Below are 72,089 nucleotides of genomic sequence, written 5' to 3'. Positions count from 1 at the left end.
AATTTCCCAGTCAAATGAGTGGAATATTGAGAAAGTTGTCTTTGAGAAATATTTGAACCCTAACCCTAACTAGCAAAACCCGAAGCTAGGGTTAGGGTTTTATTCCCATACAATGTAGACAGTTTTTGATGGTATGGCTGTGTTTTAGGGTTGAAAGGATAATTAGGAATCTAGTTCTTTCAATGTTTTCTAAACATTTTTTTCTGACCCATATGGCTGTATACATTACAGTGCTTTGCTCCAAAAAGGAATGGTGTCTGAATTGCCCGACAAGCAACAGTTCGAAAGAACCTGATTTAACTTTCAAACTCTTGCCATGGGCTTGAAAATCAAAGGCATATTAACAAATAAAGCCAAAATGTATTACATGTTTCAGACATTTAGGCCACTTAAGCCTAAACGTACATTCATTCAGCACTCCGTTTTACAAAAAATGTCCAATGAAAGAATACCTTTGAAAAATGAATTTGACCATTCCTGACACACTCTTTTGGTTTTGGCAGTGTTGTATTGTCTTTTCAGACTAATATTTTGATTCAGACATGCAAATTTCCCAGTCAAATGAGTGGAATATTGAGAAAGTTGTCTTTGAGAAATATTTGAACCCTAACCCTAACTAGCAAAACCCGAAGCTAGGGTTAGGGTTTTATTCCCATACAATGTAGACAGTTTTTGATGGTATGGCTGTTTTAGGGTTGAAAGGATACTTAGGAATCTAGTTCTTTCAATGTTTTCTAAACATTTTTTTCTGACCCATATGGCTGTATACAGTGCTTTTCTCCAAAAAGGAATGGTGTCTGAATTGCCCAAAAAGCAACAGTTCGAAAGAACCTGATTTAACTTTCAAACTCTTGCCATGGGCTTGAAAATCAAAGGCATATTAACAAATAAAGCCAAAATGTATTACATGTTTCAGACATTTAGGCCACTTAAGCCTAAACGTGCATTCATTCAGCAGTCCGTTTTACACAAAATGTCCAATGAAAGAATACTTTTGAAAAATGAATTTGACCATTCCTGACACACTCTTTCGGTTTTGGCAGCGTTGTATTGTCTTTTCAGACTAATATTTTGATTCAGACATGTGAATTTCCCAGTCAAATGAGTGGAATACTGAGAAAGTTGTCTTTGAGAAATATTTGAACCCTAACCCTAACTAGCAAAACCCGAAGCTAGGGTTAGGGTTTTATTCCCATACAATGTAGACAGTTTTTGATGGTATGGCTGTGTTTTAGGGTTGAAAGGATACTTAGGAATCTAGTTCTTTCAATGTTTTCTAAACATTTTTTTCTGACCCATATGGCTGTATACAGTGCTTTGCTCCAAAAAGGAATGGTGTCTGAATTGCCCAAAAAGCAACAGTTCGAAAGAACCTGATTTAACTTTCAAACTCTTGCCATGGGCTTGAAAATCAAAGGCATATTAACAAATAAAACCAAAATGTATTACATGTTTCAGACATTTGGCCACTTAAGCCTAAATGTGCATTCATTCAGCAGTCCGTTTTACACAAAATGTCCAATGAAAGAATACTTTTGAAAAATGAATTTGACCATTCCTGACACACTCTTTCGGTTTTGGCAGCGTTGTATTGTCTTTTCAGACTAATATTTTGATTCAGACATGTGAATTTCCCAGTCAAATGAGTGGAATATTGAGAAAGTTGTCTTTGAGAAATATTTGAACCCTAACCCTAACTAGCAAAACCCGAAGCTAGGGTTAGGGTTTTATTCCCATACAATGTAGACAGTTTTTGATGGTATGGCTGTGTTTTAGGGTTGAAAGGATACTTAGGAATCTAGTTCTTTCAATGTTTTCTAAACATTTTTTTCTGACCCATATGGCTGTATACATTACAGTGCTTTGCTCCAAAAAGGAATGGTGTCTGAATTGCCCGACAAGCAACAGTTCGAAAGAACCTGATTTAACTTTCAAACTCTTGCCATGGGCTTGAGAATCAAAGGCATATTAACAAATAAAGCCAAAATGTATTACATGTTTCAGACATTTAGGCCACTTAAGCCTAAACGTACATTCATTCAGCACTCCGTTTTACACAAAATGTCCAATGAAAGAATACTTTTGAAAAATGAATTTGACCATTCCTGACACACTCTTTCGGTTTTGGCAGTGTTGTATTGTCTTTTCAGACTAATATTTTGATTCAGACATGCAAATTTCCCAGTCAAATGAGTGGAATATTGAGAAAGTTGTCTTTGAGAAATAATTGAACCCTAACCCTAACTAGCAAAACCCGAAGCTAGGGTTAGGGTTTTATTCCCATACAATGTAGACAGTTTTTGATGGTATGGCTGTGTTTTAGGGTTGAAAGGATACTTAGGAATCTAGTTCTTTCAATGTTTTCTAAACATTTTTTTCTGACCCATATGGCTGTATACAGTGCTTTGCTCCAAAAAGGAATGGTGTCTGAATTGCCCGACAAGCAACAGTTCGAAAGAACCTGATTTCACTTTCAAACTCTTGCCATGGGCTTGAAAATCAAAGGCATATTAACAAATAAAACCAAAATGTATTACATGTTTCAGACATTTAGGCCACTTAAGCCTAAACGTGCATTCATTCAGCAGTCCGTTTTACACAAAATGTCCAATGAAAGAATACTTTTGAAAAATTAATTTGACCATTAATGACACACTCTTTCGGTTTTGGCAGCGTTGTATTGTCTTTTCAGACTAATATTTTGATTCAGACATGTGAATTTCCCAGTCAAATGAGTGGAATATTGAGAAAGTTGTCTTTGAGAAATATTTGAACCCTAACCCTAACTAGCAAAACCCGAAGCTAGGGTTAGGGTTTTATTCCCATACAATGTAGACAGTTTTTGATGTTATGGCTGTGTTTTAGGGTTGAAAGGATACTTAGGAATGTAGTTCTTTCAATGTTTTCTAAACATTTTTTTCTGACCCATATGGCTGTATACAGTGCTTTGCTCCAAAAAGGAATGGTGTCTGAATTGCCTGACAAGCAACAGTTCGAAAGAACCTGATTTAACTTTCAAACTCTTGCCATGGGCTTGAAAATCAAAGGCATATTAACAAATAAAACCAAAATGTATTACATGTTTCAGACATTCAGGCCACTTAAGCCTAAACGTACATTCATTCAGCACTCCGTTTTACACAAAATGTCCAATGAAAGAATAGTTTTGAAAAATTAATTTGACCATTCCTGACACACTCTTTCGGTTTTGGCAGTGTTGTATTGTCTTTTCAGACTAATATTTTGATTCAGACATGCAAATTTCCCAGTCAAATGAGTGGAATATTGAGAAAGTTGTCTTTGAGAAATATTTGAACCCTAACCCTAATTAGCAAAACCCGAAGCTAGGGTTAGGGTTTTATTCCCATACAGTGTAGACAGTTTTTGATGGTATGGCTGTGTTTTAGGGTTGAAAGGATACTTAGGAATCTAGTTCTTTCAATGTTTTCTAAACATTTTTTTCTGACCCATATGGCTGTATACATTACAGTGCTTTGCTCCAAAAAGGAATGGTGTCTGAATTGCCCGACAAGCAACAGTTCGAAAGAACCTGATTTAACTTTCAAACTCTTGCCATGGGCTTGAAAATCAAAGGCATATTAACAAATAAAGCCAAAATGTATTACATGTATTAGACATTTAGGCCACTTAAGCCTAAACGTACATTCATTCAGCACTCCGTTTTACAAAAAATGTCCAATGAAAGAATACCGTTGAAAAATTAATTTGACCATTCCTGACACACTCTTTTGGTTTTGGCAGTGTTGTATTGTCTTTTCAGACTTATATTTTGATTCAGACATGTGAATTTCCCAGTCAAATGAGTGGAATATTGAGAAAGTTGTCTTTGAGAAATATGTGAACCCTAACCCTAACTAGCAAAACCCGAAGTTAGGGTTAGGGTTTTATTCCCATACAATGTAGACAGTTTTTGATGGTATGGCTGTGTTTTAGGGTTGAAGGGATACTTAGGAATGTAGTTCTTTCAATGTTTTCTAAACATTTTTTTCTGACCCATATGGCTGTATACAGTGCTTTGCTCCAAAAAGGAATGGTGTCTGAATTGCCCGACAAGCAACAGTTCGAAAGAACCTGATTTAACTTTCAAACTCTTGCCATGGGCTTGAAAATCAAAGGCATATTAACAAATAAAGCCAAAATGTATTACATGTTTCAGACATTTAGGCCACTAAAGCCTAAACGTACATTCATTCAGCACTCCGTTTTACAAAAAATGTCCAATGAAAGAATACTTTTGAAAAATTAATTTGACCATTCCTGACACACTCTTTTGGTTTTGGCAGTGTTGTATTGTCTTTTCAGACTAATATTTTGATTCAGACATGCAAATTTCCCAGTCAAATGAGTGGAATATTCAGAAAGTTGTCTTTGAGAAATATTTGAACCCTAACCCTAACTAGCAAAACCCGAAGCTAGGGTTAGGGTTTTATTCCCATACAGTGTAGACAGTTTTTGATGGTATGGCTGTGTTTTAGGGTTGAAAGGATACTTACGAATCTAGTTCTTTCAATGTTTTCTAAACATTTTTTTCTGACCCATATGGCTGTATACATTACAGTGCTTTGCTCCAAAAAGGAATGGTGTCTGAATTGCCCGACAAGCAACAGTTCGAAAGAACCTGATTTAACTTTCAAACTCTTGCCATGGGCTTGAAAATCAAAGGCATATTAACAAATAAAGCCAAAATGTATTACATGTTTCAGACATTTAGGCCACTTAAGCCTAAACGTACATTCATTCAGCACTCCGTTTTACAAAAAATGTCCAATGAAAGAATACCGTTGAAAAATGAATTTGACCATTCCTGACACACTCTTTTGGTTTTGGCAGTGTTGTATTGTCTTTTCAGACTAATATTTTGATTCAGACATGCAAATTTCCCAGTCAAATGAGTGGAATATTGAGAAAGTTGTCTTTGAGAAATATTTGAACCCTAACCCTAACTAGCAAAACCCGAAGCTAGGGTTAGGGTTTTATTCCCATACAATGTAGACAGTTTTTGATGGTATGGCTGTGTTTTAGGTTTGAAAGGATACTTAGGAATCTAGTTCTTTAAATGTTTTCTAAACATTTTTTTCTGACCCATATGGCTGTATACAGTGCTTTGCTCCAAAAAGGAATGGTGTCTGAATTGCCCGACAAGCAACAGTTCGAAAGAACCTGATATAACTTTCAAACTCTTGCCATGGGCTTGAAAATCAAAGGCATATTAACAAATAAAACCAAAATGTATTACATGTTTCAGACATTTAGGCCACTTAAGCCTAAACGTGCATTCATTCAGCAGTCCGTTTTACACAAAATGTCCAATGAAAGAATACTTTTGAAAAATGAATTTGACCATTCCTGACATACTCTTTCGGTTTTGGCAGCGTTGTATTGTCTTTTCAGACTAATATTTTGATTCAGACATGTGAATTTCTCAGTCAAATGAGTGGAATATTGAGAAAGTTGTCTTTGAGAAATATTTGAACCCTAACCCTAACTAGCAAAACCCGAAGCTAGGGTTAGGGTTTTATTCCCATACAATGTAGACAGTTTTTGATGGTATGGCTGTGTTTTAGGGTTGAAAGGATACTTAGGAATCTAGTTCTTTCAATGTTTTCTAAACATTTTTTTCTGACCCATATGGCTGTATACAGTGCTTTGCTCCAAAAAGGAATGGTGTCTGAATTGCCCGACAAGCAACAGTTCGAAAGAACCTGATTTAACTTTCAAACTCTTGCCATGGGCTTGAAAATCAAAGGCATATTAACAAATAAAACCAAAATGTATTACATGTTTCAGACATTTAGGCCACTTAAGCCTAAACGTGCATTCATTCAGCAGTCCGTTTTACACAAAATGTCCAATGAAAGAATACTTTTGAAAAATTAATTTGACCATTAATGACACACTCTTTCGGTTTTGGCAGCGTTGTATTTTCTTTTCAGACTAATATTTTGATTCAGACATGTGAATTTCCCAGTCAAATGAGTGGAATATTGAGAAAGTAGTCTTTGAGAAATATTTGAACCCTAACCCTAACTAGCAAAACCCGAAGCTAGGGTTAGGGTTTTATTCCCATACAATGTAGACAGTTTTTGATGTTATGGCTGTGTTTTAGGGTTGAAAGGATACTTAGGAATCTAGTTCTTTCAATGTTTTCTAAACATTTTTTTCTGACCCATATGGCTGTATACAGTGCTTTGCTCCAAAAAGGAATGGTGTCTGAATTGCCCGACAAGCAACAGTTCGAAAGAACCTGATTTAACTTTCAAACTCTTGCCATGGGCTTGAAAATCAAAGGCATATTAACAAATAAAGCCAAAATGTATTACATGTTTCAGACATTTAGGCCACTTAAGCCTAAACGTACATTCATTCAGCACTCCGTTTTACAGAAAATGTCCAATGAAAGAATACTTTTGAAAAATTAATTTGACCATTCCTGACACACTCTTTCGGTTTTGGCAGTGTTGTATTGTCTTTTCAGACTAATATTTTGATTCAGACATGCAAATTTCCCAGTCAAATGAGTGGAATATTCAGAAAGTTGTCTTTGAGAAATATTTGAACCCTAACCCTAACTAGCAAAACCCGAAGCTAGGGTTAGGGTTTTATTCCCATACAGTGTAGACAGTTTTTGATGGTATGGCTGTGTTTTAGGGTTGAAAGGATACTTACGAATCTAGTTCTTTCAATGTTTTCTAAACATTTTTTTCTGACCCATATGGCTGTATACATTACAGTGCTTTGCTCCAAAAAGGAATGGTGTCTGAATTGCCCGACAAGCAACAGTTCGAAAGAACCTGATTTAACTTTCAAACTCTTGCCATGGGCTTGAAAATCAAAGGCATATTAACAAATAAAACCAAAATGTATTACATGTTTCAGACATTTAGGCCACTTAAGCCTAAACGTGCATTCATTCAGCAGTCCGTTTTACACAAAATGTCCAATGAAAGAATACTTTTGAAAAATGAATTTGACCATTCCTGACATACTCTTTCGGTTTTGGCAGCGTTGTATTGTCTTTTCAGACTAATATTTTGATTCAGACATGTGAATTTCTCAGTCAAATGAGTGGAATATTGAGAAAGTTGTCTTTGAGAAATATTTGAACCCTAACCCTAACTAGCAAAACCCGAAGCTAGGGTTAGGGTTTTATTCCCATACAATGTAGACAGTTTTTGATGGTATGGCTGTGTTTTAGGGTTGAAAGGATACTTAGGAATCTAGTTCTTTCAATGTTTTCTAAACATTTTTTTCTGACCCATATGGCTGTATACAGTGCTTTGCTCCAAAAAGGAATGGTGTCTGAATTGCCCGACAAGCAACAGTTCGAAAGAACCTGATTTAACTTTCAAACTCTTGCCATGGGCTTGAAAATCAAAGGCATATTAACAAATAAAACCAAAATGTATTACATGTTTCAGACATTTAGGCCACTTAAGCCTAAACGTGCATTCATTCAGCAGTCCGTTTTACACAATGTCCAATGAAAGAATACTTTTGAAAAATTAATTTGACCATTAATGACACACTCTTTCGGTTTTGGCAGCGTTGTATTTTCTTTTCAGACTAATATTTTGATTCAGACATGTGAATTTCCCAGTCAAATGAGTGGAATATTGAGAAAGTAGTCTTTGAGAAATATTTGAACCCTAACCCTAACTAGCAAAACCCGAAGCTAGGGTTAGGGTTTTATTCCCATACAATGTAGACAGTTTTTGATGTTATGGCTGTGTTTTAGGGTTGAAAGGATACTTAGGAATCTAGTTCTTTCAATGTTTTCTAAACATTTTTTTCTGACCCATATGGCTGTATACAGTGCTTTGCTCCAAAAAGGAATGGTGTCTGAATTGCCCGACAAGCAACAGTTCGAAAGAACCTGATTTAACTTTCAAACTCTTGCCATGGGCTTGAAAATCAAAGGCATATTAACAAATAAAGCCAAAATGTATTACATGTTTCAGACATTTAGGCCACTTAAGCCTAAACGTACATTCATTCAGCACTCCGTTTTACAAAAAATGTCCAATGAAAGAATACTTTTGAAAAATTAATTTGACCATTCCTGACACACTCTTTCGGTTTTGGCAGTGTTGTATTGTCTTTTCAGACTAATATTTTGATTCAGACATGCAAATTTCCCAGTCAAATGAGTGGAATATTCAGAAAGTTGTCTTTGAGAAATATTTGAACCCTAACCCTAACTAGCAAAACCCGAAGCTAGGGTTAGGGTTTTATTCCCATACAGTGTAGACAGTTTTTGATGGTATGGCTGTGTTTTAGGGTTGAAAGGATACTTACGAATCTAGTTCTTTCAATGTTTTCTAAACATTTTTTTCTGACCCATATGGCTGTATACATTACAGTGCTTTGCTCCAAAAAGGAATGGTGTCTGAATTGCCCGACAAGCAACAGTTCGAAAGAACCTGATTTAACTTTCAAACTCTTGCCATGGGCTTGAAAATCAAAGGCATATTAACAAATAAAGCCAAAATGTATTACATGTTTCAGACATTTAGGCCACTTAAGCCTAAACGTACAATCATTCAGCACTCCGTTTTACAAAAAATGTCCAATGAAAGAATACCGTTGAAAAATTAATTTGACCATTCCTGACACACTCTTTTGGTTTTGGCAGTGTTGTATTGTCTTTTCAGACTTATATTTTGATTCAGACATGCAAATTTCCCAGTCAAATGAGTGGAATATTGAGAAAGTTGTCTTTGAGAAATATGTGAACCCTAACCCTAACTAGCAAAACCCCAAGTTAGGGTTAGGGTTTTATTCCCATACAATGTAGACAGTTTTTGATGGTATGGCTGTGTTTTAGGGTTGAAGGGATACTTAGGAATGTAGTTCTTTCAATGTTTTCTAAACATTTTTTTCTGACCCATATGGCTGTATACAGTGCTTTGCTCCAAAAAGGAATGGTGTCTGAATTGCCCGACAAGCAACAGTTCGAAAGAACCTGATTTAACTTTCAAACTCTTGCCATGGGCTTGAAAATCAAAGGCATATTAACAAATAAAACCAAAATGTATTACATGTTTCAGACATTTAGGCCACTTAAGCCTAAACGTACATTGATTCAGCACTCCATTTTACACAAAATGTCCAATGAAAGAATACTTTTGAAAAATTAATTTGACCATTCCTGACACACTCTTTCGGTTTTGGCAGCGTTGTATTGTCTTTTCAGACTAATATTTTGATTCAGACATGTGAATTTCCCAGTCAAATGAGTGGAATATTGAGAAAGTTGTCTTTGAGAAATATTTGAACCCTAACCCTAACTAGCAAAACCCGAAGCTAGGGTTAGGGTTTTATTCCCATACGATGTAGACAGTTTTTGATGGTATGGCTGTGTTTTAGGGTTGAAAGGATACTTAGGAATCTAGTTCTTTCAATGTTTTCTAAACATTTTTTTCTGACCCATATGGCTGTATACATTACAGTGCTTTGCTCCAAAAAGGAATGGTGTCTGAATTGCCCGACAAGCAACAGTTCGAAAGAACCTGATTTAACTTTCAAACTCTTGCCATGGGCTTGAAAATCAAAGGCATATTAACAAATAAAGCCAAAATGTATTACATGTTTCAGACATTTAGGCCACTAAAGCCTAAACGTACATTCATTCAGCACTCCGTTTTACAAAAAATGTCCAATGAAAGAATACTTTTGAAAAATGAATTTGACCATTCCTGACACACTCTTTTGGTTTTGGCAGTGTTGTATTGTCTTTTCAGACTAATATTTTGATTCAGACATGCAAATTTCCCAGTCAAATGAGTGGAATATTGAGAAAGTTGTCTTTGAGAAATATTTGAACCCTAACCCTAACTAGCAAAACCCGAAGCTAGGGTTAGGGTTTTATTCCCATACGATGTAGACAGTTTTTGATGGTATGGCTGTGTTTTAGGGTTGAAAGGATACTTAGGAATCTAGTTCTTTCAATGTTTTCTAAACATTTTTTTCTGACCCATATGGCTGTATACAGTGCTTTGCTCCAAAAAGGAATGGTGTTTGAATTGCCCGACAAGCAACAGTTCGAAAGAACCTGATTTAACTTTCAAACTCTTGCCATGGGCTTGAAAATCAAAGGCATATTAACAAATAAAGCCAAAATGTATTACATGTTTCAGACATTTAGGCCACTTAAGCCTAAACGTACATTCATTCAGCACTCCGTTTTACAAAAAATGTCCAATGAAAGAATACTTTTGAAAAATGAATTTGACCATTCCTGACACACACTTTTGGTTTTGGCAGTGTTGTATTGTCTTTTCAGACTAATATTTTGATTCAGACATGCAAATTTCCCAGTCAAATGAGTGGAATATTGAGAAAGTTGTCTTTGAGAAATATTTGAAACCTAACCCTAACTAGCAAAACCCGAAGCTAGGGTTAGGGTTTTATTCCCATACAATGTAGACAGTTTTTGATGGTATGGCTGTGTTTTAGGGTTGAAAGGATACTTAGGAATCTAGTTCTTTAAATGTTTTCTAAACATTTTTTTCTGATCCATATGGCTGTATACAGTGCTTTGCTCCAAAAAGGAATGGTGTCTGAATTGCCCGACAAGCAACAGTTCGAAAGAACCTGATTTAACTTACAAACTCTTGCCATGGGCTTGAAAATCAAAGGCATATTAAGAAATAAAACCAAAATGTATTACATGTTTCAGACATTTAGGCCACTTAAGCCTAAACGTGCATTCATTCAGCAGTCCGTTTTACACAAAATGTCCAATGAAAGAATACCTTTGAAAAATTAATTTGACCATTCCTGACACACTCTTTCGGTTTTGGCAGTGTTGTATTGTCTTTTCAGACTAATATTTTGATTCAGACATGCAAATTTCCCAGTCAAATGAGTGGAATATTCAGAAAGTTGTCTTTGAGAAATATTTGAACCCTAACCCTAACTAGCAAAACCCGAAGCTAGGGTTAGGGTTTTATATTTCCATACAGTGTAGACAGTTTTTGATGGTATGGCTGTGTTTTAGGGTTGAAAGGATACTTAGGAATCTAGTTCTTTCAATGTTTTCTAAACATTTTTTTCTGACCCATATGGCTGTATACAGTGCTTTGCTCCAAAAAGGAATGGTGTCTGAATTGCCCGACAAGCAACAGTTCGAAAGAACCTGATTTAACTTTCAAACTCTTGCCATGGGCTTGAAAATCAAAGGCATATTAACAAATAAAGCCAAAATGTATTACATGTTTCAGACATTTAGGCCACTTAAGCCTAAACATACATTCATTCAGCAGTCCGTTTTACAAAAAATGTCCAATGAAAGAATACTTTTGAAAAATGAATTTGACCATTCCTGACACACTCTTTCGGTTTTGACAGTGTTGTATTGTCTTTTCAGACTAATATTTTGATTCAGACATGCAAATTTCCCAGTCAAATGAGTGGAATATTGAGAAAGTTGTCTTTGAGAAATATTTGAACCCTAACCCTAACTAGCAAAACCCGAAGCTAGGGTTAGGGTTTTATTCCCATACAATGTAGACAGTTTTTGATGGTATGGCTGTGTTTTAGGGTTGAAAGGATAATTAGGAATCTAGTTCTTTCAATGTTTTCTAAACATTTTTTTCTGACCCATATGGCTGTATACATTACAGTGCTTTGCTCCAAAAAGGAATGGTGTCTGAATTGCCCGACAAGCAACAGTTCGAAAGAACCTGATTTAACTTTCAAACTCTTGCCATGGGCTTGAAAATCAAAGGCATATTAACAAATAAAACCAAAATGTATTACATGTTTCAGACATTTAGGCCACTTAAGCCTAAACGTACATTCATTCAGCACTCCGTTTTACACAAAATGTCCAATGAAAGAATACTTTTGAAAAATTAATTTGACCATTCCTGACACACTCTTTCAGTTTTGGCAGCGTTGTATTGTCTTTTCAGACTAATATTTTGATTCAGACATGTGAATTTCCCAGTCAAATGAGTGGAATATTGAGAAAGTTGTCTTTGAGAAATATTTGAACCCTAACCCTAACTAGCAAAACCCGAAGCTAGGGTTAGGGTTTTATTCCCATACAATGTAGACAGTTTTTGATGGTATGGCTGTGTTTTAGGGTTGAAAGGATACTTAGGAATCTAGTTCTTTCAATGTTTTCTAAACATTTTTTTCTGACCCATATGGCTGTATACATTACAGTGCTTTGCTCCAAAAAGGAATGGTGTCTGAATTGCCCGACAAGCAACAGTTCGAAAGAACCTGATTTAACTTTCAAACTCTTGCCATGGGCTTGAAAATCAAAGGCATATTATCAAATAAAGCCAAAATGTATTACATGTTTCAGACATTTAGGCCACTTAAGCCTAAACGTACATTCATTCAGCACTCCGTTTTACAAAAAATGTCCAATGAAAGAATACTTTTGAAAAATTAATTTGACCATTCCTGACACACTCTTTTGGTTTTGGCAGTGTTGTATTGTCTTTTCAGACTAATATTTTGATTCAGACATGCAAATTTCCCAGTCAAATGAGTGGAATATTGAGAAAGTTGTCTTTGAGAAATATTTGAACCCTAACCCTAACTAGCAAAACCCGAAGCTAGGGTTAGGGTTTTATTCCCATACGATGTAGACAGTTTATGATGGTATGGCTGTGTTTTAGGGTTGAAAGGATACTTAGGAATCTAGTTCTTTCAATGTTTTCTAAACATTTTTTTCTGACCCATATGGCTTTGCTCCAAAAAGGAATGGTGTTTGAATTGCCCGACAAGCAACAGTTCGAAAGAACCTGATTTAACTTTCAAACTCTTGCCATGGGCTTGAAAATCAAAGGCATATTAACAAATAAAGCCAAAATGTATTACATGTTTCAGACATTTAGGCCACTTAAGCCTAAACGTACATTCATTCAGCACTCCGTTTTACAAAAAATGTCCAATGAAAGAATACTTTTGAAAAATGAATTTGACCATTCCTGACACACTCTTTTGGTTTTGGCAGTGTTGTATTGTCTTTTCAGACTAATATTTTGATTCAGACATGCAAATTTCCCAGTCAAATGAGTGGAATATTGAGAAAGTTGTCTTTGAGAAATATTTGAACCCTAACCCTAACTAGCAAACCCGAAGCTAGGGTTAGGGTTTTATTCCCATACAATGTAGACAGTTTTTGATGGTATGGCTGTGTTTTAGGGTTGAAAGGATACTTAGGAATGTAGTTCTTTCAATGTTTTCTAAACATTTTTTTTCTGACCTATATGGCTGTATACAGTGCTTTGCTCCAAAAAGGAATGGTGTCTGAATTGCCCGACAAGCAACAGTTCGAAAGAACCTGATTTAATTTTCAAACTCTTGCCATGGGCTTGAAAATCAAAGGCATATTAACAAATAAAGCCAAAATGTATTACATGTTTGAGACATTTAGGCCACTTAAGCCTAAACGTACATTCATTCAGCACTCCGTTTTACAAAAAATGTCCAATGAAAGAATACCTTTGAAAAATGAATTTGACCATTCCTGACACACTCTTTTGGTTTTGGCAGTGTTGTATTGTCTTTTCAGACTAATATTTTGATTCAGACATGCAAATTTCCCAGTCAAATGAGTGGAATATTGAGAAAGTTGTCTTTGAGAAATATTTGAACCCTAACCCTAACTAGCAAAACCCGAAGCTAGGGTTAGGGTTTTATTCCCATACAATGTAGACAGTTTTTGATGGTATGGCTGTTTTAGGGTTGAAAGGATACTTAGGAATCTAGTTCTTTCAATGTTTTCTAAACATTTTTTTCTGACCCATATGGCTGTATACAGTGCTTTTCTCCAAAAAGGAATGGTGTCTGAATTGCCCAAAAAGCAACAGTTCGAAAGAACCTGATTTAACTTTCAAACTCTTGCCATGGGCTTGAAAATCAAAGGCATATTAACAAATAAAACCAAAATGTATTACATGTTTCAGACATTTGGCCACTTAAGCCTAAACGTGCATTCATTCAGCAGTCCGTTTTACACAAAATGTCCAATGAAAGAATACTTTTGAAAAATGAATTTGACCATTCCTGACACACTCTTTCAGTTTTGGCAGCGTTGTATTGTCTTTTCAGACTAATATTTTGATTCAGACATGTGAATTTCCCAGTCAAATGAGTGGAATACTGAGAAAGTTGTCTTTGAGAAATATTTGAACCCTAACCCTAACTAGCAAAACCCGAAGCTAGGGTTAGGGTTTTATTCCCATACAATGTAGACAGTTTTTGATGGTATGGCTGTGTTTTAGGGTTGAAAGGATACTTAGGAATCTAGTTCTTTCAATGTTTTCTAAACATTTTTTTCTGACCCATATGGCTGTATACAGTGCTTTGCTCCAAAAAGGAATGGTGTCTGAATTGCCCAAAAAGCAACAGTTCGAAAGAACCTGATTTAACTTTCAAACTCTTGCCATGGGCTTGAAAATCAAAGGCATATTAACAAATAAAACCAAAATGTATTACATGTTTCAGACATTTGGCCACTTAAGCCTAAACGTGCATTCATTCAGCAGTCCGTTTTACACAAAATGTCCAATGAAAGAATACTTTTGAAAAATGAATTTGACCATTCCTGACACACTCTTTCGGTTTTGGCAGCGTTGTATTGTCTTTTCAGACTAATATTTTGATTCAGACATGTGAATTTCCCAGTCAAATGAGTGGAATATTGAGAAAGTTGTCTTTGAGAAATATTTGAACCCTAACCCTAACTAGCAAAACCCGAAGCTAGGGTTAGGGTTTTATTCCCATACAATGTAGACAGTTTTTGATGGTATGGCTGTGTTTTAGGGTTGAAAGGATACTTAGGAATCTAGTTCTTTCAATGTTTTCTAAACATTTTTTTCTGACCCATATGGCTGTATACATTACAGTGCTTTGCTCCAAAAAGGAATGGTGTCTGAATTGCCCGACAAGCAACAGTTCGAAAGAACCTGATTTAACTTTCAAACTCTTGCCATGGGCTTGAGAATCAAAGGCATATTAACAAATAAAGCCAAAATGTATTACATGTTTCAGACATTTAGGCCACTTAAGCCTAAACGTACATTCATTCAGCACTCCGTTTTACACAAAATGTCCAATGAAAGAATATTTTTGAAAAATGAATTTGACCATTCCTGACACACTCTTTCGGTTTTGGCAGTGTTGTATTGTCTTTTCAGACTAATATTTTGATTCAGACATGCAAATTTCCCAGTCAAATGAGTGGAATATTGAGAAAGTTGTCTTTGAGAAATAATTGAACCCTAACCCTAACTAGCAAAACCCGAAGCTAGGGTTAGGGTTTTATTCCCATACAATGTAGACAGTTTTTGATGGTATGGCTGTGTTTTAGGGTTGAAAGGATACTTAGGAATCTAGTTCTTTCAATGTTTTCTAAACATTTTTTTCTGACCCATATGGCTGTATACAGTGCTTTGCTCCAAAAAGGAATGGTGTCTGAATTGCCCGACAAGCAACAGTTCGAAAGAACCTGATTTCACTTTCAAACTCTTGCCATGGGCTTGAAAATCAAAGGCATATTAACAAATAAAACCAAAATGTATTACATGTTTCAGACATTTAGGCCACTTAAGCCTAAACGTGCATTCATTCAGCAGTCCGTTTTACACAAAATGTCCAATGAAAGAATACTTTTGAAAAATTAATTTGACCATTAATGACACACTCTTTCGGTTTTGGCAGCGTTGTATTGTCTTTTCAGACTAATATTTTGATTCAGACATGTGAATTTCCCAGTCAAATGAGTGGAATATTGAGAAAGTTGTCTTTGAGAAATATTTGAACCCTAACCCTAACTAGCAAAACCCGAAGCTAGGGTTAGGGTTTTATTCCCATACAATGTAGACAGTTTTTGATGTTATGGCTGTGTTTTAGGGTTGAAAGGATACTTAGGAATGTAGTTCTTTCAATGTTTTCTAAACATTTTTTTCTGACCCATATGGCTGTATACAGTGCTTTGCTCCAAAAAGGAATGGTGTCTGAATTGCCTGACAAGCAACAGTTCGAAAGAACCTGATTTAACTTTCAAACTCTTGCCATGGGCTTGAAAATCAAAGGCATATTAACAAATAAAACCAAAATGTATTACATGTTTCAGACATTCAGGCCACTTAAGCCTAAACGTACATTCATTCAGCACTCCGTTTTACACAAAATGTCCAATGAAAGAATAGTTTTGAAAAATTAATTTGACCATTCCTGACACACTCTTTCGGTTTTGGCAGTGTTGTATTGTCTTTTCAGACTAATATTTTGATTCAGACATGCAAATTTCCCAGTCAAATGAGTGGAATATTGAGAAAGTTGTCTTTGAGAAATATTTGAACCCTAACCCTAATTAGCAAAACCCGAAGCTAGGGTTAGGGTTTTATTCCCATACAGTGTAGACAGTTTTTGATGGTATGGCTGTGTTTTAGGGTTGAAAGGATACTTAGGAATCTAGTTCTTTCAATGTTTTCTAAACATTTTTTTCTGACCCATATGGCTGTATACATTACAGTGCTTTGCTCCAAAAAGGAATGGTGTCTGAATTGCCCGACAAGCAACAGTTCGAAAGAACCTGATTTAACTTTCAAACTCTTGCCATGGGCTTGAAAATCAAAGGCATATTAACAAATAAAGCCAAAATGTATTACATGTATTAGACATTTAGGCCACTTAAGCCTAAACGTACATTCATTCAGCACTCCGTTTTACAAAAAATGTCCAATGAAAGAATACCGTTGAAAAATTAATTTGACCATTCCTGACACACTCTTTTGGTTTTGGCAGTGTTGTATTGTCTTTTCAGACTTATATTTTGATTCAGACATGTGAATTTCCCAGTCAAATGAGTGGAATATTGAGAAAGTTGTCTTTGAGAAATATGTGAACCCTAACCCTAACTAGCAAAACCCGAAGTTAGGGTTAGGGTTTTATTCCCATACAATGTAGACAGTTTTTGATGGTATGGCTGTGTTTTAGGGTTGAAGGGATACTTAGGAATCTAGTTCTTTCAATGTTTTCTAAACATTTTTTTCTGACCCATATGGCTGTATACAGTGCTTTGCTCCAAAAAGGAATGGTGTCTGAATTGCCCGACAAGCAACAGTTCGAAAGAACCTGATTTAACTTTCAAACTCTTGCCATGGGCTTGAAAATCAAGGCATATTAACAAATAAAGCCAAAATGTATTACATGTTTCAGACATTTAGGCCACTTAAGCCTAAACGTACATTCATTCAGCACTCCGTTTTACACAAAATGTCCAATGAAAGAATACTTTTGAAAAATTAATTTGACCATTCCTGACACACTCTTTCGGTTTTGGCAGTGTTGTATTGTCTTTTCAGACTAATATTTTGATTCAGACATGCAAATTTCCCAGTCAAATGAGTGGAATATTCAGAAAGTTGTCTTTGAGAAATATTTGAACCCTAACCCTAACTAGCAAAACCCGAAGCTAGGGTTAGGGTTTTATTCCCATACAGTGTAGACAGTTTTAGATGGTATGGCTGTGTTTTAGGGTTGAAAGGATACTTAGGAATCTAGTTCTTTCAATGTTTTCTAAACATTTTTTTCTGACCCATATGGCTGTATACAGTGCTTTGCTCCAAAAAGGAATGGTGTCTGAATTGCCTGACAAGCAACAGTTCGAAAGAACCTGATTTAACTTTCAAACTCTTGCCATGGGCTTGAAAATCAAAGGCATATTAACAAATAAAGCCAAAATGTATTACATGTTTCAGACATTTAGGCCACTTAAGCCTAAACGTACATTCATTCAGCACTCCGTTTTACACAAAATGTCCAATGAAAGAATACTTTTGAAAAATTAATTTGACCATTCCTGACACACTCTTTCGGTTTTGGCAGTGTTGTATTGTCTTTTCAGACTAATATTTTGATTCAGACATGCAAATTTCCCAGTCAAATGAGTGGAATATTGAGAAAGTTGTCTTTGAGAAATATTTGAACCCTAACCCTAATTAGCAAAACCCGAAGCTAGGGTTAGGGTTTTATTCCCATACAGTGTAGACAGTTTTTGATGGTATGGCTGTGTTTTAGGGTTGAAAGGATACTTACGAATCTAGTTCTTTCAATGTTTTCTAAACATTTTTTTCTGACTCATATGGCTGTATACATTACAGTGCTTTGCTCCAAAAAGGAATGGTGTCTGAATTGCCCGACAAGCAACAGTTCGAAAGAACCTGATTTAACTTTCAAACTCTTGCCATGGGCTTGAAAATCAAAGGCATATTAACAAATAAAGCCAAAATGTATTACATGTTTCAGACATTTAGGCCACTTAAGCCTAAACGTACAATCATTCAGCACTCCGTTTTACAAAAAATGTCCAATGAAAGAATACCGTTGAAAAATTAATTTGACCATTCCTGACACACTCTTTTGGTTTTGGCAGTGTTGTATTGTCTTTTCAGACTTATATTTTGATTCAGACATGCAAATTTCCCAGTCAAATGAGTGGAATATTGAGAAAGTTGTCTTTGAGAAATATGTGAACCCTAACCCTAACTAGCAAAACCCCAAGTTAGGGTTAGGGTTTTATTCCAATACAATGTAGACAGTTTTTGATGGTATGGCTGTGTTTTAGGGTTGAAGGGATACTTAGGAATGTAGTTCTTTCAATGTTTTCTAAACATTTTTTTCTGACCCATATGGCTGTATACAGTGCTTTGCTCCAAAAAGGAATGGTGTCTGAATTGCCCGACAAGCAACAGTTCGAAAGAACCTGATTTAACTTTCAAACTCTTGCCATGGGCTTGAAAATCAAAGGCATATTAACAAATAAAACCAAAATGTATTACATGTTTCAGACATTTAGGCCACTTAAGCCTAAACGTACATTCATTCAGCACTCCGTTTTACACAAAATGTCCAATGAAAGAATACTTTTGAAAAATTAATTTGACCATTCCTGACACACTCTTTCGGTTTTGGCAGCGTTGTATTGTCTTTTCAGACTAATATTTTGATTCAGACATGTGAATTTCCCAGTCAAATGAGTGGAATATTGAGAAAGTTGTCTTTGAGAAATATTTGAACCCTAACCCTAACTAGCAAAACCCGAAGCTAGGGTTAGGGTTTTATTCCCATACGATGTAGACAGTTTTTGATGGTATGGCTGTGTTTTAGGGTTGAAAGGATACTTAGGAATCTAGTTCTTTCAATGTTTTCTAAACATTTTTTTCTGACCCATATGGCTGTATACATTACAGTGCTTTGCTCCAAAAAGGAATGGTGTCTGAATTGCCCGACAAGCAACAGTTCGAAAGAACCTGATTTAACTTTCAAACTCTTGCCATGGGCTTGAAAATCAAAGGCATATTAACAAATAAAGCCAAAATGTATTACATGTTTCAGACATTTAGGCCACTAAAGCCTAAACGTACATTCATTCAGCACTCCGTTTTACAAAAAATGTCCAATGAAAGAATACTTTTGAAAAATTAATTTGACCATTCCTGACACACTCTTTTGGTTTTGGCAGTGTTGTATTGTCTTTTCAGACTAATATTTTGATTCAGACATGCAAATTTCCCAGTCAAATGAGTGGAATATTGAGAAAGTTGTCTTTGAGAAATATTTGAACCCTAACCCTAACTAGCAAAACCCGAAGCTAGGGTTAGGGTTTTATTCCCATACGATGTAGACAGTTTTTGATGGTATGGCTGTGTTTTAGGGTTGAAAGGATACTTAGGAATCTAGTTCTTTCAATGTTTTCTAAACATTTTTTTCTGACCCATATGGCTGTATACAGTGCTTTGCTCCAAAAAGGAATGGTGTTTGAATTGCCCGACAAGCAACAGTTCGAAAGAACCTGATTTAACTTTCAAACTCTTGCCATGGGCTTGAAAATCAAAGGCATATTAACAAATAAAGCCAAAATGTATTACATGTTTCAGACATTTAGGCCACTTAAGCCTAAACGTACATTCATTCAGCACTCCGTTTTACAAAAAATGTCCAATGAAAGAATACTTTTGAAAAATGAATTTGACCATTCCTGACACACTCTTTTGGTTTTGGCAGTGTTGTATTGTCTTTTCAGACTAATATTTTGATTCAGACATGCAAATTTCCCAGTCAAATGAGTGGAATATTGAGAAAGTTGTCTTTGAGAAATATTTGAAACCTAACCCTAACTAGCAAAACCCGAAGCTAGGGTTAGGGTTTTATTCCCATACAATGTAGACAGTTTTTGATGGTATGGCTGTGTTTTAGGGTTGAAAGGATACTTAGGAATCTAGTTCTTTAAATGTTTTCTAAACATTTTTTTCTGATCCATATGGCTGTATACAGTGCTTTGCTCCAAAAAGGAATGGTGTCTGAATTGCCCGACAAGCAACAGTTCGAAAGAACCTGATTTAACTTACAAACTCTTGCCATGGGCTTGAAAATCAAAGGCATATTAACAAATAAAACCAAAATGTATTACATGTTTCAGACATTTAGGCCACTTAAGCCTAAACGTGCATTCATTCAGCAGTCCGTTTTACACAAAATGTCCAATGAAAGAATACTTTTGAAAAATGAATTTGACCATTCCTGACACACTCTTTCGGTTTTGGCAGCGTTGTATTGTCTTTTCAGACTAATATTTTGATTCAGACATGTGAATTTCTCAGTCAAATGAGTGGAATATTGAGAAAGTTGTCTTTGAGAAATATTTGAACCCTAACCCTAACTAGCAAAACCCGAAGCTAGGGTTAGGGTTTTATTCCCATACAATGTAGACAGTTTTTGATGGTATGGCTGTGTTTTAGGGTTGAAAGGATACTTAGGAATCTAGTTCTTTCAATGTTTTCTAAACATTTTTTTCTGACCCATATGGCTGTATACAGTGCTTTGCTCCAAAAAGGAATGGTGTCTGAATTGCCCGACAAGCAACAGTTCGAAAGAACCTGATTTAACTTTCAAACTCTTGCCATGGGCTTGAAAATCAAAGGCATATTAACAAATAAAACCAAAATGTATTACATGTTTCAGACATTTAGGCCACTTAAGCCTAAACGTGCATTCATTCAGCAGTCCGTTTTACACAAAATGTCCAATGAAAGAATACTTTTGAAAAATTAATTTGACCATTAATGACACACTCTTTCGGTTTTGGCAGCGTTGTATTTTCTTTTCAGACTAATATTTTGATTCAGACATGTGAATTTCCCAGTCAAATGAGTGGAATATTGAGAAAGTAGTCTTTGAGAAATATTTGAACCCTAACCCTAACTAGCAAAACCCGAAGCTAGGGTTAGGGTTTTATTCCCATACAATGTAGACAGTTTTTGATGTTATGGCTGTGTTTTAGGGTTGAAAGGATACTTAGGAATCTAGTTCTTTCAATGTTTTCTAAACATTTTTTTCTGACCCATATGGCTGTATACATTACAGTGCTTTGCTCCAAAAAGGAATGGTGTCTGAATTGCCCGACAAGCAACAGTTCGAAAGAACCTGATTTAACTTTCAAACTCTTGCCATGGGCTTGAAAATCAAAGGCATATTAACAAATAAAGCCAAAATGTATTACATGTTTCAGACATTTAGGCCACTAAAGCCTAAACATACATTCATTCAGCAGTCCGTTTTACAAAAAATGTCCAATGAAAGAATACTTTTGAAAAATGAATTTGACCATTCCTGACACACTCTTTCGGTTTTGACAGTGTTGTATTGTCTTTTCAGACTAATATTTTGATTCAGACATGCAAATTTCCCAGTCAAATGAGTGGAATATTGAGAAAGTTGTCTTTGAGAAATATTTGAACCCTAACCCTAACTAGCAAAACCCGAAGCTAGGGTTAGGGTTTTATTCCCATACAATGTAGACAGTTTTTGATGGTATGGCTGTGTTTTAGGGTTGAAAGGATAATTAGGAATCTAGTTCTTTCAATGTTTTCTAAACATTTTTTTCTGACCCATATGGCTGTATACATTACAGTGCTTTGCTCCAAAAAGGAATGGTGTCTGAATTGCCCGACAAGCAACAGTTCGAAAGAACCTGATTTAACTTTCAAACTCTTGCCATGGGCTTGAAAATCAAAGGCATATTAACAAATAAAACCAAAATGTATTACATGTTTCAGACATTTAGGCCACTTAAGCCTAAACGTACATTCATTCAGCACTCCGTTTTACACAAAATGTCCAATGAAAGAATACTTTTGAAAAATTAATTTGACCATTCCTGACACACTCTTTCAGTTTTGGCAGCGTTGTATTGTCTTTTCAGACTAATATTTTGATTCAGACATGTGAATTTCCCAGTCAAATGAGTGGAATATTGAGAAAGTTGTCTTTGAGAAATATTTGAACCCTAACCCTAACTAGCAAAACCCGAAGCTAGGGTTAGGGTTTTATTCCCATACAATGTAGACAGTTTTTGATGGTATGGCTGTGTTTTAGGGTTGAAAGGATACTTAGGAATCTAGTTCTTTCAATGTTTTCTAAACATTTTTTTCTGACCCATATGGCTGTATACATTACAGTGCTTTGCTCCAAAAAGGAATGGTGTCTGAATTGCCCGACAAGCAACAGTTCGAAAGAACCTGATTTAACTTTCAAACTCTTGCCATGGGCTTGAAAATCAAAGGCATATTATCAAATAAAGCCAAAATGTATTACATGTTTCAGACATTTAGGCCACTTAAGCCTAAACGTACATTCATTCAGCACTCCGTTTTACAAAAAATGTCCAATGAAAGAATACTTTTGAAAAATTAATTTGACCATTCCTGACACACTCTTTTGGTTTTGGCAGTGTTGTATTGTCTTTTCAGACTAATATTTTGATTCAGACATGCAAATTTCCCAGTCAAATGAGTGGAATATTGAGAAAGTTGTCTTTGAGAAATATTTGAACCCTAACCCTAACTAGCAAAACCCGAAGCTAGGGTTAGGGTTTTATTCCCATACGATGTAGACAGTTTATGATGGTATGGCTGTGTTTTAGGGTTGAAAGGATACTTAGGAATCTAGTTCTTTCAATGTTTTCTAAACATTTTTTTCTGACCCATATGGCTTTGCTCCAAAAAGGAATGGTGTTTGAATTGCCCGACAAGCAACAGTTCGAAAGAACCTGATTTAACTTTCAAACTCTTGCCATGGGCTTGAAAATCAAAGGCATATTAACAAATAAAGCCAAAATGTATTACATGTTTCAGACATTTAGGCCACTTAAGCCTAAACGTACATTCATTCAGCACTCCGTTTTACAAAAAATGTCCAATGAAAGAATACTTTTGAAAAATGAATTTGACCATTCCTGACACACTCTTTTGGTTTTGGCAGTGTTGTATTGTCTTTTCAGACTAATATTTTGATTCAGACATGCAAATTTCCCAGTCAAATGAGTGGAATATTGAGAAAGTTGTCTTTGAGAAATATTTGAACCCTAACCCTAACTAGCAAACCCGAAGCTAGGGTTAGGGTTTTATTCCCATACAATGTAGACAGTTTTTGATGGTATGGCTGTGTTTTAGGGTTGAAAGGATACTTAGGAATGTAGTTCTTTCAATGTTTTCTAAACATTTTTTTTCTGACCTATATGGCTGTATACAGTGCTTTGCTCCAAAAAGGAATGGTGTCTGAATTGCCCGACAAGCAACAGTTCGAAAGAACCTGATTTAATTTTCAAACTCTTGCCATGGGCTTGAAAATCAAAGGCATATTAACAAATAAAGCCAAAATGTATTACATGTTTGAGACATTTAGGCCACTTAAGCCTAAACGTACATTCATTCAGCACTCCGTTTTACACAAAATGTCCAATGAAAGAATACCTTTGAAAAATTAATTTGACCATTCCTGACACACTCTTTCGGTTTTGGCAGTGTTGTATTGTCTTTTCAGACTTATATTTTGATTCAGACATGCAAATTTCCCAGTCAAATGAGTGGAATATTGAGAAAGTTGTCTTTGAGAAATATTTGAACCCTAACCCTAACTAGCAAAACCCGAAGCTAGGGTTAGGGTTTTATTCCCATACAATGTAGACAGTTTTTGATGGTATGGCTGTGTTTTAGGGTTGAAGGGATACTTAGGAATCTAGTTCTTTCAATGTTTTCTAAACATTTTTTCTGACCCATATGGCTGTATACAGTGCTTTGCTCCAAAAAGGAATGGTGTCTGAATTGCCCGACAAGCAACAGTTCGAAAGAACCTGATTTAACTTTCAAACTCTTGCCATGGGCTTGAAAATCAAAGGCATATTAACAAATAAAACCAAAATGTATTACATGTTTCAGACATTTAGGCCACTTAAGCCTAAACGTACATTCATTCAGCACTCCGTTTTACACAAAATGTCCAATGGAAGAATACCTTTGAAAAATTAATTTGACCATTCCTGACACACTCTTTCGGTTTTGGCAGCGTTGTATTGTCTTTTCAGACTTATATTTTGATTCAGACATGCAAATTTCCCAGTCAAATGAGTGGAATATTGAGAAAGTTGTCTTTGAGAAATATTTGAACCCTAACCCTAACTAGCAAAACCCGAAGCTAGGGTTAGGGTTTTATTCCCATACAATGTAGACAGTTTTTGATGGTATGGCTGTGTTTTAGGGTTGAAAGGATACTTAGGAATCTAGTTCTTTCAATGTTTTCTAAACATTTTTTTCTGACCCATATGGCTGTATACAGTGCTTTGCTCCAAAAAGGAATGGTGTCTGAATTGCCCGACAAGCAACAGTTCGAAAGAACCTGATTTCACTTTCAAACTCTTGCCATGGGCTTGAAAATCAAAGGCATATTAACAAATAAAACCAAAATGTATTACATGTTTCAGACATTTAGGCCACTTAAGCCTAAACGTGCATTCATTCAGCAGTCCGTTTTACACAAAATGTCCAATGAAAGAATACTTTTGAAAAATGAATTTGACCATTCCTGACACACTCTTTCGGTTTTGGCAGCGTTGTATTGTCTTTTCAGACTAATATTTTGATTCAGACATGTGAATTTCTCAGTCAAATGAGTGGAATATTGAGAAAGTTGTCTTTGAGAAATATTTGAACCCTAACCCTAACTAGCAAAACCCGAAGCTAGGGTTAGGGTTTTATTCCCATACAATGTAGACAGTTTTTGATGGTATGGCTGTGTTTTAGGGTTGAAAGGATACTTAGGAATCTAGTTCTTTCAATGTTTTCTAAACATTTTTTTCTGACCCATATGGCTGTATACAGTGCTTTGCTCCAAAAAGGAATGGTGTCTGAATTGCCCGACAAGCAACAGTTCGAAAGAACCTGATTTAACTTTCAAACTCTTGCCATGGGCTTGAAAATCAAAGGCATATTAACAAATAAAGCCAAAATGTATTACATGTTTCAGACATTTAGGCCACTTAAGCCTAAACGTACATTCATTCAGCACTCCGTTTTACACAAAATGTCCAATGAAAGAATACTTTTAAAAAATTAATTTGACCATTCCTGACACACTCTTTCGGTTTTGGCAGTGTTGTATTGTCTTTTCAGACTAATATTTTGATTCAGACATGCAAATTTCCCAGTCAAATGAGTGGAATATTCAGAAAGTTGTCTTTGAGAAATATTTGAACCCTAACCCTAACTAGCAAAACCCGAAGCTAGGGTTAGGGTTTTATTCCCATACAGTGTAGACAGTTTTTGATGGTATGGCTGTGTTTTAGGGTTGAAAGGATACTTAGGAATCTAGTTCTTTCAATGTTTTCTAAACATTTTTTTCTGACCCATATGGCTGTATACATTACAGTGCTTTGCTCCAAAAAGGAATGGTGTCTGAATTGCCCGACAAGCAACAGTTCGAAAGAACCTGATTTAACTTTCAAACTCTTGCCATGGGCTTGAAAATCAAAGGCATATTAACAAATAAAACCAAAATGTATTACATGTTTCAGACATTTAGGCCACTTAAGCCTAAACGTACATTCATTCAGCACTCCGTTTTACACAAAATGTCCAATGAAAGAATACTTTTGAAAAATTAATTTGACCATTCCTGACACACTCTTTCAGTTTTGGCAGCGTTGTATTGTCTTTTCAGACTAATATTTTGATTCAGACATGTGAATTTCCCAGTCAAATGAGTGGAATATTGAGAAAGTTGTCTTTGAGAAATATTTGAACCCTAACCCTAACTAGCAAAACCCGAAGCTAGGGTTAGGGTTTTATTCCCATACAATGTAGACAGTTTTTGATGGTATGGCTGTGTTTTAGGGTTGAAAGGATACTTAGGAATCTAGTTCTTTCAATGTTTTCTAAACATTTTTTTCTGACCCATATGGCTGTATACATTACAGTGCTTTGCTCCAAAAAGGAATGGTGTCTGAATTGCCCGACAAGCAACAGTTCGAAAGAACCTGATTTAACTTTCAAACTCTTGCCATGGGCTTGAAAATCAAAGGCATATTATCAAATAAAGCCAAAATGTATTACATGTTTCAGACATTTAGGCCACTTAAGCCTAAACGTACATTCATTCAGCACTCCGTTTTACAAAAAATGTCCAATGAAAGAATACTTTTGAAAAATTAATTTGACCATTCCTGACACACTCTTTTGGTTTTGGCAGTGTTGTATTGTCTTTTCAGACTAATATTTTGATTCAGACATGCAAATTTCCCAGTCAAATGAGTGGAATATTGAGAAAGTTGTCTTTGAGAAATATTTGAACCCTAACCCTAACTAGCAAAACCCGAAGCTAGGGTTAGGGTTTTATTCCCATACGATGTAGACAGTTTATGATGGTATGGCTGTGTTTTAGGGTTGAAAGGATACTTAGGAATCTAGTTCTTTCAATGTTTTCTAAACATTTTTTTCTGACCCATATGGCTTTGCTCCAAAAAGGAATGGTGTTTGAATTGCCCGACAAGCAACAGTTCGAAAGAACCTGATTTAACTTTCAAACTCTTGCCATGGGCTTGAAAATCAAAGGCATATTAACAAATAAAGCCAAAATGTATTACATGTTTCAGACATTTAGGCCACTTAAGCCTAAACGTACATTCATTCAGCACTCCGTTTTACAAAAAATGTCCAATGAAAGAATACTTTTGAAAAATGAATTTGACCATTCCTGACACACTCTTTTGGTTTTGGCAGTGTTGTATTGTCTTTTCAGACTAATATTTTGATTCAGACATGCAAATTTCCCAGTCAAATGAGTGGAATATTGAGAAAGTTGTCTTTGAGAAATATTTGAACCCTAACCCTAACTAGCAAACCCGAAGCTAGGGTTAGGGTTTTATTCCCATACAATGTAGACAGTTTTTGATGGTATGGCTGTGTTTTAGGGTTGAAAGGATACTTAGGAATGTAGTTCTTTCAATGTTTTCTAAACATTTTTTTTCTGACCTATATGGCTGTATACAGTGCTTTGCTCCAAAAAGGAATGGTGTCTGAATTGCCCGACAAGCAACAGTTCGAAAGAACCTGATTTAATTTTCAAACTCTTGCCATGGGCTTGAAAATCAAAGGCATATTAACAAATAAAGCCAAAATGTATTACATGTTTGAGACATTTAGGCCACTTAAGCCTAAACGTACATTCATTCAGCACTCCGTTTTACACAAAATGTCCAATGAAAGAATACCTTTGAAAAATTAATTTGACCATTCCTGACACACTCTTTCGGTTTTGGCAGTGTTGTATTGTCTTTTCAGACTTATATTTTGATTCAGACATGCAAATTTCCCAGTCAAATGAGTGGAATATTGAGAAAGTTGTCTTTGAGAAATATTTGAACCCTAACCCTAACTAGCAAAACCCGAAGCTAGGGTTAGGGTTTTATTCCCATACAATGTAGACAGTTTTTGATGGTATGGCTGTGTTTTAGGGTTGAAGGGATACTTAGGAATCTAGTTCTTTCAATGTTTTCTAAACATTTTTTCTGACCCATATGGCTGTATACAGTGCTTTGCTCCAAAAAGGAATGGTGTCTGAATTGCCCGACAAGCAACAGTTCGAAAGAACCTGATTTAACTTTCAAACTCTTGCCATGGGCTTGAAAATCAAAGGCATATTAACAAATAAAACCAAAATGTATTACATGTTTCAGACATTTAGGCCACTTAAGCCTAAACGTACATTCATTCAGCACTCCGTTTTACACAAAATGTCCAATGGAAGAATACCTTTGAAAAATTAATTTGACCATTCCTGACACACTCTTTCGGTTTTGGCAGCGTTGTATTGTCTTTTCAGACTTATATTTTGATTCAGACATGCAAATTTCCCAGTCAAATGAGTGGAATATTGAGAAAGTTGTCTTTGAGAAATATTTGAACCCTAACCCTAACTAGCAAAACCCGAAGCTAGGGTTAGGGTTTTATTCCCATACAATGTAGACAGTTTTTGATGGTATGGCTGTGTTTTAGGGTTGAAAGGATACTTAGGAATCTAGTTCTTTCAATGTTTTCTAAACATTTTTTTCTGACCCATATGGCTGTATACAGTGCTTTGCTCCAAAAAGGAATGGTGTCTGAATTGCCCGACAAGCAACAGTTCGAAAGAACCTGATTTCACTTTCAAACTCTTGCCATGGGCTTGAAAATCAAAGGCATATTAACAAATAAAACCAAAATGTATTACATGTTTCAGACATTTAGGCCACTTAAGCCTAAACGTGCATTCATTCAGCAGTCCGTTTTACACAAAATGTCCAATGAAAGAATACTTTTGAAAAATGAATTTGACCATTCCTGACACACTCTTTCGGTTTTGGCAGCGTTGTATTGTCTTTTCAGACTAATATTTTGATTCAGACATGTGAATTTCTCAGTCAAATGAGTGGAATATTGAGAAAGTTGTCTTTGAGAAATATTTGAACCCTAACCCTAACTAGCAAAACCCGAAGCTAGGGTTAGGGTTTTATTCCCATACAATGTAGACAGTTTTTGATGGTATGGCTGTGTTTTAGGGTTGAAAGGATACTTAGGAATCTAGTTCTTTCAATGTTTTCTAAACATTTTTTTCTGACCCATATGGCTGTATACAGTGCTTTGCTCCAAAAAGGAATGGTGTCTGAATTGCCCGACAAGCAACAGTTCGAAAGAACCTGATTTAACTTTCAAACTCTTGCCATGGGCTTGAAAATCAAAGGCATATTAACAAATAAAGCCAAAATGTATTACATGTTTCAGACATTTAGGCCACTTAAGCCTAAACGTACATTCATTCAGCACTCCGTTTTACAAAAAATGTCCAATGAAAGAATACTTTTGAAAAATGAATTTGACCATTCCTGACACACTCTTTCGGTTTTGGCAGTGTTGTATTGTCTTTTCAGACTAATATTTTGATTCAGACATGCAAATTTCCCAGTCAAATGAGTGGAATATTGAGAAAGTTGTCTTTGAGAAATATTTGAACCCTAACCCTAACTAGCAAAACCCGAAGCTAGGGTTAGGGTTTTATTCCCATACAATGTAGACAGTTTTTGATGGTATGGCTGTGTTTTAGGGTTGAAAGGATACTTAGGAATCTAGTTCTTTCAATGTTTTCTAAACATTTTTTTCTGACCCATATGGCTGTATACAGTGCTTTGCTCCAAAAAGGAATGGTGTCTGAATTGCCCGACAAGCAACAGTTCGAAAGAACCTGATTTAACTTTCAAACTCTTGCCATGGGCTTGAAAATCAAAGGCATATTAACAAATAAAACCAAAATGTATTACATGTTTCAGACATTTAGGCCACTTAAGCCTAAACGTACATTCATTCAGCACTCCGTTTTACACAAAATGTTCAATGAAAGAATACTTTTGAAAAATTAATTTGACCATTCCTGACACACTCTTTCGGTTTTGGCAGTGTTGTATTGTCTTTTCAGACTAATATTTTGATTCAGACATGCAAATTTCCCAGTCAAATGAGTGGAATATTCAGAAAGTTGTCTTTGAGAAATATTTGAACACTAACCCTAACTAGCAAAACCCGAAGCTAGGGTTAGGGTTTTATTCCCATACAATGTAGACAGTTTTTGATGGTATGGCTGTGTTTTAGGGTTGAAAGGATACTTAGGAATCTAGTTCTTTCAATGTTTTCTAAACATTTTTTTCTGACCCATATGGTTGTATACAGTGCTTTGCTCCAAAAAGGAATGGTGTCTGAATTGCCCGACAAGCAACAGTTCGAAAGAACCTGATTTAACTTTCAAACTCTTGCCATGGGCTTGAAAATCAAAGGCATATTAACAAATAAAGCCAAAATGTATTACATGTTTCAGACATTTAGGCCACTTAAGCCTAAACCTACATTCATTCAGCACTCCGTTTTACACAAAATGTCCAATGAAAGAATACTTTTGAAAAATGAATTTGACCATTCCTGACACACTCTTTCGGTTTTGGCAGTGTTGTATTGTCTTTTCAGACTAATATTTTGATTCAGACATGCAAATTTCCCAGTCAAATGAGTGGAATATTGAGAAAGTTGTCTTTGAGAAATATTTGAACCCTAACCCTAACTAGCAAAACCCGAAGCTAGGGTTAGGGTTTTATTCCCATACAATGTAGACAGTTTTTGATGGTATGACTGTGTTTTAGGGTTGAAAGGATACTTAGGAATCTAGTTCTTTCAATGTTTTCTAAACCTTTTTTTCTGACCCATATGGCTGTATACAGTGCTTTGCTCCAAAAAGGAATGGTGTCTGAATTGCCCGACAAGCAACAGTTCGAAAGAACCTGATTTAACTTTCAAACTCTTGCCATGGGCTTGAAAATCAAAGGCATATTAACAAATAAAGCCAAAATGTATTACATGTTTCAGACATTTAGGCCACGTAAGCCTAAACATACATTCATTCAGCACTCCGTTTTACAAAAAATGTCCAATGAAAGAATACTTTTGAAAAATGAATTTGACCATTCCTGACACACTATTTCGGTTTTGGCAGTGTTGTATTGTCTTTTCAGACTAATATTTTGATTCAGACATGCAAATTTCCCAGTCAAATGAGTGGAATATTGAGAAAGTTGTCTTTGAGAAATAATTGAACCCAACCCTAACTAGCAAAACCCGAAGCTAGGGTTAGGGTTTTATTCCCATACGATGTAGACAGTTTTTGATGGTATGGCTGTGTTTTAGGGTTGAAAGGATACTTAGGAATCTAGTTCTTTCAATGTTTTCTAAACCTTTTTTTCTGACCCATATGGCTGTATACAGTGCTTTGCTCCAAAAAGGAATGGTGTCTGAATTGCCCGACAAGCAACAGTTCGAAAGAACCTGATTTAACTTTCAAACTCTTGCCATGGGCTTGAAAATCAAAGGCATATTAACAAATAAAGCCAAAATGTATTACATGTTTCAGACATTTAGGCCACGTAAGCCTAAACATACATTCATTCAGCACTCCGTTTTACAAAAAATGTCCAATGAAAGAATACTTTTGAAAAATGAATTTGACCATTCCTGACACACTATTTCGGTTTTGGCAGTGTTGTATTGTCTTTTCAGACTAATATTTTGATTCAGACATGCAAATTTCCCAGTCAAATGAGTGGAATATTGAGAAAGTTGTCTTTGAGAAATAATTGAACCCAACCCTAACTAGCAAAACCCGAAGCTAGGGTTAGGGTTTTATTCCCATACGATGTAGACAGTTTTTGATGGTATGGCTGTGTTTTAGGGTTGAAAGGATACTTAGGAATCTAGTTCTTTCAATGTTTTCTAAACATTTTTTTCTGACCCATATGGCTGTATACATTACAGTGCTTTGCTCCAAAAAGGAATGGTGTCTGAATTGCCCGACAAGCAACAGTTCGAAAGAACCTGATTTAACTTTCAAACTCTTGCCATGGGCTTGAAAATAAAAAGGCATATTAACAAATAAAGCCAAAATGTATTACATGTTTCAGACATTTAGGCCACTTAAGCCTAAACGTACATTCATTCAGCAGTCCGTTTTACACAAAATGTCCAATGAAAGAATACTTTTGAAAAATTAATTTGACCATTCCTGACACACTCTTTCGGTTTTGGCAGTGTTGTATTGTCTTTTCAGACTAATATTTTGATTCAGACAGGCAAATTTCCCAGTCAAATGACTGGAATATTGAGAAAGTTGTCTTTGAGAAATATTTGAACCCTAACCCTAACTAGCAAAACCCGAAGCTAGGGTTAGGGTTTTATTCCCATACAATGTAGACAGTTTTTGATGGTATGGCTGTGTTTTAGGGTTGAAAGGATACTTAGGAATCTAGTTCTTTCAATGTTTTCTAAACATTTTTTTCTGACCCATATGGCTGTATACAGTGCTTTGCTCCAAAAAGGAATGGTGTCTGAATTGCCCGACAAGCAACAGTTCGAAAGAACCTGATTTAACTTTCAAACTCTTGCCATGGGCTTGAAAATCAAAGGCATATTAACAAATAAAGCCAAAATGTATTACATGTTTCAGACATTTAGGCCACTTAAGCCTAAACGTACATTCATTCAGCACTCCGTTTTACACAAAATGTTCAATGAAAGAATACTTTTGAAAAATTAATTTGACCATTCCTGACACACTCTTTTGGTTTTGGCAGTGTTGTATTGTCTTTTCAGACTAATATTTTGATTCAGACATGCAAATTTCCCAGTCAAATGAGTGGAATATTGAGAAAGTTGTCTTTGAGAAATATTTGAACCCTAACCCTAACTAGCAAAACCCGAAGCTAGGGTTAGGGTTTTATTCCCATACAATGTAGACAGTTTTTGATGGTATGGCTGTGTTTTAGGGTTGAAGGGATACTTAGGAATCTAGTTCTTTCAATGTTTTCTAAACATTTTTTCTGACCCATATGGCTGTATACAGTGCTTTGCTCCAAAAAGGAATGGTGTCTGAATTGCCCGACAAGCAACAGTTCGAAAGAACCTGATTTAACTTTCAAACTCTTGCCATGGGCTTGAAAATCAAAGGCATATTAACAAATAAAACCAAAATGTATTACATGTTTCAGACATTTAGGCCACTTAAGCCTAAACGTACATTCATTCAGCACTCCGTTTTACACAAAATGTCCAATGAAAGAATACTTTTAAAAAATTAATTTGACCATTCCTGACACACTCTTTCGGTTTTGGCAGTGTTGTATTGTCTTTTCAGACTAATATTTTGATTCAGACATGCATATTTCCCAGTCAAATGAGTGGAATATTCAGAAAGTTGTCTTTGAGAAATATTTGAACCCTAACCCTAACTAGCAAAACCCGAAGCTAGGGTTAGGGTTTTATTCCCATACAGTGTAGACAGTTTTTGATGGTATGGCTGTGTTTTAGGGTTGAAAGGATACTTAGGAATCTAGTTCTTTCAATGTTTTCTAAACATTTTTTTCTGACCCATATGGCTGTATACAGTGCTTTGCTCCAAAAAGGAATGGTGTTTGAATTGCCCGACAAGCAACAGTTCGAAAGAACCTGATTTAACTTTCAAACTCTTGCCATGGGCTTGAAAATCAAAGGCATATTAACAAATAAAGCCAAAATGTATTACATGTTTCAGACATTTAGGCCACTTAAGCCTAAACGTACATTCATTCAGCACTCCGTTTTACAAAAAATGTCCAATGAAAGAATACTTTTGAAAAATGAATTTGACCATTCCTGACACACTCTTTTGGTTTTGGCAGTGTTGTATTGTCTTTTCAGACTAATATTTTGATTCAGACATGCAAATTTCCCAGTCAAATGAGTGGAATATTGAGAAAGTTGTCTTTGAGAAATATTTGAACCCTAACCCTAACTAGCAAAACCCGAAGCTAGGGTTAGGGTTTTATTCCCATACAATGTAGACAGTTTTTGATGGTATGGCTGTGTTTTAGGGTTGAAAGGATACTTAGGAATGTAGTTCTTTCAATGTTTTCTAAACATTTTTTTTCTGACCTATATGGCTGTATACAGTGCTTTGCTCCAAAAAGGAATGGTGTCTGAATTGCCCGACAAGCAACAGTTCGAAAGAACCTGATTTAATTTTCAAACTCTTGCCATGGGCTTGAAAATCAAAGGCATATTAACAAATAAAGCCAAAATGTATTACATGTTTGAGACATTTAGGCCACTTAAGCCTAAACGTACATTCATTCAGCACTCCGTTTTACACAAAATGTCCAATGAAAGAATACCTTTGAAAAATTAATTTGACCATTCCTGACACACTCTTTCGGTTTTGGCAGTGTTGTATTGTCTTTTCAGACTTATATTTTGATTCAGACATGCAAATTTCCCAGTCAAATGAGTGGAATATTGAGAAAGTTGTCTTTGAGAAATATTTGAACCCTAACCCTAACTAGCAAAACCCGAAACTAGGGTTAGGGTTTTATTCCCATACAATGTAGACAGTTTTTGATGGTATGGCTGTGTTTTAGGGTTGAAGGGATACTTAGGAATCTAGTTCTTTCAATGTTTTCTAAACATTTTTTCTGACCCATATGGCTGTATACAGTGCTTTGCTCCAAAAAGGAATGGTGTCTGAATTGCCCGACAAGCAACAGTTCGAAAGAACCTGATTTAACTTTCAAACTCTTGCCATGGGCTTGAAAATCAAAGGCATATTAACAAATAAAACCAAAATGTATTACATGTTTCAGACATTTAGGCCACTTAAGCCTAAACGTACATTCATTCAGCACTCCGTTTTACACAAAATGTCCAATGGAAGAATACCTTTGAAAAATTAATTTGACCATTCCTGACACACTCTTTCGGTTTTGGCAGCGTTGTATTGTCTTTTCAGACTTATATTTTGATTCAGACATGCAAATTTCCCAGTCAAATGAGTGGAATATTGAGAAAGTTGTCTTTGAGAAATATTTGAACCCTAACCCTAACTAGCAAAACCCGAAGCTAGGGTTAGGGTTTTATTCCCATACAATGTAGACAGTTTTTGATGGTATGGCTGTGTTTTAGGGTTGAAAGGATACTTAGGAATCTAGTTCTTTCAATGTTTTCTAAACATTTTTTTCTGACCCATATGGCTGTATACAGTGCTTTGCTCCAAAAAGGAATGGTGTCTGAATTGCCCGACAAGCAACAGTTCGAAAGAACCTGATTTCACTTTCAAACTCTTGCCATGGGCTTGAAAATCAAAGGCATAATAACAAATAAAACCAAAATGTATTACATGTTTCAGACATTTAGGCCACTTAAGCCTAAACGTGCATTCATTCAGCAGTCCGTTTTACACAAAATGTCCAATGAAAGAATACTTTTGAAAAATGAATTTGACCATTCCTGACACACTCTTTCGGTTTTGGCAGCGTTGTATTGTCTTTTCAGACTAATATTTTGATTCAGACATGTGAATTTCTCAGTCAAATGAGTGGAATATTGAGAAAGTTGTCTTTGAGAAATATTTGAACCCTAACCCTAACTAGCAAAACCCGAAGCTAGGGTTAGGGTTTTATTCCCATACAATGTAGACAGTTTTTGATGGTATGGCTGTGTTTTAGGGTTGAAAGGATACTTAGGAATCTAGTTCTTTCAATGTTTTCTAAACATTTTTTTCTGACCCATATGGCTGTATACAGTGCTTTGCTCCAAAAAGGAATGGTGTCTGAATTGCCCGACAAGCAACAGTTCGAAAGAACCTGATTTAACTTTCAAACTCTTGCCATGGGCTTGAAAATCAAAGGCATATTAACAAATAAAGCCAAAATGTATTACATGTTTCAGACATTTAGGCCACTTAAGCCTAAACGTACATTCATTCAGCACTCCGTTTTACACAAAATGTCCAATGAAAGAATACTTTTAAAAAATTAATTTGACCATTCCTGACACACTCTTTCGGTTTTGGCAGTGTTGTATTGTCTTTTCAGACTAATATTTTGATTCAGACATGCAAATTTCCCAGTCAAATGAGTGGAATATTCAGAAAGTTGTCTTTGAGAAATATTTGAACCCTAACCCTAACTAGCAAAACCCGAAGCTAGGGTTAGGGTTTTATTCCCATACAGTGTAGACAGTTTTTGATGGTATGGCTGTGTTTTAGGGTTGAAAGGATACTTAGGAATCTAGTTCTTTCAATGTTTTCTAAACATTTTTTTCTGACCCATATGGCTGTATACAGTGCTTTGCTCCAAAAAGGAATGGTGTCTGAATTGCCCGACAAGCAACAGTTCGAAAGAACCTGATTTAACTTTCAAACTCTTGCCATGGGCTTGAAAATCAAAGGCATATTAACAAATAAAACCAAAATGTATTACATGTTTCAGACATTTAGGCCACTTAAGCCTAAACGTACATTCATTCAGCACTCCGTTTTACACAAAATGTTCAATGAAAGAATACTTTTGAAAAATTAATTTGACCATTCCTGACACACTCTTTCGGTTTTGGCAGTGTTGTATTGTCTTTTCAGACTAATATTTTGATTCAGACATGCAAATTTCCCAGTCAAATGAGTGGAATATTCAGAAAGTTGTCTTTGAGAAATATTTGAACACTAACCCTAACTAGCAAAACCCGAAGCTAGGGTTAGGGTTTTATTCCCATACAATGTAGACAGTTTTTGATGGTATGGCTGTGTTTTAGGGTTGAAAGGATACTTAGGAATCTAGTTCTTTCAATGTTTTCTAAACATTTTTTTCTGACCCATATGGTTGTATACAGTGCTTTGCTCCAAAAAGGAATGGTGTCTGAATTGCCCGACAAGCAACAGTTCGAAAGAACCTGATTTAAATTTCAAACTCTTGCCATGGGCTTGAAAATCAAAGGCATATTAACAAATAAAGCCAAAATGTATTACATGTTTCAGACATTTAGGCCACTTAAGCCTAAACCTACATTCATTCAGCACTCCGTTTTACACAAAATGTCCAATGAAAGAATACTTTTGAAAAATGAATTTGACCATTCCTGACACACTCTTTCGGTTTTGGCAGTGTTGTATTGTCTTTTCAGACTAATATTTTGATTCAGACATGCAAATTTCCCAGTCAAATGAGTGGAATATTGAGAAAGTTGTCTTTGAGAAATATTTGAACCCTAACCCTAACTAGCAAAACCCGAAGCTAGGGTTAGGGTTTTATTCCCATACAATGTAGACAGTTTTTGATGGTATGACTGTGTTTTAGGGTTGAAAGGATACTTAGGAATCTAGTTCTTTCAATGTTTTCTAAACCTTTTTTTCTGACCCATATGGCTGTATACAGTGCTTTGCTCCAAAAAGGAATGGTGTCTGAATTGCCCGACAAGCAACAGTTCGAAAGAACCTGATTTAACTTTCAAACTCTTGCCATGGGCTTGAAAATCAAAGGCATATTAACAAATAAAGCCAAAATGTATTACATGTTTCAGACATTTAGGCCACGTAAGCCTAAACATACATTCATTCAGCACTCCGTTTTACAAAAAATGTCCAATGAAAGAATACTTTTGAAAAATGAATTTGACCATTCCTGACACACTATTTCGGTTTTGGCAGTGTTGTATTGTCTTTTCAGACTAATATTTTGATTCAGACATGCAAATTTCCCAGTCAAATGAGTGGAATATTGAGAAAGTTGTCTTTGAGAAATAATTGAACCCAACCCTAACTAGCAAAACCCGAAGCTAGGGTTAGGGTTTTATTCCCATACGATGTAGACAGTTTTTGATGGTATGGCTGTGTTTTAGGGTTGAAAGGATACTTAGGAATCTAGTTCTTTCAATGTTTTCTAAACCTTTTTTTCTGACCCATATGGCTGTATACAGTGCTTTGCTCCAAAAAGGAATGGTGTCTGAATTGCCCGACAAGCAACAGTTCGAAAGAACCTGATTTAACTTTCAAACTCTTGCCATGGGCTTGAAAATCAAAGGCATATTAACAAATAAAGCCAAAATGTATTACATGTTTCAGACATTTAGGCCACGTAAGCCTAAACATACATTCATTCAGCACTCCGTTTTACAAAAAATGTCCAATGAAAGAATACTTTTGAAAAATGAATTTGACCATTCCTGACACACTATTTCGGTTTTGGCAGTGTTGTATTGTCTTTTCAGACTAATATTTTGATTCAGACATGCAAATTTCCCAGTCAAATGAGTGGAATATTGAGAAAGTTGTCTTTGAGAAATAATTGAACCCAACCCTAACTAGCAAAACCCGAAGCTAGGGTTAGGGTTTTATTCCCATACGATGTAGACAGTTTTTGATGGTATGGCTGTGTTTTAGGGTTGAAAGGATACTTAGGAATCTAGTTCTTTCAATGTTTTCTAAACATTTTTTTCTGACCCATATGGCTGTATACATTACAGTGCTTTGCTCCAAAAAGGAATGGTGTCTGAATTGCCCGACAAGCAACAGTTCGAAAGAACCTGATTTAACTTTCAAACTCTTGCCATGGGCTTGAAAATAAAAAGGCATATTAACAAATAAAGCCAAAATGTATTACATGTTTCAGACATTTAGGCCACTTAAGCCTAAACGTACATTCATTCAGCAGTCCGTTTTACACAAAATGTCAAATGAAAGAATACTTTTGAAAAATTAATTTGACCATTCCTGACACACTCTTTCGGTTTTGGCAGTGTTGTATTGTCTTTTCAGACTAATATTTTGATTCAGACAGGCAAATTTCCCAGTCAAATGACTGGAATATTGAGAAAGTTGTCTTTGAGAAATATTTGAACCCTAACCCTAACTAGCAAAACCCGAAGCTAGGGTTAGGGTTTTATTCCCATACAATGTAGACAGTTTTTGATGGTATGGCTGTGTTTTAGGGTTGAAAGGATACTTAGGAATCTAGTTCTTTCAATGTTTTCTAAACATTTTTTTCTGACCCATATGGCTGTATACAGTGCTTTGCTCCAAAAAGGAATGGTGTCTGAATTGCCCGACAAGCAACAGTTCGAAAGAACCTGATTTAACTTTCAAACTCTTGCCATGGGCTTGAAAATCAAAGGCATATTAACAAATAAAGCCAAAATGTATTACATGTTTCAGACATTTAGGCCACTTAAGCCTAAACGTACATTCATTCAGCACTCCGTTTTACACAAAATGTTCAATGAAAGAATACTTTTGAAAAATTAATTTGACCATTCCTGACACACTCTTTTGGTTTTGGCAGTGTTGTATTGTCTTTTCAGACTAATATTTTGATTCAGACATGCAAATTTCCCAGTCAAATGAGTGGAATATTGAGAAAGTTGTCTTTGAGAAATATTTGAACCCTAACCCTAACTAGCAAAACCCGAAGCTAGGGTTAGGGTTTTATTCCCATACAATGTAGACAGTTTTTGATGGTATGGCTGTGTTTTAGGGTTGAAGGGATACTTAGGAATCTAGTTCTTTCAATGTTTTCTAAACATTTTTTCTGACCCATATGGCTGTATACAGTGCTTTGCTCCAAAAAGGAATGGTGTCTGAATTGCCCGACAAGCAACAGTTCGAAAGAACCTGATTTAACTTTCAAACTCTTGCCATGGGCTTGAAAATCAAAGGCATATTAACAAATAAAACCAAAATGTATTACATGTTTCAGACATTTAGGCCACTTAAGCCTAAACGTACATTCATTCAGCACTCCGTTTTACACAAAATGTCCAATGAAAGAATACTTTTAAAAAATTAATTTGACCATTCCTGACACACTCTTTCGGTTTTGGCAGTGTTGTATTGTCTTTTCAGACTAATATTTTGATTCAGACATGCATATTTCCCAGTCAAATGAGTGGAATATTCAGAAAGTTGTCTTTGAGAAATATTTGAACCCTAACCCTAACTAGCAAAACCCGAAGCTAGGGTTAGGGTTTTATTCCCATACAGTGTAGACAGTTTTTGATGGTATGGCTGTGTTTTAGGGTTGAAAGGATACTTAGGAATCTAGTTCTTTCAATGTTTTCTAAACATTTTTTTCTGACCCATATGGCTGTATACAGTGCTTTGCTCCAAAAAGGAATGGTGTTTGAATTGCCCGACAAGCAACAGTTCGAAAGAACCTGATTTAACTTTCAAACTCTTGCCATGGGCTTGAAAATCAAAGGCATATTAACAAATAAAGCCAAAATGTATTACATGTTTCAGACATTTAGGCCACTTAAGCCTAAACGTACATTCATTCAGCACTCCGTTTTACAAAAAATGTCCAATGAAAGAATACTTTTGAAAAATGAATTTGACCATTCCTGACACACTCTTTTGGTTTTGGCAGTGTTGTATTGTCTTTTCAGACTAATATTTTGATTCAGACATGCAAATTTCCCAGTCAAATGAGTGGAATATTGAGAAAGTTGTCTTTGAGAAATATTTGAACCCTAACCCTAACTAGCAAAACCCGAAGCTAGGGTTAGGGTTTTATTCCCATACAATGTAGACAGTTTTTGATGGTATGGCTGTGTTTTAGGGTTGAAAGGATACTTAGGAATCTAGTTCTTTCAATGTTTTCTAAACATTTTTTTCTGACCCATATGGCTGTATACAGTGCTTTGCTCCAAAAAGGAATGGTGTTTGAATTGCCCGACAAGCAACAGTTCGAAAGAACCTGATTTAACTTTCAAACTCTTGCCATGGGCTTGAAAATCAAAGGCATATTAACAAATAAAGACAAAATGTATTACATGTTTCAGACATTTAGGCCACTTAAGCCTAAACGTACATTCATTCAGCACTCCGTTTTACACAAAATGTCCAATGAAAGAATACTTTTAAAAAATTAATTTGACCATTCCTGACACACTCTTTCGGTTTTGGCAGTGTTGTATTGTCTTTTCAGACTAATATTTTGATTCAGACATGCAAATTTCCCAGTCAAATGAGTGGAATATTCAGAAAGTTGTCTTTGAGAAATATTTGAACCCTAACCCTAACTAGCAAAACCCGAAGCTAGGGTTAGGGTTTTATTCCCATACAGTGTAGACAGTTCTTGATGGTATGGCTGTGTTTTAGGGTTGAAAGGATACTTAGGAATCTAGTTCTTTCAATGTTTTCTAAACATTTTTTTCTGACCCATATGGCTGTATACAGTGCTTTGCTCCAAAAAGGAATGGTGTCTGAATTGCCCGACAAGCAACAGTTCGAAAGAACCTGATTTAACTTTCAAACTCTTGCCATGGGCTTGAGAATCAAAGGCATATTAACAAATAAAGCCAAAATGTATTACATGTTTCAGACATTTAGGCCACTTAAGCCTAAACGTACATTCATTCAGCACTCCGTTTTACAAAAAATGTCCAATGAAAGAATACTTTTGAAAAATGAATTTGACCATTCCTGACACACTCTTTTGGTTTTGGCAGTGTTGTATTGTCTTTTCAGACTAATATTTTGATTCAGACATGCAAATTTCCCAGTCAAATGAGTGGAATATTGAGAAAGTTGTCTTTGAGAAATATTTGAACCCTAACCCTAACTAGCAAAACCCGAAGCTAGGGTTAGGGTTTTATTCCCATACAATGTAGACAGTTTTTGATGGTATGGCTGTGTTTTAGGGTTGAAAGGATACTTAGGAATCTAGTTCTTTCAATGTTTTCTAAACATTTTTTTCTGACCCATATGGCTGTATACAGTGCTTTGCTCCAAAAAGGAATGGTGTTTGAATTGCCCGACAAGCAACAGTTCGAAAGAACCTGATTTAACTTTCAAACTCTTGCCATGGGCTTGAAAATCAAAGGCATATTAACAAATAAAGCCAAAATGTATTACATGTTTCAGACATTTAGGCCACTTAAGCCTAAACGTACATTCATTCAGCACTCCGTTTTACACAAAATGTCCAATGAAAGAATACTTTTGAAAAATGAATTTGACCATTCCTGACACACTCTTTCGGTTTTGGCAGTGTTGTATTGTCTTTTCAGACTAATATTTTGATTCAGACATGCAAATTTCCCAGTCAAATGAGTGGAATATTGAGAAAGTTGTCTTTGAGAAATATTTGAACCCTAACCCTAACTAGCAAAACCCGAAGCTAGGGTTAGGGTTTTATTCCCATACAATGTAGACAGTTTTTGATGGTATGGCTGTGTTTTAGGGTTGAAAGGATACTTAGGAATCTAGTTCTTTCAATGTTTTCTAAACATTTTTTTCTGACCCATATGGCTGTATACAGTGCTTTGCTCCAAAAAGGAATGGTGTCTGAATTGCCCGACAAGCAACAGTTCGAAAGAACCTGATTTAACTTTCAAACTCTTGCCATGGGCTTGAGAATCAAAGGCATATTAACAAATAAAGCCAAAATGTATTACATGTTTCAGACATTTAGGCCACTTAAGCCTAAACGTACATTCATTCAGCACTCCGTTTTACACAAAATGTCCAATGAAAGAATACTTTTGAAAAATGAATTTGACCATTCCTGACACACTCTTTCGGTTTTGGCAGTGTTGTATTGTCTTTTCAGACTAATATTTTGATTCAGACATGCAAATTTCCCAGTCAAATGAGTGGAATATTGAGAAAGTTGTCTTTGAGAAATAATTGAACCCTAACCCTAACTAGCAAAACCCGAAGCTAGGGTTAGGGTTTTATTCCCATACAATGTAGACAGTTTTTGATGGTATGGCTGTGTTTTAGGGTTGAAAGGATACTTAGGAATCTAGTTCTTTCAATGTTTTCTAAACATTTTTTTCTGACCCATATGGCTGTATACAGTGCTTTGCTCCAAAAAGGAATGGTGTCTGAATTGCCCGACAAGCAACAGTTCGAAAGAACCTGATTTAACTTTCAAACTCTTGCCATGGGCTTGAAAATCAAAGGCATATTAACAAATAAAGCCAAAATGTATTACATGTTTCAGACATTTAGGCCACTTAAGCCTAAACGTACATTCATTCAGCACTCCGTTTTACAAAAAATGTCCAATGAAAGAATACTTTTGAAAAATGAATTTGACCATTCCTGACACACTCTTTTGGTTTTGGCAGTGTTGTATTGTCTTTTCAGACTAATATTTTGATTCAGACATGCAAATTTCCCAGTCAAATGAGTGGAATATTGAGAAAGTTGTCTTTGAGAAATATTTGAACCCTAACCCTAACTAGCAAAACCCGAAGCTAGGGTTAGGGTTTTATTCCCATACAATGTAGACAGTTTTTGATGGTATGGCTGTGTTTTAGGGTTGAAAGGATACTTAGGAATCTAGTTCTTTCAATGTTTTCTAAACATTTTTTTCTGACCCATATGGCTGTATACAGTGCTTTGCTCCAAAAAGGAATGGTGTTTGAATTGCCCGACAAGCAACAGTTCGAAAGAACCTGATTTAACTTTCAAACTCTTGCCATGGGCTTGAAAATCAAAGGCATATTAACAAATAAAGACAAAATGTATTACATGTTTCAGACATTTAGGCCACTTAAGCCTAAACGTACATTCATTCAGCACTCCGTTTTACAAAAAATGTCCAATGAAAGAATACTTTTGAAAAATGAATTTGACCATTCCTGACACACTCTTTCGGTTTTGGCAGTGTTGTATTGTCTTTTCAGACTAATATTTTGATTCAGACATGCAAATTTCCCAGTCAAATGAGTGGAATATTGAGAAAGTTGTCTTTGAGAAATAATTGAACCCTAACCCTAACTAGCAAAACCCGAAGCTAGGGTTAGGGTTTTATTCCCATACAATGTAGACAGTTTTTGATGGTATGGCTGTGTTTTAGGGTTGAAAGGATACTTAGGAATCTAGTTCTTTCAATGTTTTCTAAACATTTTTTTCTGACCCATATGGCTGTATACAGTGCTTTGCTCCAAAAAGGAATGGTGTCTGAATTGCCCGACAAGCAACAGTTCGAAAGAACCTGATTTCACTTTCAAACTCTTGCCATGGGCTTGAAAATCAAAGGCATATTAACAAATAAAACCAAAATGTATTACATGTTTCAGACATTTAGGCCACTTAAGCCTAAACGTGCATTCATTCAGCAGTCCGTTTTACACAAAATGTCCAATGAAAGAATACTTTTGAAAAATTAATTTGACCATTAATGACACACTCTTTCGGTTTTGGCAGCGTTGTATTGTCTTTTCAGACTAATATTTTGATTCAGACATGTGAATTTCCCAGTCAAATGAGTGGAATATTGAGAAAGTTGTCTTTGAGAAATATTTGAACCCTAACCCTAACTAGCAAAACCCGAAGCTAGGGTTAGGGTTTTATTCCCATACAATGTAGACAGTTTTTGATGGTATGGCTGTGTTTTAGGGTTGAAAGGATACTTAGGAATCTAGTTCTTTCAATGTTTTCTAAACATTTTTTTCTGACCCATATGGCTGTATACATTACAGTGCTTTGCTCCAAAAAGGAATGGTGTCTGAATTGCCCGACAAGCAACAGTTCGAAAGAACCTGATTTCACTTTCAAACTCTTGCCATGGGCTTGAAAATCAAAGGCATATTAACAAATAAAACCAAAATGTATTACATGTTTCAGACATTTAGGCCACTTAAGCCTAAACGTGCATTCATTCAGCAGTCCGTTTTACACAAAATGTCCAATGAAAGAAGACTTTTGAAAAATTAATTTGACCATTAATGACACACTCTTTCGGTTTTGGCAGCGTTGTATTGTCTTTTCAGACTAATATTTTGATTCAGACATGTGAATTTCCCAGTCAAATGAGTGGAATATTGAGAAAGTTGTCTTTGAGAAATATTTGAACCCTAACCCTAACTAGCAAAACCCGAAGCTAGGGTTAGGGTTTTATTCCCATACAATGTAGACAGTTTTTTATGGTATGGCTGTGTTTTAGGGTTGAAGGGATACTTAGGAATGTAGTTCTTTCAATGTTTTCTAAACATTTTTTTCTGACCCATATGGCTGTATACAGTGCTTTGCTCCAAAAAGGAATGGTGTCTGAATTGCCCGACAAGCAACAGTTCGAAAGAACCTGATTTAACTTTCAAACTCTTGCCATGGGCTTTAAAATCAAAGGCATATTAACAAATAAAGCCAAAATGTATTACATGTTTCAGACATTTAGGCCACTTAAGCCTAAACGTACATTCATTCAGCACTCCGTTTTACACAAAATGTCCAATGAAAGAATACTTTTGAAAAATTAATTTGACCATTCCTGACACACTCTTTCGGTTTTGGCAGTGTTGTATTGTCTTTTCAGACTAATATTTTGATTCAGACATGCAAATTTCCCAGTCAAATGAGTGGAATATTCAGAAAGTTGTCTTTGAGAAATATTTGAACCCTAACCCTAACTAGCAAAACCCGAAGCTAGGGTTAGGGTTTTATTCCCATACAATGTAGACAGTTTTTGATGGTATGGCTGTGTTTTAGGGTTGAAAGGATAATTAGGAATCTAGTTCTTTCAATGTTTTCTAAACATTTTTTTCTGACCCATATGGCTGTATACATTACAGTGCTTTGCTCCAAAAAGGAATGGTGTCTGAATTGCCCGACAAGCAACAGTTCGAAAGAACCTGATTTAACTTTCAAACTCTTGCCATGGGCTTGAAAATCAAAGGCATATTAACAAATAAAGCCAAAATGTATTACATGTTTCAGACATTTAGGCCACTTAAGCCTAAACGTACATTCATTCAGCACTCCGTTTTACAAAAAATGTCCAATGAAAGAATACCTTTGAAAAATTAATTTGACCATTCCTGACACACTCTTTTGGTTTTGGCAGTGTTGTATTGTCTTTTCAGACTTATATTTTGATTCAGACATGCAAATTTCCCAGTCAAATGAGTGGAATATTGAGAAAGTTCTCTTTGAGAAATATATGAACCCTAACCCTAACTAGCAAAACCCGAAGCTAGGGTTAGGGTTTTATTCCCATACAATGTAGACAGTTTTTGATGGTATGGCTGTGTTTTAGGGTTGAAGGGATACTTAGGAATGTAGTTCTTTCAATGTTTTCTAAACATTTTTTTCTGACCCATATGGCTGTATACAGTGCTTTGCTCCAAAAAGGAATGGTGTCTGAATTGCCCGACAAGCAACAGTTCGAAAGAACCTGATTTAACTTTCAAACTCTTGCCATGGGCTTGAAAATCAAAGGCATATTAACAAATAAAACCAAAATGTATTACATGTTTCAGACATTTAGGCCACTTAAGCCTAAACGTACATTCATTCAGCACTCCGTTTTACACAAAATGTCCAATGAAAGAATACTTTTGAAAAATTAATTTGACCATTCCTGACACACTCTTTCAGTTTTGGCAGCCTTGTATTGTCTTTTCAGACTAATATTTTGATTCAGACATGTGAATTTCCCAGTCAAATGAGTGGAATATTGAGAAAGTTGTCTTTGAGAAATATTTGAACCCTAACCCTAACTAGCAAAACCCGAAGCTAGGGTTAGGGTTTTATTCCCATACAATGTAGACAGTTTTTGATGGTATGGCTGTGTTTTAGGGTTGAAAGGATACTTAGGAATCTAGTTCTTTCAATGTTTTCTAAACATTTTTTTCTGACCCATATGGCTGTATACAGTGCTTTGCTCCAAAAAGGAATGGTGTCTGAATTGCCCGACAAGCAACAGTTCGAAAGAACCTGATTTAACTTTCAAACTCTTGCCATGGGCTTGAAAATCAAAGGCATATTAACAAATAAAACCAAAATGTATTACATGTTTCAGACATTTAGGCCACTTAAGCCTAAACGTACATTCATTCAGCACTCCGTTTTACACAAAATGTCCAATGAAAGAATACTTTTGAAAAATTAATTTGACCATTCCTGACACACTCTTTCGGTTTTGGCAGCGTTGTATTGTCTTTTCAGACTTATATTTTGATTCAGACATGCAAATTTCCCAGTCAAATGAGTGGAATATTGAGAAAGTTGTCTTTGAGAAATATTTGAACCCTAACCCTAACTAGCAAAACCCGAAGCTAGGGTTAGGGTTTTATTCCCATACAATGTAGACAGTTTTTGATGGTATGGCTGTGTTTTAGGGTTGAAAGGATACTTAGGAATCTAGTTCTTTCAATGTTTTCTAAACATTTTTTTCTGACCCATATGGCTGTATACAGTGCTTTGCTCCAAAAAGGAATGGTGTCTGAATTGCCCGACAAGCAACAGTTCGAAAGAACCTGATTTCACTTTCAAACTCTTGCCATGGGCTTGAAAATCAAAGGCATATTAACAAATAAAACCAAAATGTATTACATGTTTCAGACATTTAGGCCACTTAAGCCTAAACGTGCATTCATTCAGCAGTCCGTTTTACACAAAATGTCCAATGAAAGAAGACTTTTGAAAAATTAATTTGACCATTAATGACACACTCTTTCGGGTTTGGCAGCGTTGTATTGTCTTTTCAGACTAATATTTTGATTCAGACATGTGAATTTCCCAGTCAAATGAGTGGAATATTGAGAAAGTTGTCTTTGAGAAATATTTGAACCCTAACCCTAACTAGCAAAACCCGAAGCTAGGGTTAGGGTTTTATTCCCATACAATGTAGACAGTTTTTTATGGTATGGCTGTGTTTTAGGGTTGAAGGGATACTTAGGAATGTAGTTCTTTCAATGTTTTCTAAACATTTTTTTCTGACCCATATGGCTGTATACATTACAGTGCTTTGCTCCAAAAAGGAATGGTGTCTGAATTGCCCGACAAGCAACAGTTCGAAAGAACCTGATTTAACTTTCAAACTCTTGCCATGGGCTTGAAAATCAAAGGCATATTAACAAATAAAGCCAAAATGTATTACATGTTTCAGACATTTAGGCCACTTAAGCCTAAACGTACATTCATTCAGCACTCCGTTTTACAAAAAATGTCCAATGAAAGAATACTTTTGAAAAATTAATTTGACCATTCCTGACACACTCTTTTGGTTTTGGGAGTGTTGTATTGTCTTTTCAGACTAATATTTTGATTCAGACATGCAAATTTCCCAGTCAAATGAGTGGAATATTGAGAAAGTTGTCTTTGAGAAATATTTGAACCCTAACCCTAACTAGCAAAACCCGAAGCTAGGGTTAGGGTTTTATTCCCATACGATGTAGACAGTTTATGATGGTATGGCTGTGTTTTAGGGTTGAAAGGATACTTAGGAATCTAGTTCTTTCAATGTTTTCTAAACATTTTTTTCTGACCCATATGGCTTTGCTCCAAAAAGGAATGGTGTTTGAATTGCCCGACAAGCAACAGTTCGAAAGAACCTGATTTAACTTTCAAACTCTTGCCATGGGCTTGAAAATCAAAGGCATATTAACAAATAAAGCCAAAATGTATTACATGTTTCAGACATTTAGGCCACTTAAGCCTAAACGTACATTCATTCAGCACTCCGTTTTACAAAAAATGTCCAATGAAAGAATACTTTTGAAAAATGAATTTGACCATTCCTGACACACTCTTTCGGTTTTGACAGTGTTGTATTGTCTTTTCAGACTAATATTTTGATTCAGACATGCAAATTTCCCAGTCAAATGAGTGGAATATTGAGAAAGTTGTCTTTGAGAAATATTTGAACCCTAACCCTAACTAGCAAAACCCGAAGCTAGGGTTAGGGTTTTATTCCCATACAATGTAGACAGTTTTTGATGGTATGGCTGTGTTTTAGGGTTGAAAGGATAATTAGGAATCTAGTTCTTTCAATGTTTTCTAAACATTTTTTTCTGACCCATATGGCTGTATACAGTGCTTTGCTCCAAAAAGGAATGGTGTCTGAATTGCCCGACAAGCAACAGTTCGAAAGAACCTGATTTAACTTTCAAACTCTTGCCATGGGCTTGAAAATCAAAGGCATATTAACAAATAAAACCAAAATGTATTACATGTTTCAGACATTTAGGCCACTTAAGCCTAAACGTACATTCATTCAGCACTCCGTTTTACACAAAATGTCCAATGAAAGAATACTTTTGAAAAATTAATTTGACCATTCCTGACACACTCTTTCAGTTTTGGCAGCGTTGTATTGTCTTTTCAGACTAATATTTTGATTCAGACATGTGAATTTCCCAGTCAAATGAGTGGAATATTGAGAAAGTTGTCTTTGAGAAATATTTGAACCCTAACCCTAACTAGCAAAACCCGAAGCTAGGGTTAGGGTTTTATTCCCATACAATGTAGACAGTTTTTGATGGTATGGCTGTGTTTTAGGGTTGAAAGGATACTTAGGAATCTAGTTCTTTCAATGTTTTCTAAACATTTTTTTCTGACCCATATGGCTGTATACATTACAGTGCTTTGCTCCAAAAAGGAATGGTGTCTGAATTGCCCGACAAGCAACAGTTCGAAAGAACCTGATTTAACTTTCAAACTCTTGCCATGGGCTTGAAAATCAAAGGCATATTAACAAATAAAGCCAAAATGTATTACATGTTTCAGACATTTAGGCCACTTAAGCCTAAACGTACATTCATTCAGCACTCCGTTTTACAAAAAATGTCCAATGAAAGAATACTTTTGAAAAATGAATTTGACCATTCCTGACACACTCTTTTGGTTTTGGCAGTGTTGTATTGTCTTTTCAGACTAATATTTTGATTCAGACATGCAAATTTCCCAGTCAAATGAGTGGAATATTGAGAAAGTTGTCTTTGAGAAATATTTGAACCCTAACCCTAACTAGCAAAACCCGAAGCTAGGGTTAGGGTTTTATTCCCATACAATGTAGACAGTTTTTGATGGTATGGCTGTGTTTTAGGGTTGAAAGGATACTTAGGAATCTAGTTCTTTCAATGTTTTCTAAACATTTTTTTCTGACCCATATGGCTGTATACAGTGCTTTGCTCCAAAAAGGAATGGTGTCTGAATTGCCCGACAAGCAACAGTTCGAAAGAACCTGATTTAACTTTCAAACTCTTGCCATGGGCTTGAAAATCAAAGGCATATTAACAAATAAAACCAAAATGTATTACATGTTTCAGACATTTAGGCCACTTAAGCCTAAACGTACATTCATTCAGCACTCCGTTTTACACAAAATGTCCAATGAAAGAATACTTTTGAAAAATTAATTTGACCATTCCTGACACACTCTTTCGGTTTGGCAGCGTTGTATTGTCTTTTCAGACTTATATTTTGATTCAGACATGCAAATTTCCCAGTCAAATGAGTGGAATATTGAGAAAGTTGTCTTTGAGAAATATTTGAACCCTAACCCTAACTAGCAAAACCCGAAGCTAGGGTTAGGGTTTTATTCCCATACAATGTAGACAGTTTTTGATGGTATGGCTGTGTTTTAGGGTTGAAAGGATACTTAGGAATCTAGTTCTTTCAATGTTTTCTAAACATTTTTTTCTGACCCATATGGCTGTATACAGTGCTTTGCTCCAAAAAGGAATGGTGTCTGAATTGCCCGACAAACAACAGTTCGAAAGAACCTGATTTCACTTTCAAACTCTTGCCATGGGCTTGAAAATCAAAGGCATATTAACAAATAAAACCAAAATGTATTACATGTTTCAGACATTTAGGCCACTTAAGCGTAAACGTGCATTCATTCAGCAGTCCGTTTTACACAAAATGTCCAATGAAAGAAGACTTTTGAAAAATTAATTTGACCATTAATGACACACTCTTTCGGTTTTGGCAGCGTTGTATTGTCTTTTCAGACTAATATTTTGATTCAGACATGTGAATTTCCCAGTCAAATGAGTGGAATATTGAGAAAGTTGTCTTTGAGAAATATTTGAACCCTAACCCTAACTAGCAAAACCCGAAGCTAGGGTTAGGGTTTTATTCCCATACAATGTAGACAGTTTTTTATGGTATGGCTGTGTTTTAGGGTTGAAGGGATACTTAGGAATGTAGTTCTTTCAATGTTTTCTAAACATTTTTTTCTGACCCATATGGCTGTATACAGTGTTTTGCTCCAAAAAGGAATGGTGTCTGAATTGCCCGACAAGCAACAGTTCGAAAGAACCTGATTTAACTTTCAAACTCTTGCCATGGGCTTGAAAATCAAAGGCATATTAACAAATAAAGCCAAAATGTATTACATGTTTCAGACATTTAGGCCACTTAAGCCTAAACATACATTCATTCAGCAGTCCGTTTTACAAAAAATGTCCAATGAAAGAATACTTTTGAAAAATGAATTTGACCATTCCTGACACACTCTTTTGGTTTTGGCAGTGTTGTATTGTCTTTTCAGACTAATATTTTGATTCAGACATGCAAATTTCCCAGTCAAATGAGTGGAATATTGAGAAAGTTGTCTTTGAGAAATATTTGAACCCTAACCCTAACTAGCAAAACCCGAAGCTAGGGTTAGGGTTTTATTCCCATACAATGTAGACAGTTTTTGATGGTATGGCTGTGTTTTAGGGTTGAAAGGATACTTAGGAATCTAGTTCTTTCAATGTTTTCTAAACATTTTTTTCTGACCCATATGGCTGTATACAGTGCTTTGCTCCAAAAAGGAATGGTGTCTGAATTGCCCGACAAGCAACAGTTCGAAAGAACCTGATTTAACTTTCAAACTCTTGCCATGGGCTTGAAAATCAAAGGCATATTAACAAATAAAACCAAAATGTATTACATGTTTCAGACATTTAGGCCACTTAAGCCTAAACGTACATTCATTCAGCACTCCGTTTTACACAAAATGTCCAATGAAAGAATACTTTTGAAAAATTAATTTGACCATTCCTGACACACTCTTTCGGTTTTGGCAGCGTTGTATTGTCTTTTCAGACTTATATTTTGATTCAGACATGCAAATTTCCCAGTCAAATGAGTGGAATATTGAGAAAGTTGTCTTTGAGAAATATTTGAACCCTAACCCTAACTAGCAAAACCCGAAGCTAGGGTTAGGGTTTTATTCCCATACAATGTAGACAGTTTTTGATGGTATGGCTGTGTTTTAGGGTTGAAAGGATACTTAGGAATCTAGTTCTTTCAATGTTTTCTAAACATTTTTTTCTGACCCATATGGCTGTATACAGTGCTTTGCTCCAAAAAGGAATGGTGTCTGAATTGCCCGACAAGCAACAGTTCGAAAGAACCTGATTTAACTTTCAAACTCTTGCCATGGGCTTGAAAATCAAAGGCATATTAACAAATAAAACCAAAATGTATTACATGTTTCAGACATTTAGGCCACTTAAGCCTAAACGTGCATTCATTCAGCAGTCCGTTTTACACAAAATGTCCAATGAAAGAATACTTTTGAAAAATTAATTTGACCATTAATGACACACTCTTTCGGTTTTGGCAGCGTTGTATTGTCTTTTCAGACTAATATTTTGATTGAGACATGTGAATTTCCCAGTCAAATGAGTGGAATATTGAGAAAGTAGTCTTTGAGAAATATTTGAACCCTAACCCTAACTAGCAAAACCCGAAGCTAGGGTTAGGGTTTTATTCCCATACAATGTAGACAGTTTTTGATGTTATGGCTGTGTTTTAGGGTTGAAAGGATACTTAGGAATCTAGTTCTTTCAATGTTTTCTAAACATTTTTTTCTGACCCATATGGCTGTATACAGTGCTTTGCTCCAAAAAGGAATGGTGTCTGAATTGCCCGACAAGCAACAGTTCGAAAGAACCTGATTTAACTTTCAAACTCTTGCCATGGGCTTGAAAATCAAAGGCATATTAACAAATAAAACCAAAATGTATTACATTTTTCAGACATTTAGGCCACTTAAGCCTAAACGTACATTCATTCAGCACTCCGTTTTACACAAAATGTCCAATGAAAGAATACTTTTGAAAAATTAATTTGACCATTCCTGACACACTCTTTCGGTTTTGGCAGCGTTGTATTGTCTTTTCAGACTAATATTTTGATTCAGACATGTGAATTTCCCAGTCAAATGAGTGGAATATTGAGAAAGTTGTCTTTGAGAAATATTTGAACCCTAACCCTAACTAGCAAAACCCGACGCTAGGGTTAGGGTTTTATTCCCATGCAATGTAGACAGTTTTTGATGGTATGGCTGTGTTTTAGGGTTGAAAGGATACTTAGGAATCTAGTTCTTTCAATGTTTTCTAAACATTTTTTTCTGACCCATATGGCTGTATACAGTGCTTTGCTCCAAAAAGGAATGGTGTTTGAATTGCCCGACAAGCAACAGTTCGAAAGAACCTGATTTAACTTTCAAACTCTTGCCATGGGCTTGAAAATCAAAGGCATATTAACAAATAAAGCCAAAATGTATTACATGTTTCAGACATTTAGGCCACTTAAGCCTAAACGTACATTCATTCAGCACTCCGTTTTACAAAAAATGTCCAATGAAAGAATACCTTTGAAAAATTAATTTGACCATTCCTGACACACTCTTTCGGTTTTGGCAGTGTTGTATTGTCTTTTCAGACTTATATTTTGATTCAGACATGCAAATTTCCCAGTCAAATGAGTGGAATATTGAGAAAGTTGTCTTTGAGAAATATTTGAACCCTAACCCTAACTAGCAAAACCCGAAGCTAGGGTTAGGGTTTTATTCCCATACAATGTAGACAGTTTTTGATGGTATGGCTGTGTTTTAGGGTTGAAGGGATACTTAGGAATCTAGTTCTTTCAATGTTTTCTAAACATTTTTTTCTGACCCATATGGCTGTATACATTACAGTGCTTTGCTCCAAAAAGGAATGGTGTCTGAATTGCCCGACAAGCAACAGTTCGAAAGAACCTGATTTAACTTTCAAACTCTTGCCATGGGCTTGAAAATCAAAGGCATATTAACAAATAAAGCCAAAATGTATTACATGTTTCAGACATTTAGGCCACTTAAGCCTAAACGTACATTCATTCAGCACTCCGTTTTACAAAAAATGTCCAATGAAAGAATACTTTTGAAAAATGAATTTGACCATTCCTGACACACTCTTTTGGTTTTGGCAGTGTTGTATTGTCTTTTCAGACTAATATTTTGATTCAGACATGCAAATTTCCCAGTCAAATGAGTGGAATATTGAGAAAGTTGTCTTTGAGAAATATTTGAACCCTAACCCTAACTAGCAAAACCCGAAGCTAGGGTTAGGGTTTTATTCCAATACGATGTAGACAGTTTATGATGGTATGGCTGTGTTTTAGGGTTGAAAGGATACTTAGGAATCTAGTTCTTTCAATGTTTTCTAAACATTTTTTTCTGACCCATATGGCTTTGCTCCAAAAAGGAATGGTGTTTGAATTGCCCGACAAGCAACAGTTCGAAAGAACCTGATTTAACTTTCAAACTCTTGCCATGGGCTTGAAAATCAAAGGCATATTAACAAATAAAGCCAAAATGTATTACATGTTTCAGACATTTAGGCCACTTAAGCCTAAACGTACATTCATTCAGCACTCCGTTTTACAAAAAATGTCCAATGAAAGAATACTTTTGAAAAATGAATTTGACCATTCCTGACACACTCTTTTGGTTTTGGCAGTGTTGTATTGTCTTTTCAGACTAATATTTTGATTCAGACATGCAAATTTCCCAGTCAAATGAGTGGAATATTGAGAAAGTTGTCTTTGAGAAATATTTGAACCCTAACCCTAACTAGCAAAACCCGAAGCTAGGGTTAGGGTTTTATTCCCATACAATGTAGACAGTTTTTGATGGTATGGCTGTGTTTTAGGGTTGAAAGGATACTTAGGAATCTAGTTCTTTCAATGTTTTCTAAACATTTTTTTCTGACCCATATGGCTGTATACAGTGCTTTGCTCCAAAAAGGAATGGTGTCTGAATTGCCCGACAAGCAACAGTTCGAAAGAACCTGATTTCACTTTCAAACTCTTGCCATGGGCTTGAAAATCAAAGGCATATTAACAAATAAAACCAAAATGTATTACATGTTTCAGACATTTAGGCCACTTAAGCCTAAACGTACATTCATTCAGCACTCCGTTTTACACAAAATGTCCAATGAAAGAATACTTTTGAAAAATTAATTTGACCATTCCTGACACACTCTTTCAGTTTTGGCAGCGTTGTATTGTCTTTTCAGACTAATATTTTGATTCAGACATGCAAATTTCCCAGTCAAATGAGTGGAATATTGAGAAAGTTGTCTTTGAGAAATATTTGAACCCTAACCCTAACTAGCAAAACCCGAAGCTAGGGTTAGGGTTTTATTCCCATACAATGTAAACAGTTTTTGACGGTATGGCTGTGTTTTAGGGTTGAAAGGATACTTAGGAATGTAGTTCTTTCAATGTTTTCTAAACATTTTTTTTCTGACCTATATGGCTGTATACAGTGCTTTGCTCCAAAAAGGAATGGTGTCTGAATTGCCCGACAAGCAACAGTTCGAAAGAACCTGATTTAATTTTCAAACTCTTGCCATGGGCTTGAAAATCAAAGGCATATTAACAAATAAAGCCAAAATGTATCACATGTTTGAGACATTTAGGCCACTTAAGCCTAAACGTACATTCATTCAGCACTCCGTTTTACACAAAATGTCCAATGAAAGAATACCTTTGAAAAATTAATTTGACCATTCCTGACACACTCTTTCGGTTTTGGCAGTGTTGTATTGTCTTTTCAGACTTATATTTTGATTCAGACATGCAAATTTCCCAGTCAAATGAGTGGAATATTGAGAAAGTTGTCTTTGAGAAATATTTGAACCCTAACCCTAACTAGCAAAACCCGAAGCTAGGGTTAGGGTTTTATTCCCATACAATGTAGACAGTTTTTGATGGTATGGCTGTGTTTTAGGGTTGAAGGGATACTTAGGAATCTAGTTCTTTCAATGTTTTCTAAACATTTTTTTCTGACCCATATGGCTGTATACATTACAGTGCTTTGCTCCAAATAGGAATGGTGTCTGAATTGCCCGACAAGCAACAGTTCGAAAGAACCTGATTTAACTTTCAAACTCTTGCCATGGGCTTGAAAATCAAAGGCATATTAACAAATAAAGCCAAAATGTATTACATGTTTCAGACATTTAGGCCACTTAAGCCTAAACGTACATTCATTCAGCACTCCGTTTTACAAAAAATGTCCAATGAAAGAATACTTTTGAAAAATGAATTTGACCATTCCTGACACACTCTTTTGGTTTTGGCAGTGTTGTATTGTCTTTTCAGACTAATATTTTGATTCAGACATGCAAATTTCCCAGTCAAATGAGTGGAATATTGAGAAAGTTGTCTTTGAGAAATATTTGAACCCTAACCCTAACTAGCAAAACCCGAAGCTAGGGTTAGGGTTTTATTCCCATACGATGTAGACAGTTTATGATGGTATGGCTGTGTTTTAGGGTTGAAAGGATACTTAGGAATCTAGTTCTTTCAATGTTTTCTAAACATTTTTTTCTGACCCATATGGCTTTGCTCCAAAAAGGAATGGTGTTTGAATTGCCCGACAAGCAACAGTTCGAAAGAACCTGATTTAACTTTCAAACTCTTGCCATGGGCTTGAAAATCAAAGGCATATTAACAAATAAAGCCAAAATGTATTACATGTTTCAGACATTTAGGCCACTTAAGCCTAAACGTACATTCATTCAGCACTCCGTTTTACAAAAAATGTCCAATGAAAGAATACTTTTGAAAAATGAATTTGACCATTCCTGACACACTCTTTTGGTTTTGGCAGTGTTGTATTGTCTTTTCAGACTAATATTTTGATTCAGACATGCAAATTTCCCAGTCAAATGAGTGGAATATTGAGAAAGTTGTCTTTGAGAAATATTTGAACCCTAACCCTAACTAGCAAAACCCGAAGCTAGGGTTAGGGTTTTATTCCCATACAATGTAGACAGTTTTTGATGGTATGGCTGTGTTTTAGGGTTGAAAGGATACTTAGGAATCTAGTTCTTTCAATGTTTTCTAAACATTTTTTTCTGACCCATATGGCTGTATACAGTGCTTTGCTCCAAAAAGGAATGGTGTCTGAATTGCCCGACAAGCAACAGTTCGAAAGAACCTGATTTCACTTTCAAACTCTTGCCATGGGCTTGAAAATCAAAGGCATATTAACAAATAAAACCAAAATGTATTACATGTTTCAGACATTTAGGCCACTTAAGCCTAAACGTACATTCATTCAGCACTCCGTTTTACACAAAATGTCCAATGAAAGAATACTTTTGAAAAATTAATTTGACCATTCCTGACACACTCTTTCAGTTTTGGCAGCGTTGTATTGTCTTTTCAGACTAATATTTTGATTCAGACATGTGAATTTCCCAGTCAAATGAGTGGAATATTGAGAAAGTTGTCTTTGAGAAATAATTGAACCCTAACCCTAACTAGCAAAACCCGAAGCTAGAGTTAGGGTTTTATTCCCATACAATGTAGACAGTTTTTGATGGTATGGCTGTGTTTTAGGGTTGAAAGGATACTTAGGAATCTAGTTCTTTCAATGTTTTCTAAACATTTTTTTCTGACCCATATGGCTGTATACATTACAGTGCTTTGCTCCAAAAAGGAATGGTGTCTGAATTGCCCGACAAGCAACAGTTCGAAAGAACCTGATTTAACTTTCAAACTCTTGCCATGGGCTTGAAAATCAAAGGCATATTAACAAATAAAGCCAAAATGTATTACATGTTTCAGACATTTAGGCCACTTAAGCCTAAACGTACATTCATTCAGCACTCCGTTTTACAAAAAATGTCCAATGAAAGAATACTTTTGAAAAATTAATTTGACCATTCCTGACACACTCTTTTGGTTTTGGCAGTGTTGTATTGTCTTTTCAGACTAATATTTTGATTCAGACATGCAAATTTCCCAGTCAAATGAGTGGAATATTGAGAAAGTTGTCTTTGAGAAATATTTGAACCCTAACCCTAACTAGCAAAACCCGAAGCTAGGGTTAGGGTTTTATTCCCATACGATGTAGACAGTTTATGATGGTATGGCTGTGTTTTAGGGTTGAAAGGATACTTAGGAATCTAGTTCTTTCAATGTTTTCTAAACATTTTTTTCTGACCCATATGGCTTTGCTCCAAAAAGGAATGGTGTTTGAATTGCCCGACAAGCAACAGTTCGAAAGAACCTGATTTAACTTTCAAACTCTTGCCATGGGCTTGAAAATCAAAGGCATATTAACAAATAAAGCCAAAATGTATTACATGTTTCAGACATTTAGGCCACTTAAGCCTAAACGTACATTCATTCAGCACTCCGTTTTACACAAAATGTCCAATGAAAGAATACTTTTGAAAAATGAATTTGACCATTCCTGACACACTCTTTTGGTTTTGGCAGTGTTGTATTGTCTTTTCAGACTAATATTTTGATTCAGACATGCAAATTTCCCAGTCAAATGAGTGGAATATTGAGAAAGTTGTCTTTGAGAAATATTTGAACCCTAACCCTAACTAGCAAAACCCGAAGCTAGGGTTAGGGTTTTATTCCCATACAATGTAGACAGTTTTTGATGGTATGGCTGTGTTTTAGGGTTGAAAGGATACTTAGGAATCTAGTTCTTTCAATGTTTTCTAAACATTTTTTTCTGACCCATATGGCTGTATACAGTGCTTTGCTCCAAAAAGGAATGGTGTCTGAATTGCCCGACAAGCAACAGTTCGAAAGAACCTGATTTAACTTTCAAACTCTTGCCATGGGCTTGAAAATCAAAGGCATATTAACAAATAAAACCAAAATGTATTACATGTTTCAGACATTTAGGCCACTTAAGCCTAAACGTACATTCATTCAGCACTCCGTTTTACACAAAATGTCCAATGAAAGAATACTTTTGAAAAATTAATTTGACCATTCCTGACACACTCTTTCGGTTTGGCAGCGTTGTATTGTCTTTTCAGACTTATATTTTGATTCAGACATGCAAATTTCCCAGTCAAATGAGTGGAATATTGAGAAAGTTGTCTTTGAGAAATATTTGAACCCTAACCCTAACTAGCAAAACCCGAAGCTAGGGTTAGGGTTTTATTCCCATACAATGTAGACAGTTTTTGATGGTATGGCTGTGTTTTAGGGTTGAAAGGATACTTAGGAATCTAGTTCTTTCAATGTTTTCTAAACATTTTTTTCTGACCCATATGGCTGTATACAGTGCTTTGCTCCAAAAAGGAATGGTGTCTGAATTGCCCGACAAACAACAGTTCGAAAGAACCTGATTTCACTTTCAAACTCTTGCCATGGGCTTGAAAATCAAAGGCATATTAACAAATAAAACCAAAATGTATTACATGTTTCAGACATTTAGGCCACTTAAGCCTAAACGTGCATTCATTCAGCAGTCCGTTTTACACAAAATGTCCAATGAAAGAAGACTTTTGAAAAATTAATTTGACCATTCCTGACACACTCTTTCGGTTTTGGCAGCGTTGTATTGTCTTTTCAGACTAATATTTTGATTCAGACATGTGAATTTCCCAGTCAAATGAGTGGAATATTGAGAAAGTTGTCTTTGAGAAATATTTGAACCCTAACCCTAACTAGCAAAACCCGAAGCTAGGGTTAGGGTTTTATTCCCATACAATGTAGACAGTTTTTGATGGTATGGCTGTGTTTTAGGGTTGAAAGGATACTTAGGAATGTAGTTCTTTCAATGTTTTCTAAACATTTTTTTCTGACCCATATGGCTGTATACAGTGCTTTGCTCCAAAAAGGAATGGTGTCTGAATTGCCCGACAAGCAACAGTTCGAAAGAACCTGATTTAACTTTCAAACTCTTGCCATGGGCTTGAAAATCAAAGGCATATTAACAAATAAAACCAAAATGTATTACATGTTTCAGACATTTAGGCCACTTAAGCCTAAACGTACATTCATTCAGCACTCCGTTTTACACAAAATGTCCAATGAAAGAATACTTTTGAAAAATTAATTTGACCATTCCTGACACACTCTTTCGGTTTTGGCAGCGTTGTATTGTCTTTTCAGACTTATATTTTGATTCAGACATGCAAATTTCCCAGTCAAATGAGTGGAATATTGAGAAAGTTGTCTTTGAGAAATATTTGAACCCTAACCCTAACTAGCAAAACCCGAAGCTAGGGTTAGGGTTTTATTCCCATACAATGTAGACAGTTTTTGATGGTATGGCTGTGTTTTAGGGTTGAAAGGATACTTAGGAATCTAGTTCTTTCAATGTTTTCTAAACATTTTTTTCTGACCCATATGGCTGTATACAGTGCTTTGCTCCAAAAAGGAATGGTGTCTGAATTGCCCGACAAACAACAGTTCGAAAGAACCTGATTTCACTTTCAAACTCTTGCCATGGGCTTGAAAATCAAAGGCATATTAACAAATAAAACCAAAATGTATTACATGTTTCAGACATTTAGGCCACTTAAGCCTAAACGTGCATTCATTCAGCAGTCCGTTTTACACAAAATGTCCAATGAAAGAAGACTTTTGAAAAATTAATTTGACCATTCCTGACACACTCTTTCGGTTTTGGCAGCGTTGTATTGTCTTTTCAGACTAATATTTTGATTCAGACATGTGAATTTCCCAGTCAAATGAGTGGAATATTGAGAAAGTTGTCTTTGAGAAATATTTGAACCCTAACCCTAACTAGCAAAACCCGAAGCTAGGGTTAGGGTTTTATTCCCATACAATGTAGACAGTTTTTGATGGTATGGCTGTGTTTTAGGGTTGAAAGGATACTTAGGAATGTAGTTCTTTCAATGTTTTCTAAACATTTTTTTCTGACCCATATGGCTGTATACAGTGCTTTGCTCCAAAAAGGAATGGTGTCTGAATTGCCCGACAAGCAACAGTTCGAAAGAACCTGATTTAACTTTCAAACTCTTGCCATGGGCTTGAAAATCAAAGGCATATTAACAAATAAAACCAAAATGTATTACATGTTTCAGACATTTAGGCCACTTAAGCCTAAACGTACATTCATTCAGCACTCCGTTTTACACAAAATGTCCAATGAAAGAATACTTTTGAAAAATTAATTTGACCATTCCTGACACACTCTTTCGGTTTTGGCAGCGTTGTATTGTCTTTTCAGACTTATATTTTGATTCAGACATGCAAATTTCCCAGTCAAATGAGTGGAATATTGAGAAAGTTGTCTTTGAGAAATATTTGAACCCTAACCCTAACTAGCAAAACCCGAAGCTAGGGTTAGGGTTTTATTCCCATACAATGTAGACAGTTTTTGATGGTATGGCTGTGTTTTAGGGTTGAAAGGATACTTAGGAATCTAGTTCTTTCAATGTTTTCTAAACATTTTTTTCTGACCCATATGGCTGTATACAGTGCTTTGCTCCAAAAAGGAATGGTGTCTGAATTGCCCGACAAGCAACAGTTCGAAAGAACCTGATTTAACTTTCAAACTCTTGCCATGGGCTTGAAAATCAAAGGCATATTAACAAATAAAACCAAAATGTATTACATGTTTCAGACATTTAGGCCACTTAAGCCTAAACGTGCATTCATTCAGCAGTCCGTTTTACACAAAATGTCCAATGAAAGAATACTTTTGAAAAATTAATTTGACCATTAATGACACACTCTTTCGGTTTTGGCAGCGTTGTATTGTCTTTTCAGACTAATATTTTGATTGAGACATGTGAATTTCCCAGTCAAATGAGTGGAATATTGAGAAAGTAGTCTTTGAGAAATATTTGAACCCTAACCCTAACTAGCAAAACCCGAAGCTAGGGTTAGGGTTTTATTCCCATACAATGTAGACAGTTTTTGATGTTATGGCTGTGTTTTAGGGTTGAAAGGATACTTAGGAATCTAGTTCTTTCAATGTTTTCTAAACATTTTTTTCTGACCCATATGGCTGTATACAGTGCTTTGCTCCAAAAAGGAATGGTGTCTGAATTGCCCGACAAGCAACAGTTCGAAATAACCTGATTTAACTTTCAAACTCTTGCCATGGGCTTGAAAATCAAAGGCATATTAACAAATAAAACCAAAATGTATTACATTTTTCAGACATTTAGGCCACTTAAGCCTAAACGTACATTCATTCAGCACTCCGTTTTACACAAAATGTCCAATGAAAGAATACTTTTGAAAAATTAATTTGACCATTCCTGACACACTCTTTCGGTTTTGGCAGCGTTGTATTGTCTTTTCAGACTAATATTTTGATTCAGACATGTGAATTTCCCAGTCAAATGAGTGGAATATTGAGAAAGTTGTCTTTGAGAAATATTTGAACCCTAACCCTAACTAGCAAAACCCGACGCTAGGGTTAGGGTTTTATTCCCATGCAATGTAGACAGTTTTTGATGGTATGGCTGTGTTTTAGGGTTGAAAGGATACTTAGGAATCTAGTTCTTTCAATGTTTTCTAAACATTTTTTTCTGACCCATATGGCTGTATACAGTGCTTTGCTCCAAAAAGGAATGGTGTTTGAATTGCCCGACAAGCAACAGTTCGAAAGAACCTGATTTAACTTTCAAACTCTTGCCATGGGCTTGAAAATCAAAGGCATATTAACAAATAAAGCCAAAATGTATTACATGTTTCAGACATTTAGGCCACTTAAGCCTAAACGTACATTCATTCAGCACTCCGTTTTACAAAAAATGTCCAATGAAAGAATACTTTTGAAAAATGAATTTGACCATTCCTGACACACTCTTTTGGTTTTGGCAGTGTTGTATTGTCTTTTCAGACTAATATTTTGATTCAGACATGCAAATTTCCCAGTCAAATGAGTGGAATATTGAGAAAGTTGTCTTTGAGAAATATTTGAACCCTAACCCTAACTAGCAAAACCCGAAGCTAGGGTTAGGGTTTTATTCCCATACAATGTAGACAGTTTTTGATGGTATGGCTGTGTTTTAGGGTTGAAAGGATACTTAGGAATGTAGTTCTTTCAATGTTTTCTAAACATTTTTTTTCTGACCTATATGGCTGTATACAGTGCTTTGCTCCAAAAAGGAATGGTGTCTGAATTGCCCGACAAGCAACAGTTCGAAAGAACCTGATTTAATTTTCAAACTCTTGCCATGGGCTTGAAAATCAAAGGCATATTAACAAATAAAGCCAAAATGTATTACATGTTTGAGACATTTAGGCCACTTAAGCCTAAACGTACATTCATTCAGCACTCCGTTTTACACAAAATGTCCAATGAAAGAATACCTTTGAAAAATTAATTTGACCATTCCTGACACACTCTTTCGGTTTTGGCAGTGTTGTATTGTCTTTTCAGACTTATATTTTGATTCAGACATGCAAATTTCCCAGTCAAATGAGTGGAATATTGAGAAAGTTGTCTTTGAGAAATATTTGAACCCTAACCCTAACTAGCAAAACCCGAAGCTAGGGTTAGGGTTTTATTCCCATACAATGTAGACAGTTTTTGATGGTATGGCTGTGTTTTAGGGTTGAAGGGATACTTAGGAATCTAGTTCTTTCAATGTTTTCTAAACATTTTTTTCTGACCCATATGGCTGTATACATTACAGTGCTTTGCTCCAAAAAGGAATGGTGTCTGAATTGCCCGACAAGCAACAGTTCGAAAGAACCTGATTTAACTTTCAAACTCTTGCCATGGGCTTGAAAATCAAAGGCATATTAACAAATAAAGCCAAAATGTATTACATGTTTCAGACATTTAGGCCACTTAAGCCTAAACGTACATTCATTCAGCACTCCGTTTTACAAAAAATGTCCAATGAAAGAATACTTTTGAAAAATGAATTTGACCATTCCTGACACACTCTTTTGGTTTTGGCAGTGTTGTATTGTCTTTTCAGACTAATATTTTGATTCAGACATGCAAATTTCCCAGTCAAATGAGTGGAATATTGAGAAAGTTGTCTTTGAGAAATATTTGAACCCTAACCCTAACTAGCAAAACCCGAAGCTAGGGTTAGGGTTTTATTCCCATACGATGTAGACAGTTTATGATGGTATGGCTGTGTTTTAGGGTTGAAAGGATACTTAGGAATCTAGTTCTTTCAATGTTTTCTAAACATTTTTTTCTGACCCATATGGCTTTGCTCCAAAAAGGAATGGTGTTTGAATTGCCCGACAAGCAACAGTTCGAAAGAACCTGATTTAACTTTCAAACTCTTGCCATGGGCTTGAAAATCAAAGGCATATTAACAAATAAAGCCAAAATGTATTACATGTTTCAGACATTTAGGCCACTTAAGCCTAAACGTACATTCATTCAGCACTCCGTTTTACAAAAAATGTCCAATGAAAGAATACTTTTGAAAAATGAATTTGACCATTCCTGACACACTCTTTTGGTTTTGGCAGTGTTGTATTGTCTTTTCAGACTAATATTTTGATTCAGACATGCAAATTTCCCAGTCAAATGAGTGGAATATTGAGAAAGTTGTCTTTGAGAAATATTTGAACCCTAACCCTAACTAGCAAAACCCGAAGCTAGGGTTAGGGTTTTATTCCCATACGATGTAGACAGTTTATGATGGTATGGCTGTGTTTTAGGGTTGAAAGGATACTTAGGAATCTAGTTCTTTCAATGTTTTCTAAACATTTTTTTCTGACCCATATGGCTTTGCTCCAAAAAGGAATGGTGTTTGAATTGCCCGACAAGCAACAGTTCGAAAGAACCTGATTTAACTTTCAAACTCTTGCCATGGGCTTGAAAATCAAAGGCATATTAACAAATAAAGCCAAAATGTATTACATGTTTCAGACATTTAGGCCACTTAAGCCTAAACGTACATTCATTCAGCACTCCGTTTTACAAAAAATGTCCAATGAAAGAATACTTTTGAAAAATGAATTTGACCATTCCTGACACACTCTTTTGGTTTTGGCAGTGTTGTATTGTCTTTTCAGACTAATATTTTGATTCAGACATGCAAATTTCCCAGTCAAATGAGTGGAATATTGAGAAAGTTGTCTTTGAGAAATATTTGAACCCTAACCCTAACTAGCAAAACCCGAAGCTAGGGTTAGGGTTTTATTCCCATACAATGTAGACAGTTTTTGATGGTATGGCTGTGTTTTAGGGTTGAAAGGATACTTAGGAATCTAGTTCTTTCAATGTTTTCTAAACATTTTTTTCTGACCCATATGGCTGTATACAGTGCTTTGCTCCAAAAAGGAATGGTGTCTGAATTGCCCGACAAGCAACAGTTCGAAAGAACCTGATTTAACTTTCAAACTCTTGCCATGGGCTTGAAAATCAAAGGCATATTAACAAATAAAACCAAAATGTATTACATGTTTCAGACATTTAGGCCACTTAAGCCTAAACGTACATTCATTCAGCACTCCGTTTTACACAAAATGTCCAATGAAAGAATACTTTTGAAAAATTAATTTGACCATTCCTGACACACTCTTTCGGTTTTGGCAGCGTTGTATTGTCTTTTCAGACTTATATTTTGATTCAGACATGCAAATTTCCCAGTCAAATGAGTGGAATATTGAGAAAGTTGTCTTTGAGAAATATTTGAACCCTAACCCTAACTAGCAAAACCCGAAGCTAGGGTTAGGGTTTTATTCCCATACAATGTAGACAGTTTTTGATGTTATGGCTGTGTTTTAGGGTTGAAAGGATACTTAGGAATCTAGTTCTTTCAATGTTTTCTAAACATTTTTTTCTGACCCATATGGCTGTATACAGTGCTTTGCTCCAAAAAGGAATGGTGTCTGAATTGCCCGACAAGCAACAGTTCGAAAGAACCTGATTTAACTTTCAAACTCTTGCCATGGGCTTGAAAATCAAAGGCATATTAACAAATAAAGCCAAAATGTATTACATGTTTCAGACATTTAGGCCACTTAAGCCTAAACGTACATTCATTCAGCACTCCGTTTTACACAAAATGTCCAATGAAAGAATACTTTTGAAAAATTAATTTGACCATTCCTGACACACTCTTTCGGTTTTGGCAGTGTTGTATTGTCTTTTCAGACTAATATTTTGATTCAGACATGCAAATTTCCCAGTCAAATGAGTGGAATATTCAGAAAGTTGTCTTTGAGAAATATTTGAACCCTAACCCTAACTAGCAAAACCCGAAGCTAGGGTTAGGGTTTTATTCCCATACAGTGTAGACAGTTTTAGATGGTATGGCTGTGTTTTAGGGTTGAAAGGATACTTAGGAATCTAGTTCTTTCAATGTTTTCTAAACATTTTTTTCTGACCCATATGGCTGTATACAGTGCTTTGCTCCAAAAAGGAATGGTGTCTGAATTGCCTGACAAGCAACAGTTCGAAAGAACCTGATTTAACTTTCAAACTCTTGCCATGGGCTTGAAAATCAAAGGCATATTAACAAATAAAGCCAAAATGTATTACATGTTTCAGACATTTAGGCCACTTAAGCCTAAACGTACATTCATTCAGCACTCCGTTTTACACAAAATGTCCAATGAAAGAATACTTTTGAAAAATTAATTTGACCATTCCTGACACACTCTTTCGGTTTTGGCAGTGTTGTATTGTCTTTTCAGACTAATATTTTGATTCAGACATGCAAATTTCCCAGTCAAATGAGTGGAATATTGAGAAAGTTGTCTTTGAGAAATATTTGAACCCTAACCCTAATTAGCAAAACCCGAAGCTAGGGTTAGGGTTTTATTCCCATACAGTGTAGACAGTTTTTGATGGTATGGCTGTGTTTTAGGGTTGAAAGGATACTTACGAATCTAGTTCTTTCAATGTTTTCTAAACATTTTTTTCTGACTCATATGGCTGTATACATTACAGTGCTTTGCTCCAAAAAGGAATGGTGTCTGAATTGCCCGACAAGCAACAGTTCGAAAGAACCTGATTTAACTTACAAACTCTTGCCATGGGCTTGAAAATCAAAGGCATATTAACAAATAAAACCAAAATGTATTACATGTTTCAGACATTTAGGCCACTTAAGCCTAAACGTGCATTCATTCAGCAGTCCGTTTTACACAAAATGTCCAATGAAAGAATACTTTTGAAAAATGAATTTGACCATTCCTGACACACTCTTTCGGTTTTGGCAGCGTTGTATTGTCTTTTCAGACTAATATTTTGATTCAGACATGTGAATTTCTCAGTCAAATGAGTGGAATATTGAGAAAGTTGTCTTTGAGAAATATTTGAACCCTAACCCTAACTAGCAAAACCCGAAGCTAGGGTTAGGGTTTTATTCCCATACAATGTAGACAGTTTTTGATGGTATGGCTGTGTTTTAGGGTTGAAGGGATACTTAGGAATGTAGTTCTTTCAATGTTTTCTAAACATTTTTTTCTGACCCATATGGCTGTATACAGTGCTTTGCTCCAAAAAGGAATGGTGTCTGAATTGCCCGACAAGCAACAGTTCGAAAGAACCTGATTTAACTTTCAAACTCTTGCCATGGGCTTGAAAATCAAAGGCATATTAACAAATAAAACCAAAATGTATTACATGTTTCAGACATTTAGGCCACTTAAGCCTAAACGTGCATTCATTCAGCAGTCCGTTTTACACAAAATGTCCAATGAAAGAATACTTTTGAAAAATTAATTTGACCATTAATGACACACTCTTTCGGTTTTGGCAGCGTTGTATTTTCTTTTCAGACTAATATTTTGATTCAGACATGTGAATTTCCCAGTCAAATGAGTGGAATATTGAGAAAGTAGTCTTTGAGAAATATTTGAACCCTAACCCTAACTAGCAAAACCCGAAGCTAGGGTTAGGGTTTTATTCCCATACAATGTAGACAGTTTTTGATGGTATGGCTGTGTTTTAGGGTTGAAAGGATACTTAGGAATCTAGTTCTTTCAATGTTTTCTAAACATTTTTTTCTGACCCATATGGCTGTATACATTACAGTGCTTTGCTCCAAAAAGGAATGGTGTCTGAATTGCCCGACAAGCAACAGTTCGAAAGAACCTGATTTAACTTTCAAACTCTTGCCATGGGCTTGAAAATCAAAGGCATATTATCAAATAAAGCCAAAATGTATTACATGTTTCAGACATTTAGGCCACTTAAGCCTAAACGTACATTCATTCAGCACTCCGTTTTACACAAAATGTCCAATGAAAGAATACTTTTGAAAAATTAATTTGACCATTCCTGACACACTCTTTCGGTTTTGGCAGTGTTGTATTGTCTTTTCAGACTAATATTTTGATTCAGACATGCAAATTTCCCAGTCAAATGAGTGGAATATTGAGAAAGTTGTCTTTGAGAAATATTTGAACCCTAACCCTAACTAGCAAAACCCGAAGCTAGGGTTAGGGTTTTATTCCCATACGATGTAGACAGTTTATGATGGTATGGCTGTGTTTTAGGGTTGAAAGGATACTTAGGAATCTAGTTCTTTCAATGTTTTCTAAACATTTTTTTCTGACCCATATGGCTTTGCTCCAAAAAGGAATGGTGTTTGAATTGCCCGACAAGCAACAGTTCGAAAGAACCTGATTTAACTTTCAAACTCTTGCCATGGGCTTGAAAATCAAAGGCATATTAACAAATAAAGCCAAAATGTATTACATGTTTCAGACATTTAGGCCACTTAAGCCTAAACGTACATTCATTCAGCACTCCGTTTTACAAAAAATGTCCAATGAAAGAATACTTTTGAAAAATGAATTTGACCATTCCTGACACACTCTTTTGGTTTTGGCAGTGTTGTATTGTCTTTTCAGACTAATATTTTGATTCAGACATGCAAATTTCCCAGTCAAATGAGTGGAATATTGAGAAAGTTGTCTTTGAGAAATATTTGAACCCTAACCCTAACTAGCAAACCCGAAGCTAGGGTTAGGGTTTTATTCCCATACAATGTAGACAGTTTTTGATGGTATGGCTGTGTTTTAGGGTTGAAAGGATACTTAGGAATGTAGTTCTTTCAATGTTTTCTAAACATTTTTTTTCTGACCTATATGGCTGTATACAGTGCTTTGCTCCAAAAAGGAATGGTGTCTGAATTGCCCGACAAGCAACAGTTCGAAAGAACCTGATTTAATTTTCAAACTCTTGCCATGGGCTTGAAAATCAAAGGCATATTAACAAATAAAGCCAAAATGTATTACATGTTTGAGACATTTAGGCCACTTAAGCCTAAACGTACATTCATTCAGCACTCCGTTTTACACAAAATGTCCAATGAAAGAATACCTTTGAAAAATTAATTTGACCATTCCTGACACACTCTTTCGGTTTTGGCAGTGTTGTATTGTCTTTTCAGACTTATATTTTGATTCAGACATGCAAATTTCCCAGTCAAATGAGTGGAATATTGAGAAAGTTGTCTTTGAGAAATATTTGAACCCTAACCCTAACTAGCAAAACCCGAAGCTAGGGTTAGGGTTTTATTCCCATACAATGTAGACAGTTTTTGATGGTATGGCTGTGTTTTAGGGTTGAAGGGATACTTAGGAATCTAGTTCTTTCAATGTTTTCTAAACATTTTTTCTGACCCATATGGCTGTATACAGTGCTTTGCTCCAAAAAGGAATGGTGTCTGAATTGCCCGACAAGCAACAGTTCGAAAGAACCTGATTTAACTTTCAAACTCTTGCCATGGGCTTGAAAATCAAAGGCATATTAACAAATAAAACCAAAATGTATTACATGTTTCAGACATTTAGGCCACTTAAGCCTAAACGTACATTCATTCAGCACTCCGTTTTACACAAAATGTCCAATGGAAGAATACCTTTGAAAAATTAATTTGACCATTCCTGACACACTCTTTCGGTTTTGGCAGCGTTGTATTGTCTTTTCAGACTTATATTTTGATTCAGACATGCAAATTTCCCAGTCAAATGAGTGGAATATTGAGAAAGTTGTCTTTGAGAAATATTTGAACCCTAACCCTAACTAGCAAAACCCGAAGCTAGGGTTAGGGTTTTATTCCCATACAATGTAGACAGTTTTTGATGGTATGGCTGTGTTTTAGGGTTGAAAGGATACTTAGGAATCTAGTTCTTTCAATGTTTTCTAAACATTTTTTTCTGACCCATATGGCTGTATACAGTGCTTTGCTCCAAAAAGGAATGGTGTCTGAATTGCCCGACAAGCAACAGTTCGAAAGAACCTGATTTCACTTTCAAACTCTTGCCATGGGCTTGAAAATCAAAGGCATATTAACAAATAAAACCAAAATGTATTACATGTTTCAGACATTTAGGCCACTTAAGCCTAAACGTGCATTCATTCAGCAGTCCGTTTTACACAAAATGTCCAATGAAAGAATACTTTTGAAAAATGAATTTGACCATTCCTGACACACTCTTTCGGTTTTGGCAGCGTTGTATTGTCTTTTCAGACTAATATTTTGATTCAGACATGTGAATTTCTCAGTCAAATGAGTGGAATATTGAGAAAGTTGTCTTTGAGAAATATTTGAACCCTAACCCTAACTAGCAAAACCCGAAGCTAGGGTTAGGGTTTTATTCCCATACAATGTAGACAGTTTTTGATGGTATGGCTGTGTTTTAGGGTTGAAAGGATACTTAGGAATCTAGTTCTTTCAATGTTTTCTAAACATTTTTTTCTGACCCATATGGCTGTATACAGTGCTTTGCTCCAAAAAGGAATGGTGTCTGAATTGCCCGACAAGCAACAGTTCGAAAGAACCTGATTTAACTTTCAAACTCTTGCCATGGGCTTGAAAATCAAAGGCATATTAACAAATAAAGCCAAAATGTATTACATGTTTCAGACATTTAGGCCACTTAAGCCTAAACGTACATTCATTCAGCACTCCGTTTTACACAAAATGTCCAATGAAAGAATACTTTTAAAAAATTAATTTGACCATTCCTGACACACTCTTTCGGTTTTGGCAGTGTTGTATTGTCTTTTCAGACTAATATTTTGATTCAGACATGCAAATTTCCCAGTCAAATGAGTGGAATATTCAGAAAGTTGTCTTTGAGAAATATTTGAACCCTAACCCTAACTAGCAAAACCCGAAGCTAGGGTTAGGGTTTTATTCCCATACAGTGTAGACAGTTTTTGATGGTATGGCTGTGTTTTAGGGTTGAAAGGATACTTAGGAATCTAGTTCTTTCAATGTTTTCTAAACATTTTTTTCTGACCCATATGGCTGTATACATTACAGTGCTTTGCTCCAAAAAGGAATGGTGTCTGAATTGCCCGACAAGCAACAGTTCGAAAGAACCTGATTTAACTTTCAAACTCTTGCCATGGGCTTGAAAATCAAAGGCATATTATCAAATAAAGCCAAAATGTATTACATGTTTCAGACATTTAGGCCACTTAAGCCTAAACGTACATTCATTCAGCACTCCGTTTTACAAAAAATGTCCAATGAAAGAATACTTTTGAAAAATTAATTTGACCATTCCTGACACACTCTTTTGGTTTTGGCAGTGTTGTATTGTCTTTTCAGACTAATATTTTGATTCAGACATGCAAATTTCCCAGTCAAATGAGTGGAATATTGAGAAAGTTGTCTTTGAGAAATATTTGAACCCTAACCCTAACTAGCAAAACCCGAAGCTAGGGTTAGGGTTTTATTCCCATACGATGTAGACAGTTTATGATGGTATGGCTGTGTTTTAGGGTTGAAAGGATACTTAGGAATCTAGTTCTTTCAATGTTTTCTAAACATTTTTTTCTGACCCATATGGCTTTGCTCCAAAAAGGAATGGTGTTTGAATTGCCCGACAAGCAACAGTTCGAAAGAACCTGATTTAACTTTCAAACTCTTGCCATGGGCTTGAAAATCAAAGGCATATTAACAAATAAAGCCAAAATGTATTACATGTTTCAGACATTTAGGCCACTTAAGCCTAAACGTACATTCATTCAGCACTCCGTTTTACACAAAATGTTCAATGAAAGAATACTTTTGAAAAATTAATTTGACCATTCCTGACACACTCTTTCGGTTTTGGCAGTGTTGTATTGTCTTTTCAGACTAATATTTTGATTCAGACATGCAAATTTCCCAGTCAAATGAGTGGAATATTCAGAAAGTTGTCTTTGAGAAATATTTGAACACTAACCCTAACTAGCAAAACCCGAAGCTAGGGTTAGGGTTTTATTCCCATACAATGTAGACAGTTTTTGATGGTATGGCTGTGTTTTAGGGTTGAAAGGATACTTAGGAATCTAGTTCTTTCAATGTTTTCTAAACATTTTTTTCTGACCCATATGGTTGTATACAGTGCTTTGCTCCAAAAAGGAATGGTGTCTGAATTGCCCGACAAGCAACAGTTCGAAAGAACCTGATTTAACTTTCAAACTCTTGCCATGGGCTTGAAAATCAAAGGCATATTAACAAATAAAGCCAAAATGTATTACATGTTTCAGACATTTAGGCCACTTAAGCCTAAACCTACATTCATTCAGCACTCCGTTTTACACAAAATGTCCAATGAAAGAATACTTTTGAAAAATGAATTTGACCATTCCTGACACACTCTTTCGGTTTTGGCAGTGTTGTATTGTCTTTTCAGACTAATATTTTGATTCAGAC

Source organism: Lepisosteus platostomus, chromosome 9 (assembly GCF_059453375.1).
Source record: "Lepisosteus platostomus isolate fLepPlt1 chromosome 9, fLepPlt1.hap1, whole genome shotgun sequence".
In the NCBI taxonomy this organism is placed as follows: Eukaryota; Metazoa; Chordata; class Actinopteri; order Semionotiformes; family Lepisosteidae; genus Lepisosteus; species Lepisosteus platostomus.
Note: the sequence above shows the minus strand (reverse complement) of the source record.